The 72089-nt window shown below is 35.9% G+C and overlaps 2 protein-coding genes, 2 long non-coding RNA genes and 1 pseudogene across 6 annotated transcripts; 3 read left to right on the top strand and 2 right to left on the bottom strand.

Moving 5' to 3' along the window:
* Positions 1–1686: 1686 nt before the first annotated feature.
* On the bottom strand, positions 1687–14625 carry LOC132616827 (probable metal-nicotianamine transporter YSL7; annotated as a pseudogene).
* Positions 5150–8371, top strand: LOC132619213 (uncharacterized). The gene is made up of 5 exons (XR_009574616.1): positions 5150–5354; positions 6153–6347; positions 6427–6536; positions 7198–7262; positions 7942–8371. It is a non-coding gene; the product is annotated as an uncharacterized LOC132619213 (long non-coding RNA).
* Positions 14626–19590: 4965 nt separating the features above from the next.
* On the top strand, positions 19591–21876 carry LOC132620168 (uncharacterized). The gene is made up of 5 exons (XM_060334863.1): positions 19591–20503; positions 20600–20868; positions 20965–21068; positions 21177–21282; positions 21424–21876. The coding sequence occupies exons 1-5, from the start codon at positions 19591–19593 to the stop codon at positions 21874–21876; spliced, it is 1845 nt and encodes a 614-aa protein (XP_060190846.1).
* A 309-nt stretch (positions 21877–22185) lies between these two features.
* Positions 22186–29704, bottom strand: LOC132616826 (uncharacterized). 2 transcript variants are annotated; one of them, XM_060331523.1, is made up of 8 exons: positions 29322–29704; positions 28973–29088; positions 25353–25985; positions 23779–25176; positions 23377–23701; positions 22989–23250; positions 22570–22842; positions 22186–22439 (listed from the first exon to the last, which is right to left on the bottom strand). In XM_060331523.1, the coding sequence occupies exons 2-8, from the start codon at positions 29081–29083 to the stop codon at positions 22331–22333; spliced, it is 3111 nt and encodes a 1036-aa protein (XP_060187506.1). In that variant the 5' UTR covers positions 29084–29088; positions 29322–29704; the 3' UTR covers positions 22186–22330. The 2 variants fall into 2 exon arrangements, with proteins under 2 accessions (XP_060187506.1, XP_060187505.1); XM_060331522.1 differs by lacking the exon at positions 29322–29704 and adding an exon at positions 29172–29302.
* A 21401-nt stretch (positions 29705–51105) lies between these two features.
* Positions 51106–54655, top strand: LOC132619206 (uncharacterized). Of its 2 annotated transcripts, none has more exons than XR_009574611.1 (4): positions 51106–51915; positions 52018–52121; positions 52462–52540; positions 53661–54655. It is a non-coding gene; the product is annotated as an uncharacterized LOC132619206 (long non-coding RNA). The 2 variants fall into 2 exon arrangements; XR_009574610.1 differs by having other exon boundaries at positions 51110–51480.
* The last annotated feature ends 17434 nt before the right edge of the window (positions 54656–72089 follow it).

The raw sequence follows: 72089 nt of genomic DNA, 5'->3' as shown, positions 1-72089 counted from the left end.
GGAAAAGTGAGATACTGATGACTGAGTTGGTTGGTTCGCTTTCTTCACGCGATGCGACTGGATGGCCTGATGTTCTGAGGCTTCCCGCGATGCGGAGGAAAACCGAGGTTTCTTCAGTCGATTTAATCTCCTTTTAGTTCATTCTTTGTGGTCTTCGATTCGTCACCTCATCTAATCGTCATATGCTACGAATTCCAATCATCTTAAGCACAGTTTCCATCGTTTGTCGTCATCGTACCTATACACATGAAATATAACGATATAAGTTCAAATACGCCGGTTACGTCATGAATTAAGCGATAGAAGTCATAAGAGTAGGCTGTAATACGACACAAAACATGATATTTGTGTCAAATATCAATCACTCATAAAATACAACTGACCAGGATGCAGAGTTTCCGGCTTAGAGAACACAAATGAGAGAAATAATTAAAATCCATCAAGCATAATTTCACTACCCATATTTTAATAAACAAAAGACAATTAAACGAAACAAAACATAAAAAGAATTATCTGGCGTCGAAAATTTGGCATACCAATCATTTGTATTTTCTGAGTAGTTCACATATAGTACACAAGTGAAGGGGAATCTTAGTAGCTCAGTTGGTTGGCTATGAACTTTCACCTTGTTAGTGAGGGTTCAATTCCCCACCTTGTAATCCCATCTCCCATTTCCCCTTCCCCTACCCTTATGTAATAATTAAAAAAAAAAAAAACAAGTGAAGAGAAATGTGGGCTGATGCAGCAGTGAGTTCAAGAACTGCTGCATGGCCCCGTGTTGGGTCCCCAGCAAGGCTGAATGCAAAGGTGTCAAATGTGTATGTGTGACCATCTCATTTAAAAGAATACACGATAAGGGAAAACGCACTTTTATTTACTTAATTATATTCTCAAATAGATTCATTGTGGCTAAATATGAAATTTTCCGTGGCATGGCACCAATGTATTTATGGAGTAGATGCATTTTCCAGCATCCAAGGCTCTCAAAAATAATATCCTTATTCCTTTCTCAGGTTGGCTTAGTTTACTCCCATGTAACTGTTAACATTGAGTTTTAATTAATTATTCAATTTCTAGATAGTTTTGTAAGTATTGCATGTACTAGTTCTATTTGATGCCATGACTAGTATAGAAACTTAAACTGATTGCATGTATACATTGAGTTTTGAGCTTAAAGTTGAAAACTTTTGGCTCAAGTCTGAAACAAAAGTTGGTATGTTCCCCCATCTTCAAATGCAAAGCTGAATGCAGCTAATGTGAGCAATTGTCCGTTTTGAGCTAAGTCCGCGCGGTTTCTCCGGAAAAGTCACACAGCATTAAGAGTATCACTATACCTCGTAAGAGTATCACTATACCTAGTATATAGTTTCCTTTTCTTTCAGCTACCAATGTGGGAGTTTGTTCGTACCCCAAATCATCTCCCCACAAACTAAGTTTCACATTACCCATTACCAATCATGGGTTAATTTAGATCTTAACCGTGCGCCACCTACATTAACCGAGTACTAATGATCAGCAAAGCCCACCGACTTCTTTTTTGTGTTTGTGTCTTATAAGATACGGGTAAATATAGCAAACCGGCCCATAGACGGGTAAAGGCACTAATACGGGATATATCACAATTACAGCTTTAATTTATAGCTAAAATGGCCACTTAATCAGAATTAACTTGTAGTAGTGCTTAAGATATATCACATTTACAACCTAATATGAAGATCAGCATATTCTCTAAGTAAAACTTCTATCTTTATGGCAATTCATATCAATATGGACATCGAACAATCTCCGTAGAAAAGGCGACATACAGAGGAAACAGAACAATATAACCCGATAAAACCTACCCGTATACGACTTCAAGAATTTATGAAACTTTCTACCCTGATATTATCCTTCCTTGATAGAAACTTCATGCAAATCGGCAGATTCACACCTGACAAAGCTAGTATCGAACTAGGCAAGGTCCAGATCCCATCACCACAAATTAGTCCAGACGCTACGGCTGGTCCAAATGCATCGGCCTTGGCCTTGTTTATCTTTGTCCATACGAACAATATCAGGCTCCCGAGACACATATCAATCGCGAAATACGATCCAAGATAGAACGGTATAGCCATTGCCATCGGAAGAGGAATATACTTCGCCTTGTTCTTTCCTACAGCGTCCCTTACTGCGTTGATAGCAATAGCTCTGAGGAAGAATACGTAGCAAAGGATGAAACAATTCTTCGGTAGAGTTGAGAATCCTTCGACTCCCAAGATAGACATGTTACGATAGACGAGCGCATAAGGGGCCGGATACTTTGAATCGGGAATGCCTAAGTCATGGAAGGCCTTGTAGAAGAGCCAAAATACACAAGGAGAAATGGTACATCCCATCGCTGTTCTGATTATTTGGCTTATGAACATGGACCTTGGAGAAGCTAAAGTCATGTAACCGGTTTTGAAGTCTTGCGTTAGGTCAGACACAGTAGAGACTATGTTCATCATGACACCACAAGCAGCTAATCCCGCTAGAACCCCACCGTGAACGGAACCCGCCCATGCCACTACTAAAAACTAGCTATTTACCTATGTGGGCTTACCGAGGGACAAATTCTATGTAGCTATTCCGAGGGACTTTGCCATGGTGTGCCTCGGAAAAGTCAAATATTTTAATTTTTTATTATTTCTTAGAGATACCGAGGTACGTCCCTCGGTAAATTATATGACTTTTTTATAGTCAACATTTATTTGACTATACCGAGGGACTCTCTCGGTACATAATAAAAAACAATTAAAATTTTTGAGAGAGACCCTCGGTAATATAAATACAAACATTCTGAATTTCTTTTTTTCTGTATCGAGGGACACCATCAGTATATTAATAGAAAATAAATAAAATTAAATAAAATGTACCGAGGGAGTCTCTCGATAAAATAGATATAATTATTGAGTTTTCTTTTTTAAAGTACCGAGGGATGTCTCTCGGTATATTTAATTATGTAAAATTGAGTATTTACATAATTATATATATATATATATATATATTATTTTTAAAATATATATATAAATATTTTATATTTTTTAAACAAATAATAGCGAGTTGTCAATTGATAAGTCCCTCGGTAATTGCTTAAAGGTTTATTTTTTCCTTTTTCAGTTACATTACCGTTCTAGACCTACCGTAAGAAAATTTAGTAGTACCACTTATTTATTGTACTAAGTTGGCATTTGGCCATGAAAACCAAATACTTTTCACGTTATTTGAAATTTTGGAGTTGGAGTTGAAGTTAGAGTTAAAGATGGAGTTGTGTTTGGTTAGAGTTTTGCAAAGAATATTTGGTTGTTTGAATATATTGAAAGTGAAAAAAGTGAAAAACATGTTTCTAGGTGTTTTCCAAATTCCAAATATAACTTGGAATTTTCATGGCCAAACGTTGATTTTCAAACAAAGTGAAAACGTTTTCTGGGAAAAGATAGAAGTATATTAGTGGTATTCTTAAGTAATATTATTGTAACTTATAAATTGATAAATACACTAAGTAACAGTCAATCATTGGTATCTTTAAGAAATATTATTTATTGATTAGCCTATACATCAATATTTACAGTAATTGAAATTGTATTTGTGATATTCTATCATGTTACAACCACTTAATGAGTCTGAATGATTATTAAAGATCTATAACAAAGTCTTAAATCATTAACATGTCAATTAAAAAAAAATTCTATAAAGATGGCAGCTCTCCCCTTCCTCCCTTTAATCATCGCTACCGCTACGACATTCCCCATCATTATCAATTATCATCATCGCCCACCATTATTAACTATCTCTACTCACAACCACTGCCATTGTCAATTACTACAATCAACGTACGTTGTCACTAGTCACTGTTTACAATCACCATCACTAACCACCGTTTCTACAATAACCATCGTTCATGACTACCTATGATCACTACCATCAGTCACCACTATATATTGTTAATTACCGTCATCATTCACCACTATATATCGTCAATTACCGTCATCATTTACCAACACTATTATTTATCACTATCAATCACCACCACCAATCACTACCATCAACTTCTATTACCGGCATTCATTACCACTAGCTACTACCCACAATACCACCATTAGCCGACACCATCTTTAATTGACACCCACAACACCACAACTAGTCATTGCTACTACCAACCTTCATATAATATTTTTAATTTTCTTTTAATAACATATTAGATTAAATTTGTATTGTATTAAATTTCATACTAATTTTTAAAAATAAAGAATATTTTACACATTCAGATGTCGGAAAACAAACAGTCTTAAGTCTTAACTCTTGATAATGTGGTATGTAGACCTTAATACAACATCTTAGTATTCATATGTGTATTTAGATTTAGACATATAATTCTTAATGCAAATCTCAATATTCAGATGTTCATTCAGATTCTGACTTCTTAATCTTAATAAAAACAAATGAGACCTTAGTGAGTCTTTTTGTGTTTGGAGAAAACTTGATTTGACATTTTCAAAACAAATATATATATATTTTTCACTCTTTTAGGATAAATTCATCTTTTATTAAAAGAACCTCAATTTTGTCTTAACAAATACTCCATCCGGATAAAAAAAAGAGTCCACTTAGTCTTTTTTTTCTTAGATAAAAAAAAGAGTCCACTTATCAAATCAAGAAAAAATTAACCATGTTTTTCCATATTTGCCCCTATTAAGTGTTATATGATCAAATCCCAAATGCTTATTTAATTAGCGGTAATTTAGTCAAATTACCTATTTTTGTCTAGGAGTTAGTGTTTTCTTAAGAGGTATGCAAATGGCTAAGTGGATTCTTTTTTTGATCCGGAGGGAGTATAAAATATATTTTGTTAAGTTAGATTTTTATTCAACTGGTTGTTCGATCTAAAGCGGTTCTGATTTAAATTATAAATATTTAAAGTGAGTTTTTCGTAACTTTTCTACATAATTTTACGGTTATTATCTAAATTTAAAAATATTATTTACTTATTATCTCCAAGATTATAAGAGAGTTTTTAATGCTATATACTTAGAGCCAAAAAAAACTGAGAGAAAACTTAAAAGGGAAAAGCACAAAAGCGGGAAACTTAAAGCGCCAAAAATTTCAGCAAAAAGAAAGAGGGAACCTTTTCAACTTAGGTTTTTCCACTTCTTTTTCCGCAAAAACCTTTCCACTCTTCTTTTTCACTGATCCATTCCATTTTCACGAAAAGAAGTGAAAAAAGACAAGACTACGAACAGAGGGAAGCTAAGATTGAAGTTGCAACTTATTCAATTGGTATTTAGAAGATTTTCTTTAGATCTTCCCCCAAACCCCTTTCTATCAATCCACACAAGGTATAATTTTCCTAATAGCGACATAGTATCAAACCCCTTTCTGATTTTTTCTGGGTTTGACATGCAAACTGTGTTGTTCTTTAGGGAATTTTTTGTTATACTGAATGTATATAATCGAAATTTCATATTATCTGTGTCTAAAGTTTTCATTTTTTTGGGACTTATCTTTGTTTGTTGAAATTAAGATTTCCAATTTTTTGTCTATTCACGACTATGTCACTTTCCCCCCTCATTTGGATTATGAAGAATTGGTTGCAAATTATGGAGATCTTTCTAAGTTTCTGAAATTTTAGGAATTCACTCTACAACTAAACATAGTCAGCATAATGTTTAAGATATCTAATTGTGTTATTAATTAACCCATAAAGTATAAATTTTATTGCCAATTGTAGTTGCTTAATTTGCAAATTGTGGTTGCTTAATTTTCAGCATCTTTCCGTTAGAGTTCTTGCCTTCGGTATTGCTGCTGCGGCTGAAAAAGAAAGACCATAACCCTTTCGCCTTTGCCCCCGCCAGTCGTGGTTCCCTTCTCTCCTCCCCCTCCCCCCCCCCCCCCCCCCCTCAACCCCAAGAATTCTATTAATTTTTCTTTCAAAATCTATGATGAACTGGTCTGGTTTTTTTGTAATGATTTGGTTTTGTTCTTTGAGATCTTCTTCACCCTCGTCTCTGCTTAGGGGTTTGTTTTCTAATTCCTAAAATCTTCATATTTTTTGTTTTGTTGTTGATTGAACATTTTCTTTACCTCTTTTTCCGGTTGTTCCCTGCCTTTTATGTGATTAAGCCTTTTGTTTGTAGACTATGAGAAGCTCAAAAAAGGGTCAAAAGCCTGGCTGACTTGGGACAGATTACTGGAAGGAGCTTAATCAATACCGGGCTACGCCAGAGTTTCAAAAGAAGAGCGTCAAGACAAAGGCAGCTCGAAAGTCTAAGAAGGGTGGCTCATTACACCCTTGTGGTTCAGTGTCCACGGGGACTGCTCGGAGAAAATTGGTATGTGTTTCAGCATTTAGATGGTAGCAAATACAAATAATGACTTAAACAACATTGCCTTTGTTTATTTCATTTGTAGGAAGTTTCTCTTGATAGACCACCACCCGTCATGAGGTATGGAAGAAGACCCATACGAAAATTGAAGATGAAAAAGAAGTTTGGGCCGAGCCATGGGCAGAGGATACCTATGTAAGCTCTAAACTTACTTGGAATATATTTGACTAGTAATATTATTTTATAGTTCCTGGTAAGAGTTAAGACTCTACTTCTATATTTTGCTCTATCAAATTGAAAACAGATACAAAACTGTGTATTTCAAGACGTTCACTTCTTATACTTACCTAACAGCATGCTTATACCACGAAATACTCATTGACTTACTTTTTTCACCTGAGATGTATACGGGCCTTTTCTACCGACTCTGCAAATATATGTGGAAAGATAGCAAGAGATTACAGCTGTAAAACCTGAGATATTTGTTGATTAATGCATCACACATCGTTAGCCATATATTTCTCTTCTGATTGTTAAGGCATGTTAGAATTTTATCAAACTGGTGATTTGGCTTTTGCTTATTTGGTTCCAATAGACAAGACTACTTGTGTCTAGTAAGGCTAGGGAATAGGAAAAGAAAAAGACTATGGGAAAACTTGAAAATGGACACGTTATGACAAGCCTTGTATGAACTGTAAGCTCTTCTAAAGAATTGAAGCTGCCATAGGCTATACATCCTCTACCCTCTGAACTTTTGGTTTATTTCATGCAGTTATTCTTTCATTTATATAACGATGTTTATAGCAAATTAGGAAATGTTGAAATATTAATTGTCGTCATTGAATGTATTGTGCAGGAGGTACTTCTTAGATTATCTCCCGTCTTGGTGTTGAGGCAAACTAGAGCAATGCTTGATTTTTGGTAATACTTTTCTGCCATTTATCGATGATTTTGGCTATCATTTCTTACCTCCCTGATCCATAAAAATGAACCTTGTCTATTAATCTTTGCTGAAGGAAAAATGTATTTGTTAACTGTCACTTAGTCTTACCTACTTTCTCAAATTGAAATCAAATGTAAAACTGCAATGGCATACATTTTCTGATTATCACTTCTCGGTTTCTTTTTGCACTATCAAATTGAAAACAGATGCAAAACTGTGTATTTCAAGACCACTTCTTATACCTACCTAATAACATGCTTATACAATGAAATAATCATAGACTTACTTTTTTCACCTGAGATGTATACAGGCCTTTTCTATTGACTCTGCAAATATATGTGGCAAGATAGAAAGAGATTGCAGGTTAATACCTTTGAAGCTTGGACATTTCATATTTATATTAGTCTTATTCACATTGACATAAACCTGCTTTGAAAATATATGTTGACAAGTGAAAACAAGATTTATCTTGCATGACACCTTGGTTTAAGATTCAAATATTCTGAAACCTTGGAGATTCTGCCCATCCGAACATCGGCTGGGCAGCTTGCTAAAAAGCTACTCAAGTAAAATGAAGTTGTCTTGTATTGTTTTTTTCCCTTTTCAGAATTTCTTTTATACTGTTTGTTTATATTCTAAAGTTTACTTTTCATGTAGAATTGATATAATCTAGAGAGGATGTAGAGATGAGGTGATCAGAAGCATGGAGACGATGAGGATTAGGAGAATAGAGAGCATCGAGACGTAGAAATGGAGTATTGGGTGTCAATTTTTATTTTTTTTTACTTCTGTTATTTTGGATTGTTTGAAGTCTAGTGGGATGCTTTTAATATATGTTTGCATAATGTCGAAGTTGGTTGGATATGTACGATGTTTGTTGGCTTAATTTTAATGCTTGAATCATTTCAGGGTATTTTTATTATTGTTTTGATGGCTGTTATTGGCTTTTTTTTTTGTTTCTATTGAAATCTTTTATATAGCAGGTGGTGCAGTAAAAAAATAGGTACTGCTTGCCAAAATAATACCAGAAATACTGAGGGACTTACCGATAGAGTCCCTCGGTAACAAGTGTAATTGCAAATCTCAGATTTTCAGGCTACCGAGGGACATCCCTTGTTAATTTTCAAATATCAAAGTACTTTGAATTTACCTTACCGATGGACATTCCTCAGTAAATGAAACATATAATTGTTAAATATTTATATTGATCAAGGGTTGTCCATCGGTGTATTTAAATTTTTTAATTTAATTAACATTAATATATCAATGGATGTCCCTCGGTAAATATATATCAATATTATATATATTTTTTAAGTACAGAGGGGCGTCCCTTGGTATATTTAATTTTGCATGAATATGAGGGAAGGGAAGTACCGAGGGATGTGTGAGGGTCTCCATCGGTATTTGCTGAGAGTGTCCCTCAGTATTATTTACCAAGGGTCAAATTACCTACAAGCCTAGCACCGATGGCGTCCCTCGGTAAATCTTGGCTACCGATGGACGTCCCTCGGTAAATTCCATAGGAAAATTAGGAATTTTTAGTAGTATCGTGAAGATGGCTAGCTTTCCATATATGGATGCCAATGACCAGTCGGTGAGACCACACCCGTAAGCGTTGCAGAAGGGTAGTACCGGTGCAAAAATGTATATCACGATGATGTAGTACCACCTAAGTTGATGGAAAATGTGTGGAAGCATTATAGTGGAGAGGATGGCAATGCTAATGTAACCGGCTATCGCAACCCATGTAGGGATTTGATCCTTGAGGAAAAGCTCGGTTCGTATCCGATCATCATAAGATAGAGGTGCCTCTGTAGGGGATGCACGGACACCAACAGGAAGGACAGACCCTGCTCTTTTCTCGCGGAATTGGAAATATATACCATATAACGTTCGTCCAAGTACTTTGATGAAGTTGTATAGACCATCACCAAGGATCATGGCTATTGCTATAAAGACCTGAAATAGAAGAACATTATAGAAAAGCCATTAGCATCATTTTGAATTTTATCGAAGAGCTAATTAAAAACTACGTGTCATTTTGATTATGTCACACCCTAATATCCCTAGGGTGTGATGGGCACCCGACCCCATATCCGGAGCCGAGCGAACCCACAGATTCTTATTACACACATAATTTCTTCGGACTCTGAAAATCAAATAAAAGTAAAATACATATTATATTTCGAAATCTTTTCTTTTTCTTTGTTTATCAAATCCAACAAAATTTGTAATTATATAGAATTCATATCGTAATACAAACTAACACATCGGCTGATGGAGCCGCTTACAGAACCGATATACTATACCCACGACTCTGTCTGCAAAGTCTCTAACATCCACCCAGAATAAAGCATACATACAAACTTTGACTCGGCAGCACTCCAAGAGCAAGTGGAGCTTGCCAACTTCGCTGGAACATCTTCTGTAATGAGTCCTACTCATCTGGGTGTACCTGCGCGGCATGAAACGCAGCCCCCGAAGAAAGGGGGTCAGTACGGAATATGTACTGAGTATGTAAAGCATGAGACACAGAAAAACAGAACCATATCTGAAGTAAGCAGTACGAGAGTGAGTACATTATTCAGGTTACCAAAGCGCTTGTCTTTCAATCACAAATCATGTATACAGAGGTCATATATCAGAAATGGAGCAGATCCAGAATATTAGAATGTTTGTTTTCCAAACATAGATCATGCATGACAGAATCACATATCCTATATGCATATAACGTGCCCCGGCCCTCCCGTGAGGGACGCGGTAAATCATATATCATGTATATCAAAATTATATGTCCGAAGGAGTACAGAAAGTAATAGCTTATTCAGAACATCAAAATGCTAATTTTTGAAACACAAATGATGCATATCAAAATCATGCATAGGGCACAGGAACGTGGTCGCGACTCCTGCCTTTGGCACCACAACACATCATACTCCAGAAGATTTCATATCTCCGAATATCTCTGTCACATAACACATCATAGCATATCCACGGTAACCCCGGGGACATATAACACGCCGGGGAACCGGACACATCATACTTCGTACCATATACACGGTACCCGGGGACGGACAAATATACACAGTACCCCGGGACCGGACATATCATACTTCGGAATTCATAGATGGAACCCGGCCCTCAAGCAAGGGACTCGGCGAACCATTCGTACGATACATACCGGCCCGGGACTCGGCGAAGGAGATCATAACATATGCACGAGCAGAGTAGTGAGAAACTAAATGCACATAAATCAAGACTCGATGGATATGTACACTTGCCAACATCTGAAGGCTCAGAAACAAGTTTCGGGTCAATCCGACTTAGTATGAGAAAGTTATGGACGTTTGAAGTACAGAACGTCCTACGAACGTCTCAGGAACCATTTTTGGAAAATCAAAGTAACAATCATATCAAGTACCATCGGATATCTCTATAAATCAAATCAAATAGATCTTTTGGGACCATATATACGTATCGGACATGTCAAAGACTTAATGAAATAACCGAACGTGCTATCGTCTGAAAATCAAAGACATTAAAGCTTACAGAGAATACTTATATCAGATTACTTATGTCAAAGTTACTAATTACTTATACCCGACGATGCATACGAATCATAAACAAACTCGGAATCAAAGAGTAGAATTACCTCAAGGAGCATATGATGACTTACTTGGCTCTAGGACATGCCAAAAAGAAAGAAAGGGTAAGCCTTACATACCTGTGTCACGCCTTATTAGCTACGCTCATTTATCCAAACTTGTTAGTCTACATTCAAGAAAGTTGACATAATCATTAGATTCATCGGCATATACTAGTCTTATTCTTTCAATGAATTCATTTATATTCTGCCGAAATTTCGGCAGCATTTCCCCTCTAAATACACCATCCCCGAGAATCTAACTCGGTCAATTTCACAATAAAAAACCCGAGAATGAAACTCGGCCACATTATCAACAACAATACCAACAGTTATTCTAACAATATCCACAATCGATTTAGAACACATACTAACATTAGCAACTTCTTCCTATAAACTTCAACGGCGTCTCATTTATGTTCAATTCATATTTGCTCACACATTCAAGTACTAATCCGAAGCCATTCAAACAATATTCAAGAACGTTTCAAAAAATCCGCACAATATTCAAAATAATCTCACCATTATTCCACTCTACCCGAAAGCTTCCATTTGCAACAAGAACAAGAACAACACATTCTCCTTATGCTAGATTCATAAATTATACCACAATCCACATGTTACAATACCATTCATACAAATGCAAGAAACTATGTTATCAATGTACTAACTTCCACAATAGCTCACAAACGATTTCAACTCCAAAATATTCCATAGAACAACCCACACATTATTCTCCAAATTTTCCAACCAACCAATTCGCGATATAACTATTTAATAATTTTTATTTCCGTAAAGAAGTCGAAATTAATACTAACAACATCAATAACAACATCCTCCACATTCTACAAGTTAACTACATTTATTTTCATCCAAAATTCTCTTCAAATCTCATACCATAATTCACAATGCCAACGGACGAATTTATATCGCTATTTTCCCGTTCTAATCCGTTAAAACTTTAAATAAACTTGTTAGCAATGAAAAGGAACCTTATCCATACCTTAAGAATTCAGCAACCACGTTATCACCCTCCTCCTTGGTTGATTTTTAGCTCAAATTGAAGACAACGCAGCGTACAACACTTTTCCCTTCATGGGCTTCGGGATTCGGGGCTCGAATTTTGATCAAAATTGGTTTTTCTTCTCCAAAGCCTTTTTTCTCTATCTCTCCAGAATTTTCTGGTTGTTCCAGGTCTTAAAATGAGGAGGGAAGGGCTGAAATATCACTTAAATAACATGGGTCATGGGCCTAACCCGGTTGAGCCCGAGTTGGGCCTAGCCCACTGACCTTTCGACCTTAAAACATCCATATCTCCTTGTACCGACGTCACCTGAGAACCCACGACCTATGGTTGGAAAGCTAATTCAATTATCTACAACTTCTATTGCTTGGTATTTTTCCAAATTCCAAACTTATAATACCGTTTTTGCCCCTCGAAGTCAGGTCACCCGAAAACATTTTCTTAAAAATATTCGTTTGGAGGGCTTCCACTTTGATTTGGCCCAAGGGTCCTTCGTGAGTTGTGTTTAACTTAACATATGTGATTCATATAACTTGTCACATGTTCCAAAAAAAATCTTGACGTGAGGGCCCAACCTCAGCTTACAAATAATCCGACGTTCAAAAATACTGGATACAACACTATCAACGTGAGTTTAAATTATGTAGCAACAACATGATTGTCAATATTTTTTAGGACGCACGTGTCACGCTCATGCTCTGAAAATGCGGGATATAACAGATTATGTACCCTGTAACCCAGTATACTGTGAAGGCTGCTAGGACTTTGATCAGCAGGGTACCTATGACCTTTTCTGTCTTGAATAAGAGGCCACATTATACCCCACGAAAGGATCGCTCCGACTAGCAACGATCTGTTGATTAGATAAGGACATATCATCCCAACACCAACATATGTCTCCGAGAAGTCAAAATAAAACCTGGTTGATCAGAGAAATAAGTCAAAACATTATAATGATATATGGAAAGAAAGTTAATTATCTTGTGTAGAACAAGCACAAGTTGGGAGGACACATGGAGAGACAGATATAACAAGAAATATGCTTCCAAGTTAATGAATGAACACAAAACATCTATGTTGCTCAGACTCTTCCAAAAATGTCACTGGGTGCATATCAGATCCTCCAAAAGTAGTGCATTTTTAGACGATCCGACACGGGTGCGATAATATTTTTGGAGAGTCGGAGCAACATAGCAAAATAGCCTTGTTTCGGATTTACATGCAAAAACATCAGATATTTGTTCATTAGAGTCCAAAAGGTTAATTAAACTTAGGACAACAGCATTTTGTACAACAGCGTTTTGTAAGTTATTGAAAACGAATTGAAAACTTTACTTATATGCTAATGATTCCAAACGCTTATTCAGTCTTTTCCAGTTGTTCTATTGTACACAAGTAAGCTTATCGTGAATTCATGTCAAGTAAGCTTATCATGAATTCATGTCAATTGATGTGAGCAAAAAGTTGATATTACTTGAAAGTCAAACATACTTGTTCTCGTAGGCTTTGAGACAGAACGTGGGAAAATTCACGAATCCACAGCCATCATATCACCACCTGTGAAAAACCACTGGAAGAAACCCCACAAGAAGCTGAAGGTGAAGAACTTTCCCAAAGCTTTTACTTGTTTCCTGCACAGAGCAATTAGTACTGTAAGTACTATAATCTATAAGACTATAGATTATTTAGTAAAATTCATACGAAATTAGAGACTCACTTGGCTAGCTTAGCTCCTTGTGGAGTATGGAAACTGTTGATCAGGTGAGCAGTTGCAGTGCCACTCGGATAAGTAAGTTTGAAGTCTATGATCATAATCTGAAACATATTTACACAATCTCAAAAATGCAACTGATCCAAACAAAATAAGAACAGTTCGCAGTGCTTTAAAAGTGAAAAGCGCAATAAAACAGCAAAGTCCATGGGGCTTGAAGAGAAAAGCCACAAGTGAAGCCCACAATTTACAGAGAACTAAACATACCACTCATACACGAATTTTTGTACTTCAATAATTAAGTTGCAATTAATATAACTAATATTAACGTCCAATATATAATAATGTCGATATTAATCCATCTCCTCAAAATTGAGATACAAAGAAATGACCATTCGGATCACTTTTATGTCATTGTTTGATGCACACATTTCTATGAAATGCATGGTCTCACTCATGAAGCAATAACCCCTCGAATCGCATCACTTAATCACTTTAAGTGGGAAAACGAGACCTTACTCTGATAAATAGTGAGCAATTCATTCCAAAACTACTTGAGGCCTATAGAAGTGCCGTCGCTGATTTAGAATTTTGAGTTTATGGGTTCAAGATTATAAAAAATGTAGCCTACTGAGTTTTGAATAGATTATTTATACATATTAAGTTGACCTCTTAACACAAATACAGAGTTTTAGCCAAAACTATTGATTCTGTTGAACACGTAACCAAAACTCTAGCTCCGCCTTGGCTAGAAAATGTGTTATACATATACATTACAGATGTAATGCTGAGTGAAGAGTTTACCTTACGAAGGGGAACAACTGAGAGAAGTCCAAGAAAACTAACAACAAAGAGAAAACCCATCATCCATCCCAAAGAAGGGTTCTTAACATTATCTGCAGCGTTAGCTTCAGTTGACTGCTTAGCAACAACTTCGCTCATACCAAAAAGATAGCTTCGAAAACCTCCTGCTCATCAAAAGTAAAATAAATTTAAATAAATAAAATAAGAGATATTTAATTTTTAGATGCTTTTTATCACATTAATAATGCCTTGCCGAAGGGGAAGTGCATGAATTTTAAAAGAATGTTCGGTGATTTCTTTTCATCTGTAAAATGTTTGGAGAATAAAATTAGTGTTTGTGTTTGTTGATAGGAGGTGACAAATAGCCTGTGAAATAGTTCAATTGCATGGAAACTAGCCTGAACACCATATTTATAAAAAATGGAGAGTGCGCCAATTTGCAGCGTCACTCCTATACACTTCAAGATTCATTTTATTTGTTTAAAGGAAATGATATAGGTGAAGTGGTGGATGTAGAATTAATAATACCCACTGCTCTGTACTTGGAACTCTATGTATAGTAATTTATTAAGTTCGATCTGTAGTTATGCTATAGTAGTTTGCATTAAATTATAATCTCTTTCAATTTAATTGATACTTTTCGCTTTTTGAGATTCAAATTGTATGAAATTTGACCAATATTTTAAGGTGTATTTTTTCACCATATTGATATGAGAAAAATTGCAACTTATAATATTTTTCATGTAATTTTCAAATATATAAATTTTAATCTGAAAATAATGAGTTAATTTAATCCAATTTAGCTTCACACTTTAGTTAAATTGACTCGTGAAAAGCAAAAAGTATCACATAAATTGAGACGGAGGAAATATATTTTGTACCAAATGAGTTAGCTCCCATTTGGACAAAGTTTTTTTTTTCTTGGAAAAGAAAATTGAAAACATTATTTGTTCATGGTTCTAAAGAAAAAATGAGTTTGATTAGTCTTTGAAAAAAATTTCAAAGTTCTAAAAACTGGTTTGGGCCAGTCTTTTGGCAAAAAAAATTTCTTTCACTCACAAAACTTTAATTTTTTTTCAAGTAAAATGCAAGTACAATCACAACCTCAACTTGCAAAAAACAAAAAGAAATTTCAACGCAACTTCAAAAACTCTTTTTTTTTTCTCAAGTTTCAATAAACCTATGTCCAAATGCTGGCTTAAAATTCTGAATTCGGATCTAGCCATATTAGTCATCTGGATATTATTATTCGATCTTTTCTCAATCTTTGTAATGTAAATCCTGATTGAAACAAAATTTCTCGAGTCTTTTAATTTGTAATTCCACCAAAATCGGAATAATTATTTTCAATATTCTAAAGCAATAGTGATTCTCCTATGGAACTTCTAGTTTAATTGTGGAAAACGATCATCAACATTATTTTGTTGACCCCCACCACTTGCGGAGATAATAATTCATAACCAAGACTTTAAATTATAACTGTTACAAGTTTCCAGCTTGCGTGCATGTGTATCAGATTAGTCTAACAAGTCAAGTAAATGAAACTCCAGTTGTCTTTCAAAGACTTTAAATTCTGTCATGCATTCACACTATCATTGACTAAACTGGTTTAATTATAATTTCTCAGATTCCAAGAATATACTAATTCATCATCCTGAATTTTATTTTCTACTCTACACAGATATTAATAGCAAAATATATATAAATCATAAGTCATCATTTTAGGCATGCTTTGACTTGGTTTTCGGAAAAATTCTATAAAAATAATAATTTCCGAGAGTTCTTTAAAGATTTTCTGCAAACAGCATAAAAGAGTATATTGAAAATGAAAAAAATATTATTATCATTTATTCCGTTTCAATTTACGTGCCTTTTTTCAGTCCGCTAAAAAGAATGTCACGTAACCTTCATATTTAGTACTCCCTCGGTCCCAATTTATGTGATGTCGCTTGATTGGATACGAAATTTAAGAAATAAAAGAATTTTTTTTAATCTTGTGGCAAAAAACAAACCAAAGATACTTATGTTGTTATAAATAATCTAGTTAAGCGTAAAAGATAAAATTTAAAATTCAATGAGAAATTATTGCAAAATAAAAAAATGTGTCATTTTTTTTAAAACCGACTAAAAATAAAAAAGTGTCGTATAAATTGATCCAAAGGGAGTAAGGTTCTATTCTGACACAATCATTTCACCTCTTAATAATGATCCATTATTGTTATGATATGATAGGTTTAAAAATACAAAAATCAAAAGGTAATAGTATGCGCACTTAATTCAAATTATAAGATTCAAAAGTATTTTTGTTCATATTTTATATTCCGAGAAATTAAGATACATATAAAATGAAACGAAGTATTATTTATTATTTAAGTAAATTAAAGGGCAAGGGCTTTACAGCTATTCTAGAAATTCACATTTTGAGCCTAAGGAGATGAGACCACTTTAATACGGACCCCACACACCTTTTTCACCCGTGCAAGGGATAAAGTAAGCGTTTGAATAATATTCAATAAATATTTAAAATAAGATATTATTTGGAACAAAAGTTAGAAAAAGATGTTCGAACTTTTTGTATTTTACATGAATTTTATTTGAAACCACAAAAGGATGTGATTCGCGAATTAGACTGCTTCTTCTTTAACTAGAGGTTTTGGATTTCAGCGTTGAGTATGCAGAATATTTTTGGTAGGAAACACTTCCCCCGAATGAGTCCTACGTGATGCGATTCAAGATTTAATTGGGCTCCAATGCTGATATCGGACACCAGATAAAAGAAAAAAAAAAGAAAAAATTATTTGAAAATTTTGTAAGTGAAAAATTAATATCTAACAACTCTTTAAAAAAAATGTATAATTAATATTTACATATTTTAAATACTGAAATTTGTTTACAAATAGTGATGTCAAGATTCATTGATATTTTTATAATCTGTGGAGTCCCCAAACCCACCAACAAAGCAAGACGCAGAAGGGCGATAAACAACTATCCCGTGCATTATATAATGACAATGACAATGTATATAGTCCAACATTTCAACAAATATTAATTTATTTTTATTTTTTTGTTGGTACATTTCAACAACATTATCCAATTATTTTCATTAGTCCGTAACACACTTTCCTTTTGTTCGTCTTAAGAAGATACACATGTTTATGTTTAAAAATAAATAATTAATTTTATATTTTTATCTCTTAATGATGTAATTGTATAGCTATAATTATATTTATTATTACATGATTTAGATCATAAATTTCAAAAGTCTTTCTTTTCTTTCTTAAATTTTGCGTTCCGTCAAAGATCTTCATATAAAATAATAAGATGGAGACCGGAAAGAGTATGATTAAAGTAAAAATATCTCCTCAGCTAATGATTTAAAGTAAAAACACCTCATTAGCTAAGCGAGATATCTGACATAAATCCTCAAAAAGTAGACTTCAAATGAAAAATAATAATGAATTCTTTTTTCTATTCTTGTTTTTGTGATTAAAAAAAAAGTTAAGGCCCCTCATTGAGGTTTAGCTTTAGGCCCCCAACAGTTTTGAGCCGCCCCTGCTAATAGAGTTGAGTTAGATGATAATAACACGTAAGAAGAAAATTTAGAAGAAGTTACTGAGAAATTCGACATTGTTCCAGAAAATCAAAAACTTCTAAATGATTTAAATAAGCGCATCCCTAAAAATATATGCAATCCAAGTCAATGGGATATTGTAGATACAAAGTTGAGAGATCTATTAGTGGAAAAGGGACCAAGACAAATTGAATGGATTAGTTATATTATCAATTGAAAAAGAATTGTTAGAACAAATAGATTATAAAACAATAATTAATGAGTTCGCATCTGAAAAAGCTAGAAAAGTAGAATTTAAATAAAAATACATATGACGATCTTTTCTTTATTTATTTTTAAAAAAATTAGGGTCTCTCTATGAAGTTTGGCCTGAGTCTCTCAATTTTGTTGAGACGGCCCTGCTGACCGAGACTAGAACTTGGCACGTAAACTATCAGTTGTGAGTTTGAGGGATAAACCAGGATCTTCAAGAAGTTCCAAGTGAGTATCATGTACATTAGAAAGTTTCAGCAAGGGAAACTTACACATGAAAAGTATACAAACAAAAGATTGTTCAATATGCTTGTTCTACTGTGTAGATGACTTGTGTAGCTACTAAAGAAATACTCGTTTACAGTATCACATCAATGTTGTTATAACTCTGTCATTGCTACAAGTAATTTTCACAAGTCCAAGGTGAAGAAAGGAGGAATAGTCAAAGCAGCGTGGCAACCTGTATCAGATCGATCTAGTTACTAACTTGCCGAAGATCATATGGATCGTTGTAGATGATACTTAGTGAATGATAATTAAAGATAGAAGGACAAATTAGTCTTTGTATAAATATCAAGGTAGTTAGAGGTAGTTAAAGACTTGAAAGCTTCTAGAAGATAGAGTTCACATAGTTAGTTATAGCTAACTCTAAGCTTGTGAGTAGTTATAAAAATGATGCATTGTATTCATGATGATTTTATCACATTCTAATGATAATTACTTCTTCTTCATCATCTCTTAACCTTCACACGATTACTTCCATTTTTACAGTTTCTAGTTTTCTCAGTTTGTGATCATTGATACACTGTATATCCAGTGCATATTCTGTGTATATTCACACATTATAACATGGTATCAGAGCAGGCTGTTTAGCTTATCAGTATATTCATCTTCATCTATATTTTTCTTATGAACAATTCAAGATTCTAAGTCTTACTTCCGCAAATCATTAGTGTTTCAATTTCTTTCAAGAATAAATGGAAAACTTGAATCCTACAAATAGTGTCTCTGGTGTCTCAACTGGAGATGGTTCTGGTGCGCAACCTGGATCTTTAAATGGTAGTGCATTACCAGGAAATTCATCTGGTGTAAATGGAGCACAACAAGGATCTGGAATTGACTATAATCATCCACTATTCTTGTCTCCTGCAGATGCAAGTGGAATACATATCATTTCTTTCCAACTTACAGGTATTGAAAATTACTCTATATGGTTTAACTCCATGAAACTTGCTCTATTAGGAAGAAATAAGTTGTGGTTAGTTACTGGTACTTGTAGCAAGGAGAATTAACCTGAGACTATGTGGGATCATTGGGAAAGAGTAAATGCCATAGTTCTTTCTTGGGTAATGAATGCTGTTTCAAAGAATTTACTACGAGGAATTATGTATGCTACTAGTGCTCAGGTGGTATGGCAAGATTTGTGTGAAAGGTTTAATAAGATTGATGGATCAAGAACCTATAACCTACATAAAGAAATAGCCACTCTGAATCAAGACACAACTTCTGTGTCTGTGTACTTCTCAAAGTTAAAAAGTCTGTGGGTAGAATTTGAGTCAATGGTACCAGCTCCTGGTTGTAATTGTTCTAAGTTAAAAGCATTTGTAGAACACTTACAGAAAATGAAGTTGTTTCAATTCTTGATGGGTTTAAATGATGCTTACTCTCAGGCTAGAAGCCAAATACTTATGATGAATCCTATGCCCAATGTAAATCAAGCTTACTCTCTAGTGATCAGTGATGAGTCTCAAAAAGCTGTAGCAGCTAACTCTGGAATTCTAGGGACTAATCCAAGTGCCACAGTTGGAAACATTGATCTGGCAATGTATTCAAGGAATAATGTGAGTCAAAACAATGTGAGTCAAGGTGGTTCAAATCAGTATGGACATCAAAAATTTAAGAAACCTTATAACAGCTTGATCTGTGACTTTTGTAAGTGTAAAGGTCACACCAAAGACACATGTTTCAAGCTAGCAGGATATCCTTCTGATTTCAAGTCCAAGAAAGGTGTGGTAGACAGGAAAACTGGTCAGAGTCAAAGGTATGGTGCTGCTTATAATGTGGTAGGAGAGAGTTCAAATATGGATCTTGGACCTGTCAACACTCAAAACTATAATGTCCAACAAGCATTTGTGCCATATAATATGAATGGGGCAAGTTTTAGTTTTGGACATGGCAATAACATGGGAGGATATGGTTCTCAAAATGGACAAGGTGCTGATGCACAACTATAGATAGGAAATGCATTTACTAGAGAGCAGTATGATCAAATTGTTCAGTTGCTAAACAAAAGTCATAATGCCAATTCAGTTGTATCTTCAGCAAATGCAGCAGGTGATATAGCAGGTATGGTAGAGGACATGGCACTAGTAGCTACTGATAACAATAGTCCTGAATGGATTATTGATACAGGAGCCACTAATCACATGGCCTCTGATGCAAAGTTATTGAACCAAGACACAATAAGTGAACCTGTAATTCCAAAAAGAGTACATTTTCCTAATGGTGACATTACTCAAGTGTCTCATATTGGAACTAGTTCAATATCTAAGAACAACACAATATCTAATGTGTTTTTGGTTCCTAAATTCAAGTACAACTTACTTTCAGTCTCAAAATTAACCAGAGAATTGCAATGTTCTGCAAAGTTTTTTCCTGACTTTTGTGTGTTTCAGGATCTCTTCACTGGAAGGGTGAAGGAGATTGGTAGAGAAGAAGCTGGTCTATACTTGTTGCTGAATCAACATACATATAATGGAAAACATATCAGTCTAGCAATGTAGAATCCTGAGGATACAGTGTGCAATCAAGATATTAGCTTGTGGCATAAAAGACTTGGCCACAGTTCTTACTCAATTTTAAATAGACTGTTTTCTTGTAATTCTAGTGATGTGAAGAGTAGTATAGATAATTGTACTATATGCCCCTGTGCCAAGCAGACTAGATTGCCATTTCAGCCTAGCCAAATAAAAACTAGTGATAGACTTGAAATGGTTGTAGATCTTTAGGGTGCCTATAAAATTCCAACTTTTGACGGCAATAAGTACTTTCTGACTATTGTTGATGATAACTCAAGATTTACATGGGTAATACTACTGAAAAATTAATCTGATGTATGCACTTGCTTAAAACAGTTCTTCAGGTTGGTTAAAAATCAGTATGACAAAACTATCAAAGTCATCAGAACTGATAATGGCTCAGAATTTCTAAATAATACTTGCATTACTATGTTTCAAGAATTAGGCATAATTCATCAAAGGACCTGTGTCTATACACCACAGAAAAATGGTGTAGTTGAACGTAAACATAGGCACATTTTAGAAGTAACTAGAGCTATGAGGATTCAGGCTCATATTCCTATTGAGTTCTGGGGACATTGCATTCTGGCAGCAGTGTATGTGATTAATAGGTTGCCCACTGAAGTGCTTAATGGTGTTTCACCATATGAAAGATTTCATGCTAAACAATCAAATATAAGTCACTTAAGGGTACTAGGTTGCTTATGTTTTGCCAAAGATATGACTCAACATGATAAAATGCAGTCAAGGTTAAAACCAGCTATACACATGGGCTATTCTGATGTGTAAAAAGGGTATGTGTTGTATGACTTAGCTAATAATAGTTTCTTTGTTAATAGGGATGTTATATTCAAAGAGGGAATCTTTCCATTGTCAATAGATTTTTACTTTTACTTGTTACTTTTAGCATATGAAGACGAGACAATTTCTTTTTTCCTGTTTTACCCATAGTATTAAATACTCACTTCAAATCATTTTTCAAATCCAATAAAAATATGCACCAATTAATATGGGTACATTGGTAAATTACACTTCATTTATTATTTCTTAAGGGGTTTGCATAGTCAAAAGTGGACAAGTAAAAGTGAACGGAGGGAGTATTTTGGAATGAACAAATATTGTCACAAAAATTTGAACAGATGGAGTAACAATATGCCCAGCACTTTTAGTGCCATTGTAATAGATATGCCAGTATTTTTAGTGCCATTGTAATATATATATATATATATGCCAATAAGGCCTCCTATTTGCACTTGTTGCGCATATATCTTTCCACAAAATCATCAGCAAGTTGATTTGGTTTCACTTCGCGAAACAATTGTCCTTTCTTCATGTTGAATCTCTGAAAATTACTGGTATAACAATGAGTAGAGTTAGTAACTAAGATTGATCTAACAACATAAAAAGAGTATTTGCCAAAACACAAGCACATATCAGAGTTCAGTTTCACTTTTTCATGTGGTATTTGCAACCTATACTCACTTGGAACTTCTTGAAGATCCCGTCTTATCTCTCAAATTCATCCCTCCCAATTGATGTGCCAAGTTGTCTTCTCGGTCACCATGAACCGAGCTGGTTCTTGAGACAACATTTCCATCAATTGGCCAAGTCGCATTCAAAATTGCTTGCTTCAATTGCTCGTCTTCAGTAACATCAAAGTAACAACCACGAGCCTTGGCATCAATGGCTAAATTCTTCCATATGGAACCACTGTTAACCAAAGTTGTGCCATTTCCCAATATCCAAAGGCAGTATCTACATAAGCCAAGGAAATAATTAAGAACATGTTCATCAATTATCTTCTTGTTGAAAGAGGAAAATATATAAGAATAGCCGATTCGAACCAATCCTCGATATTCAAACATTTTGAATTTTAGTAATGTTGACCACGAAATTAGTACCTTGCTCGTGTCAGTGCTACATTAGCTCTCTGAAGATTAGAGAGGAAACCAACTGATCCCCTGAGATTACAACGAACAGTAGAGATAATTATCACATCCTCTTCACCACCTTGAAAACCATCAACTGAGCGTACATTCACTGAGAAGTCGCTCTTAACATCTGTGCTATATATCTTGCCAAGAATTTGTTGAATAGCATAAACTTGAGCCTTGTAAGGAGATATGCAACCAACACGGACTTTTTGTTTTGAAGAGACGAATTCTGTAGGTAAGATGATATTATAAGGTCTGCCAACAGATTTGACATGCAAACGAAGATACAATAGAGAAAACTAGAAAAAAATTATCTTAAGCAGAAAATTAAGTCCTGGAAAGATAACAGTGTTACCTTTGTGAAGGTTGGCAAGTATCTCAGCTACAATGAAAGCTTCAGCCTTATTTCTCGTGCTGTGTTTGTCATCAACCTCTTCATTTCCACTACTTACGTTAATGAATGAATAGGAGCCAAACATACTTCCTTTAAGAAATCTCTTCTCATATTTTGCTTCTTTCACATTAGGACCATCCATGATTTGCTTCTGATAGAACTCTCTATTTGGGAACATACTTATTTTCGGATGCATCCTATATTGAACATTAAGAAGGTGCTTTTTGTGTCCTAAATTTACTAGCCTTTCAAATAAGCTCCTGCCAAACTCAGCCTTCTCACAGATCTGTATATAAAAGAGTAATAATTTAAAAAACAAGTAATTTTAAAAACAAGCTGTAATGAGAGTTACTAATTAATAACCTTGCTCTGAACCATTGCAGGCAACTGTTTCTCATCTCCGATGAGTATAGCATGGTGGAGACCGGGGAGTTGTAACGGAATAGTGGATTCACATTCTTTCAGTTGAGCGGCTTCATCAATTACCACCATCTCCATTGGCGTCATTCCTTCTGTGTGCAACTTCGTGGAGCTAGAAGCCGTGCAGAAAATCAAGCACGCACCTTGCAGACAAAAACTTTGGATTTGGTAGTGGTCGATGAAATTTGGAAGAGAGATACTTTCGTTAAGAAATTTCAATACTTTTATGCATTTTGTTTTCATTGCATGAATATTAAAAAGTCTTGTTTTATTCCTTGTAACAAGTCCCGGTAGAATTTCTCTTAATCCTTCAGATGGTTCCACAGTAGCAGACCATTTTCCAAGAGTTTGAAGCATCTCAAGTAGTCTGATCATTTCCTTTGCTACTTCCAGTGAAATGAAACAAGTGGGTAGATGTGTGTACAAGCTAGTTAAGCAAAATATTAACTGGTTGTGGGTCCATTTGAATCTTTTGTTAACAAACTCCTCAAATGTCCACACAACGGCTTCTTTGTTGCTCGCCTCTCCTTCATTCTTGACCTTGTTCGCTGCATCAGTTGCTTTCGAGTTGTTCCTCTTTTGAGAATTTTGTTTATCGTTCTTCTTGTTCTCTTTTAAGGTGTCAAGGACAAATTTCTTCCACAACTTACTCTTTCTATTTTTTTCAAGTCCTTGATCGTTGATCTTTCCATCTTTTTGGCCCAAAGTAGATTCTTGACAAGTAACACTTCCTGTTTCTTCCTCTTCCTCATCATCTATATCCTCATTATCATCACTGTCATGGTCCTTATCCTTTTGCTTTTCTAAGTACTTACGATATTGCTCTTCGGGATCCTCAAGCAAACATATCATTGACTGTATACCAATTCTCCAGCCATTATACGGAGACAAGCACCTAACAAGAGCAGCAACACGGTTGTCAAGAAATACATCGAACAGATCTTCATGATCAACGATCTTCATTCTTTCCCCATTACCAAATAAGACGATGTCTCCTAAACCATATGTGTCATATTGTTGAAAACGTTGTACATTCTCCATCAGCCTCTTTGTAACTCCTAACACAGCAATGTTCGTGGGTGCACAGGTCAAGGTTCTGCATTTCATCTGTGACAGGACATAAAGTAAAGAGGCAACTGTTTTGGTCTTCCCGGTTCCGGGAGGACCCCAAATTAGCTTTACCATATTCCGGTGAGCACATTCTCTTGTAGCAATACAACTTACAACAGCCTCTTGTTGAGCATCGTCTAGCTCAAAAGACTGAGCAATGGCTCTTGAAATTGATATAGCAGCATTAGTTTTAGGTCCTCTAACGGAGCAAAGGGAGCAGTCAACTTCACCCTACAAACAATTGAAATTTACTAGACCTCAATAAATGTAAACCAGAAGCTAGATTAACTGTGTGATTTCACTATAGCAGTAAAGTCAAACAAAGTACTTTTTTGTCACACTGTACTCAACATAGTAATGTCAAACTATTTATTGTCACATTAAAGTTCAAGAAGGTGTTTACTTACAATATCCGGATCACTTTTCAACACGGTCTTAATGATCTCCAAGTTTGCATTTTCAAGGTCTGAGTGCAATGCATTCCATTTTCGAATATTCGTTGTTAAATTAGAAAGATACACGATAAAAAGCTTGTCCCCATGTTCACCCTTTGCCCTATCCGGTTTCTGAAACGGAATAAGCTGTGAAGATAGGATAGGTATCCAGTCTGAATCTTCCTTTTTCTTCCCTTGAACAATAACTTTCTTTTTCTTCCCTTGAACAATATATTCCTTTTCCATCCATTGAACAATAGCAATGAGATAAGATCTCTTAGGCCTGTTTAAATCCTCAATTCTTCTTGGTCTCACATCTGTTAGCGCGATCAGATCACCAACCTCTGGCTCGTATTTCGATTCATTTTTTGCTTCACTTTTCTCTCCTTCTCCCTCTTTAGTTCTTTTCAACAAAATATCGTAATATAAACCTTTCGGAGGCTTAAAGTCTTCTGATATTATAACATCAAGAACCTCGAGTGCAGGGGCTCGCCAAACTATGGACAAATTTGAGAGCAAATCAGCATGTGTTTCTTCAACAAGTGGAGTAATGAATGACTGCAGGTAATGATCAATCGACTCAAATGTCTCTGGAATTTCTTTAACCTGTAACAGACAGAGAACAGGAGTTAGGATTAATAATTTGGCCAATTACACACAAAGGGACAAGAAAATACAAAATGTTTCAAGAAGAAAATAGAAATATCCAGTAACATAAACAGAAGCGCAAAATAGAGGTGCATCTTGATTTTGTCAATACAAATTTGAGACTCTCCAATGTGCAAGGTTGTACACCTACTTTTTTACTCTTAGCCAATACAATTAATTACAAGATATGAGACTCTTTGTGGAAACTTTGGAGTTGCTGATCGTTATAGAAATCTGTTTTGTTTTTTAATCTAAATTAAGCTAGGAGTCTCGTTAACCAATCACTAGTTTGAATTGACCAAGCAAAAATCTCATTCTTTTAAATCCGAACTAAGCCTTGGTAATTTGGAATTTTTTTCGAATCAAATTAAAGGCTCATTCATTTTTTATTTGAGGTAAATGCGAAATTGTTCGAATTGTGTAATCATCACTTACTGACATTGGTAAGTGATCCAAAGAGATCTAATTATAATTGAATTCATAACGATTATAAGTAAAAAGTTCATATTCTTCGGTCATAGTCCCTCCAAACTTAATCATGGCAACCCCTAAGTAGGGTTGCTTATCGGGCGGATTGGGCGGATAACTACGCTTAACGGTTTGACTTATCGGTTATCGGCTTTTAAAAGTACTAATTCTCTAGCCAACCGATAAGATATCGGTTGGTTCGGTATCGTGTTAGCAATTATTAGATGGTTATCGGGCGGTGTATCGGTTAAATTACGTAACTACTATTTTTTTTTTTTACCTTGAAAGACAAACGTTTTATTTATAATTTAACAACTAGGAAGTCAATTAAGCCCCATAACCACAGGGCAGGACTTAACAGTTAAGAATTCACAAGTTTAATCTCAACCCTTCCGATGGTGATCACTTCACCACCTTTCTCTGGAACCACAATTATTGCAATAGTAACTTCCAACACAAAATAATAATAATAATAATAATAATAGTAATTTATGGTTAATGTAAGAGTTTACCGAAGATAATTACTGATGGTTCAGAATTTTCACTTTAGTGCTTTAGCTTTAAATTTTAGTGTTTTAGGTTTACAATACATATTTTATATGTTTAGGGGTAAAAATATAAATATGATAAATTCTTAACGGGTTAACGGTTTGCCTAATAAGAAAATTGTGTAGTCCGCCCCCGCACCGATAAGCCGTTAACTACAAAATTTTAATTCATTCCCCAACCGCTAATTCGATAGCCCACTACCAATAAGCCAATAAGCCAATTTTACGGTTGGGTTATCGGTGTCGGTTCGATTTTGAACAACCCTACCCCTAAGTAACTATTTGCGATGACTTTAGTGGCAACTGCTGATAGATCTCCACAAATACTTTTTCAGCCAAATTCGGTTCCTTAACAGAAATAAGAGAAATTTAAGACACCACATTCATGGCAACCTAAAGTATAGTCGCCACTAAAATGTTACTTTATGTGTCAACTACAAGTCTACAAGGATCACCATTGATACAATCACTTCCTAGGGTAAATTTAGTGAATGGTCACATAACTATAATTTTTTTTTCACTAAAGTCACTTAACTATATTTTCTAACACAAAAATCACATAACTATCGCTTTTTTTCAATAAAGTCACTTAACAATGTTTTCTAACACAAAGTCACATATCCCATCACTTTATTTTCACCAAAGTCACTTAGTTATGTTTTCTAACACAAAAGTCACGCCTACTAAAAATCAACTTCTGATGAGTAAATTTTTTTATTTTAAATCTAATAGATACAAACTCAATTAAATAGAATTGATCAGATCCAAAACTCATAGCCGGATATTAAAATACCAAAGGGTGAATAAATTTGAAAAAAAAAAATTAGCACAAGGTCTTGTTTCCGATGAAAATAATAATAACTATTACTCTGTATAATTCAATTTTCTACTATCCAACAAAATGTAACACATTTCAATATACAATATTGGAAAAAAGGGCCGATAAAATTCAAACACTTGAGAGCCCCTAGAGAGAAGGATTGTATATTTGGTGAAGGATTGGTTTTTATTTTTTAATATTTTAATAAATGCATGAGTTTTGGATTGGATCGATTCTTTTTAATTGAGTTTGTCTCTATTGGATTAAAATTAAAAATAAAAATAAAATATTTAAAAAATATTACCATCAGAAGTTGAATTTTTCTGTAGGTGCGATTTTTTGTGTTAGTAAGCTTTGTGACTTTTGTGTTAGAAGATATAATTAACTTAAGTGACTTTGGTGTAAAAAAGTGATAGTTATGTGACTTTGATGGAAAAAAGTAATAGTTATGTGACTTTTGTGTTAGAAAATATAGTTAAGTGACTTTGGTGAAAAAAAATGATAATTGTGTGACTTTTGTATAGAAAACATAGTGAAGTGACTTTAATAAAAAAGTGATAGTTAAATAACCATTCATGAAATTTTCCCTCACTTCCTATAGCGACCTAATCAGAGTGTCTATGTAAACTATTAGTACTACTTTTTACGGTGATTAGTTGTCACAAGAAGAAAACTTATTTCTTGTAATGATTCTACACAATGTATGATTGTGCAATAAACATAAAGGCTTTCTACAACTGCAAAACAAACAATTGGAAGTTGGAAAGGATCATCCTGTCCAAGCATCGAAACCCCTTCCGTATTGTGGATGTGAACGTCAATTTCAGATTCAAAAATGAATAAAATCCACACGTGATCAATAACAACAATAATAAGTGAGCAGATTTTGCCAACACTACTTGCTTGGCTTACTAGAAAACTACTTCTGGGCATGCATATGCAATGGCAAATCCAACTACTGATTCGTAGTTCATCCTTATATTATTAATATAAGATAGAATTAGATATGCATTTCAAAACTCAATCTCTCAACTTAGAACAACCAATGTCTAAATTGTGAATCCGGCGTGTCAGCAAATGAACACAAAGAAATTAAGATTAATTCAAACCTTGTCTTTGTAAAGATCTTTATTCAACACATCCTTGAAAGACCAGGAAAACACCGAATCCACTAAGCCTGGAACTGTTTTCTCTGTTTTCTTCTTTGTAGTATTTGCCATCTTCCCTAGTAATTAAAATAAAATAAAAAAATATTATCATCAATCATCATCATGCAAGAACAAATAAAAGGAAAAATTAGAACTTTACCTTTGTCTTCTTCTGGAATTATGAGTTTTTTACTACTGTATATAATACTATGTAATATAGTAGTCATCAAATTAAAATAATACTAAACAATATCATCATCAACATCATAATTCAAGAACAAATAGAAGGAAAATTCAAGACTTTAATTACCTGTCTCTCTTTTTCTTGGATTATGAGCTTTTAATTACTTTATATTATAATACTTGCTAAGAAATTTTTTTAAGGCTGTGCTTTAAGCAACGTAGCAAATTAAAGCTCCAGTGAAATCGCAGATAGCTTTCTTAAAAAAAGAATTTATTTCGTACAATCATAGGATAAATATAGAATAAAAAAACAGAGACGCATAGATATATTCTGCTTAACCAAAGCTTAAGGAAAGTTATACGGAGTATATATTAATATTCCATTTATGTTGGTGCCATTATCAGTGTTTTATACTGCTAACTGTAGCAAAAGTAGAAAGATTCCAAAGGCTGAAATGAAGGAAGAGGAAGATGTTGAGAAGTTACAAGGAAGACATAGAATCGAAGTTAGGCCAAATAAAAGGGAAAGAGTATATAATTGTGCAATTTATATGAAGTGTTTAAATGGTGCAAAACATATTTGCACAATCAGTTCACGTGAAAAATAATTATAAGTAACTATTCTACCTGTAATAACTATTCCCTACTGATCAAAAACAGTGTCCACTTTAAGTCTCAATATGATGAGCACTTTTTTTGATCCGGAGGGAGTATTGTTTGGTAACGTGGAATAAAACTATGAGTAACTTGTTATAATTAACAGGTTATCACACTGATTATGCAAATATATTTTACATTGTTACACTATTCGTATACATAATTTATGAAAATATTTAACTCGTATACACTAAACAATGGAGTATTATACTTAACATATTTCAACAAATTAAAGTCACCATATTAAGACTTGTTAAGAATAGTTAACACACATATATATATATATATATATATATATATGAAAAGTGAGAAGACTCCAAGCGCAAAGTTGAATTACTAAAATGCCCATAAAATTTCAAATGACAGTTTTGCCCTTTAAGAAAACACTATTCCAATACCAAGAATGTACAAAATAGTAAATACACTTCATAATAAATAGTGTACTTTAAGAATTATGTACGCAATAGTAAATACACTTCACAATAAATAGTGCACTTTTAAGAATTATGTACACAATAGTAAATACACTTCACAATAAATTGTGTACTTTTAAGAATTAAATAAACATAACGCAAATGAACCTCTTATATTACCGATCATTATTAGGATTAATTAAAAAAAAAAAGGTTAAAAATTGACGGAAAGACAACCATGACTAGCAGCTTCAATTTTAGTTTTTAATACGGTAATGGATAATATTTAATTATGGTGCATTAAAAAGTGCAACCAGGTAGAGCAAATTTCCTTCATGAATTTTCTCATCAGGTTAAGAAATCCATCAGTCACAAAATAAAATTGTTAATGAATAATCTCATTTACTGAAGAAACCCATTAATAACCAATTAAATTCTGATCAAAGGTTTGCTTATATAAATAGAGTTTGAAATCAATTGCATTTCTCTATTTTTTCATAGGTACTTCAAAAAGTCCAATTAGACTTATATGTTTACCTATTGCAACGTGCCAATCTACTTTGCAAGTGTCAAATCATATAAGTTTTTTTTTTTTTTTTTTTTTTTTTTTGTAATTTCATTTGAGTATTTAAAAAAATTGTACATTTGTTTATATGAAGTTTGGCTAGAGTATTTAGCCTGTCTCCCGTTCCTTTTCGATTGCCGAAAAAACCTTTGAATTTGTTCCCTTTGCCCTGGCTTTATAGGCTTTTATGCGTTTCTTCTTGAATTCACACTTTCCATGTTCACCTGGTTTGTTTTCATAAAGTACTTGTGCATTTGGTTTATCTACTGTACCCTCCAATTGCCGATAAAACTCGGCTTGTAATCATATTTGTGGCCTCGATGCGCTTACACTTTAGATTATCGATACGCTTACACTTTAGACTATCTTACAATTTTAGGTACACTGTGAGGCTTTACAAGCCCTGTTTCATTTGATAAAGTTCTTCACCACAGGTTCGCTCCACTTTAAATACTATTTCCTTACTCGCAGAATTCGCGACGTTTAGTTGATTTTTTTTTTGTCAAATATTAAATGTGTACTGGCTTTATATACAGTGCCATCCCGTATGAGAACACTACATGACCATTGTCATCTTCCGCTTAGAGATTTAGCGTGATTTTTGTTTGCACACATTCCATTTGAATTTGGTTTAGATACAGTATTATTTTTGTTTTGTTTATATTCAGTACCATCCGATTGCCAATAAAACTGTGTTTTTATTCTTATAGACAGTACCATCCCGCACGCGTATACCACATGACCATTGTCATCTTCCGCGTAGAGATTTAGAGTTTATTTTTGTTTACACGAATTCCATTTGAATTTGGTTTAGAGACAGTACTTTTTTTGTTTTGTTTATAGTCAGTACTTAGAGTTTATATAGTGTACACAAATTTTTTGAATTTGGTTTAGATACAGTACTTTTTTGGTTTTGTTTATATTTAGTACCATCCGATTGCTCCCGGTACATTTAACTTGCACTATGGCTTTTCGGTGTTGGTCTATGCCCCTGATACAAGACTCAGTATTGATTTCATTCTTATCAACTAACAATTGCTATCCTTATCTCATCGTCGGCAAATGCGCCAACTGGATAACAATAATATGATTTGATTAAAAAGGTGTGAGTTTAAGTCAAATTTAGAATATCTTAATAGAGTAACCAGTAAACCAGAAGATCAAAGGTATTGATTCCCTTATAAAGCTGACTGCGGTTCATAAAGTCTTATGCACTACTCTGGGCCAATGAACCAGAAAATCAAAGGCATCGATTCCCTTATGTAGCACATTTGGTTTTTCAAAGCAAGGGAAGCATTTGAAGTAGGGACCAAATATGTTTTCCACAAAATAATCTAGCACTTGTGTGTTAAATACCTTGTAAAGTTTTATAAAGTAATAGTTAAATGTGTCTCTACATCCTCGAGGTAGCGGCAGAGGCGGACCCAGGATTTTGAGTTCGGGGGTGCTGGACCCAGGAATTTTGAGTTCGGGGGTGCTCTATTAACTATTTATATTTGTTTCCTTTATATTTTCTATACAATTATACACTCCGTGATTAAGTTTAATGGGTGCCGGAGCACCCAAACTTTACACATGGGTCCGCCCCTGGGTAGCGGTAAGGTTTGCGTGCACTCTACCCTTTCTAGACCCCACTTGTGGGATTATACCGGGTATATTGTTGTTGTTGTTGTAATTGTTAAATGAACTATCTACTTAGAAGTAGAAAAAGTGCTTCAGAACCACGTATATAATAGAATAGAGGACGAAATTAGCAATGGTATAACCCTTTAAGCCAAAAAGTCAAATTACATGGGTTGCCAACATTCAACAGCTTAACATGTACTAGGAAAATGGCACCTTCTCACTTATCCTAATAGTTCACACTTAATAATCTGACCTCTTTAAGAGGAAACAACATAAGAACAGCGTTCTAGAGTCAAGTGTAAAGGCAAAACTGGACATGAAGAGAGTTTATAAAAAGTATAAAGTCATAATCTTCGGATTAACATAATAAAGACAAATATGAAACTACAAACTCATTTGTAAAAGTGTTAATATTACATACTTTGGAGGGGAAGAATAAGGTCCTCATGACTCTACAATCTGAGACAACTGCTCCTTTAGAAGATAGCATTTTTAACTGTTTGATTGCGGGAAAAAAATAGAAAAGGAGAAAATTTAGGGAAGACTATAGTAATATTTTGATACAAGAAATTATTTCTATTCAAAGTGTGATTTGATGTGACAGTGGAAACTGGAAAAACAAGAAAATTAACAGATCAGCAAGCACAATCAGTCAGATTCCTTAGACTATTAAACCAAGACGGAAAAGGGAAATACCATTCAAGTGGATGCAGCAGGTTTGTTCACAAATTCCATTTGAATTTGGTTTATATACGGTACTTTTTTGGTTTTGTTTACGTTTAGTACTTAGAGTTTAGTTTTGTTTACACAAATTCCATTTGAATTTGGTTTGGGTACAGTACTTTTTTGGTTTTGTTTATATTCAGTACCATCCGATTGCTCCTGGTAGATTTAACTCGCACTATGGCTTTTTGGTGTTGGTCTTATTGTTAAATTAGTAGCTTCTAATTTTCATGCCCCTATACAAGATTCAGTGTTGGTTTCATTCTTATCCCTAATTACAGTTATGTACACTGTTAATAGTATTTTCCTGATTAAAAGGTTAAACCAAAAAATAGTACCAACACTTATTCATTTAGGAATTATTTTTGGTTTCACAAATTCCATGTGAACTTGGCTTAAATACGGTACCATTTTTGTGTGCAAATCTTAATTCCCGCATCACGCACTTCTTGCTTAATTTTGTTCTGTAATCAAACATCTTCCCAGTCTCTTATACGACTTCCTGAGGTAGTTTCCGCTCAGTTACCATCTTTAACCTTGCAGGACTCCTCCGATGGAAACCAAAAAAAAAAACAGATCCCACACAACAACTTCCACCTACAAAGTGTCCAGGTAAATTACCCTGATTATCTCAGGGGCAGAGCCAGATAAAGCTTAATTGCATATTTCTATTTGGAGATGCAGATTTAGGGGGAAAAGGTGTTAAAGCTAGTTAATGATTGAAGCTAGCTAAGTTGGTGTAAATGAGAAATGGAGGGAAAATGACAATGGAAGGAAAATGAAGTTCAAAGCAAAGTTCCTTTGAAAAGGAACTTTGTACCACGTTGGTGGTAGAAAGGGAAAGTTATGTGCTTATTAGAAAGCACTTCCTCTAGCTCTTAAAGGGTTGAAAAGAGGGACTCCCTTCGCGCCGTCGTCGTCGCTCGGCTCGGCTTCGGTTTGATTGATTGATTGATAATTTTTTTTGACCAAATTTATTTAACTTCAATCTTCATTTTCTGAAATTATTTTGTTTATTTCCGCCGGAAAATATTAATTGGTAATTAATTAAATTTCGCGGAATAAATTAAAATTCCTAACGTTCTTATTTTTCTGAAAAGGCAAGGGCCTTTCCGAACAGTCACCAATGTGCCTATTCTGAACAGGCATTTTCGAGGCTATATAAACTGAGGCAATGCCTCATTTTTCGACTACTGAAATTTTTTTCCTGCATTGCAAATTCTGCATTCTTTTTCCAGAAATAAAACTATCGAGTCTTACTGTGAGGACCCCACACCCCTTGCGATGTGATGACCCCCTGTGCCAGCCCCTTACAACTGGACACACATGCTTGCATGACATACTGGGGTATTGTATGGCAGGAAATCACACCAGTTCGCTATGCGCTGCAGCGCTTCGAACCCGTGACCTCAAGCCTTTTGTTCTCCCGAAGGAGACGACTCTCACCAATTGAGCTGCAGCTCAACTGGTAAGAGGCGTCTCCTTAGGGAGGACAAAAGTGACTGCAAGGTCGCGGGTTCGAAGCTCTGCTGAGTGTGCGAACTGGCTAAGCACCCTTTCACATACAATGGCTGAGTGTTACATGTCATGTATGCATGTCAGCAGAGGGGGCAACCTACAGTGCAGATCACTGTGGATCCTCGACAAAAAGTCGCCTTTTTTGTAACGACCCGACAAAAGGGGAGAGGTCACGGGTTCGAAGCTCTGCAGAGTGTGCGAATTGTCTGTGTCTCTTGCTCATACAATACCTAAGTATGTCATGTCATGTATGTTCATGGGCCACAAGTGCCATATGTCATGTATGTTCATGGGGTCCAAGTACCCATACGATTGCGGACTCGCCAAGGGGGTCGGGTCGTTACAAAAAAGCTTTATCACGCCCCGAACCATGGCCTGGACGTAACACGGCACTCGGTGCCTGACTGCATGTGACCGAGCGAACCACATGGCTTGCTGAATCATCGTGATACATAACATAAGCGGATTATAACGTGAATGCATGATGAGCCTTTATGAAACGTGGTAAGTCATAATACTTAATAAAAATACTTGTTAAACATGAGTGAGCCAAAATAGCTATACGACTCCAAATGTTTGGCATGACATAACTGACTTGTCTAGTCTATGAAACCTCTATCATGAGTCTGACTGGAAAACATAATTACTGGGACAAGGCCCCCAGCATACCTTTACATGCAAAACTAAATAGAGAGATACAATGTTTAAACCCCGAATGAGATGGGGCTCACCAATAAACTGGTACGAGCAAATCCTAATGATCAGAAGCGTCGTCCTGTAAATCCGTACCTGCATCGTGAAATACAGGCCCCCGGGCAATAAAAGGGGACGTCAGCACATTGAATGTACTGGTATGTAAAGCAACCGGAAGAAACAACATGGGACATAGAATACATGATAGGAACTGAAACTGAAAACTTGGACATGAACATGAGCATGAGCATGAGTACATAAACATGAAATTGAAACTGAAACTGAGTACTGGAACTGAACATAAACATGAGTACTGTAAGCATGAGATAATCTGTAATAATCTGTAATGATCTGTAATAATTTGTAATGATCTGTAATAATCTGTAATGATCTGTAATACCGACATGAACCACCACGGGGAGAAACGTGGAGTCTGATCTCTGCCCGATCAGCTAAGCCATCTCGTACCTTGCCGGGGCACGAGACATGAACCTGACATGAATGGATCCAAAATCCCTCAATGGGGAAAATATGAAGGAATCATCCTAACTGGGCGGATCGATCCTTATCCTACGTTGGCATACGTAGTTTCAGGCTATCTGAGCCTTCTCGGTATTAATACAACTCCCGAACATGAAAAGAACTGAAAACATGATTTCATAAAATAACTTGTAAACATGGTTTCATGAAATAACTTGAAGTGTAGTTTCATAAGATAACTTGTCATATTCTTTTCAAATGTGTTCTTGATTCACGAGTAATAACAATAGTTCGTGATCATATATATAATTGACTTGAAAACATGCTTGTACTTGATAGATAAAATCAATAAGTTTCATATAAACATAATTAGAACACATGAGGAAGAATTCATGATTCATGGATTAAGTTGGGGTTCCTAATAACCGTAATGGAAGATTAGGAATACAACAACGAATATAGATACAAACTTCATGTACATAAATACGTAAATACGGGCTACCAATATGTTGGGTTTTATGCCCTAAGATTTGAACTTCATGATTATCAAGGTAACGAGGCATGGGGAAGAACATAGAGATTCCCTCATGTGGATGGAAGTTCTACATACCTTAGTTGTTCCAAAACTTGAATTAAAGACTTGGATTTTGAAGAAGATTTCCTAAATCTTGATTCTTGAATCTTGAGATGGGTTTTCTTGAAAACCCTAGATTAGGAATGATTATTTCTTGTTTATATTACAAGGATATATGTTAGAATTGAGTTGGAATAATTGGAATGGACTTACCTTGGTGTTCTTGATGTTGGAGGAGAGTAGGAGGTCGTTCTAGGGTTTGAGGGAATGAAAAATAATGACTTGAACTGATATAAACGAACATATAATGTTCTGGAAAATGCAGTTTACGTCCAGCACTGTGCTGGCCGTATTTTAAGTTTACGGGCCGTAAACTGCAATACGGTCCGTATTCTGCCATATGGACTGCACTGCATCTCTTCAGTAAAATGGTCATAACTCTTTGCACAGATGTTCGTTTGACCCCCGTAAGATACCGTTGGAAAGGTATTTCAATTATATACAACGTTCATCAAGGAAGTTTTCCCAAATTCCAAATACGTTTTGAAATACGGGCCGTAAAGTACAATACGGTCCGTATTTAACCATATGCCTCAAAATGTCAAATTCCAGAATGTTCAGAAATTCTTGGTTTCAGTTTACGGGCACTGTTCATGGTCGTAAATTACAATACGACCACTGTTCATGGGCGTAAACCACCATATCACAACTTAACGGAAAAATTTCAATTCCACATTCTTTATCTGATGTTCTAAGTCTAGGATCGTCGTCAAAACTTTCATTAAAGGTACGGGGTGTTACAATATCTCCCCCTTGGGATCATTCGTCCTCGAATGATGGGTCATGGTTAAGGATATGGCTGGACATGGCTTGAATACATGAACGTGAAGAAACATGACATGGAACATGGAAAGCTGACATGACATAGTTTCATGAAAACATGAGTGCTAAAACTTGAGACATGAATAGAGAATACATGAACTTGCACGTGAAACGTGAGGCATGAATACATAAGGGACATTATAACTCTTCTCCAAAATGTCATTAAGCCATCATTAATTCGATACTCGTAATTCTTGCCCGACACACAACATATACCTTGCTTTCCTTAACAACTTTCGTCTCCTACCTCAAATGTCTTTGAAATCTCATTTAGAGTCATTACTTCTTACTCGTCAACATGTCGTATATGTCATACCCTTCGTGGGTCTATTCGCGGTACGCTAACGGGGAAATTTCCAAGGTGTAACATTCTTCCCTTTTTTTTTTTTGGAGCATTCGTCCTCGAATGTTAAACATTCGGGATTCTACAAAAAAAATTTGCCAGAGTTTCCCCTGTAATATGGCACTACCAACCTGTCACAACAGCCCATAATATCATTGCCTCACAGGGCTACATCACAATAGCACTATAAATTGGCTACACAAGACCAAAAGCATGAAAAGAAAGCTTACATACCTCAAAATCTGGGTGCTTCATCATAAATCTCTTCTGCGGGCTGAAACAAGTGCGGGTACTTGGATTTCATATCCTCCTCGGCTTCCCATGTAGCTTCCTCAACTTTCTGACTCCTCCACAGGACTTTTACTGAGGCTACTTCCTTAGTTCTCAACTTGCGAACTTGACGATCAAGAATGGCTACGGGGATCTCCTCATAAGTTAACCCATCCTTAACTGTTATAGTATCAGTAGAAACAACTAACGATGGGTCTCCTACACACTTCCTCAACATGGACACATGAAATACGGGATGTACAGCAGCTAAGTCTTGTGGCAACTCAAGTTCATAAGCCACTAGACCGACCTTTCGTAGAATTCTGTAAGGTCCAATATATCTGGGACTTAGCTTCCCTTTCTTGCCAAATCTCATAACACCTTTCATGGGTGAGACTTTAAGGAACACCCAATCATCAACTGAAAATTCTAAATCCCTTCGTCTCACATCTGTATAAGACTTCTGGCGACTCTGAGCTGTTTTCAAACGCTCTTGTATTAACTTGACTTTCTCCATAGCATGATAAACCAAATCTGGTCCTAACAACTCTGCTTCACCTACTTCGAACCAACCAATAGGTGATCTGCACCTTCGTCCATACAGAGCTTCAAATGGTGCCATCCCAATACTAGCATGATAACTGTTATTATAAGAAAACTCAATGAGTGGTAAGTGATCATCCCAATTACCTTTGAAATCCAAGACACATGCTCTCAACATATCCTCCAGAGTCTGAATAGTACGCTCTGCCTGGCCATCTGTTTGTGGATGAAAAGTTGTGCTGAGGTTCACCTTGGTACCCAATCCTTTCTGGAAGGATTTCCAGAAATTCGCTGTAAACTGAGCACCCCGATCTGAAATAATGGACACTGGTGTCCCATGCAATCTGACAATCTCATTAACATACAGCTTGGCATAATCTTCTGCTGAATATGTGGTCTTGACTGGCAAAAAGTGTGCTGATTTAGTAAGCCGGTCAACGATCACCCAAATACAGTCATGTCTCCTAGCTGAACGAGGTAAACCTGATACAAAATCCATATTGATCATTTCCCATTTCCAGATAGGAATATCAATATTCTGAGCCAAGCCACCAGGCCTCTGGTGTTCGGCTTTCACCTGTTGACAGTTCAGGCACTTAGCTACAAAATCTGCCACATTCTTCTTCATATCGTTCCACCAGTAAATCTCCTTTAGATCATGATACATCTTAGTGGAACCTGGGTGAATGGAATACCTGGAATTGTGAGCTTCTGACATGATTCGCTCTCTGAGTCCATCTACATCTGGGACACATAATCTGCCTTGGTACCTCAAGGTACCATCATCTCCCCCTTGTTCAAAAGCCGTTGTCTTATGTTTGTGAATCCCTTCCTTCAGCTGCAATAAATAGGGATCACTAAATTGTTTCTCCTTGACTTCAACGACTAAAGAGGAAAGAGCACTATTCTGAACAACCACACCACCATCCTCGAATTCCAAAAGTCGAACTCCAAGATTGGCCAAACGGTGAACTTCCTTTGTCATGACTCTCTTATCCACATCCAAGTGGGCTAAACTCCCCATGGAATGCCGACTAAGAGCATCAGCTACAACATTCGCTTTTCTCAGATGATAAAGAATATCCACATCATAATCCTTAAGCAATTTGAGCCATCTCCTCTGTCTAAGGTTTAGCTCTCTTTGCTTGAAGATATACTACAGGCTTTTATGATCCGTGAAGATATCAACGTGCACTCCATACAAATAATGTCGCCATATCTTAAGTGCAAAAACTACAGCTGCCAACTCTAAGTCATGAGTCGGGTAATTCCTTTCGTGAACCTTGAGCTGACGGGATGCATAAGCTACAACCTTACCATGCTGCATTAAGACACATCCGAGACCAACTCCCGAAGCATCACAATAAACCACGAATCCTTCAGTTCCCTCTGGCAAAGTCAAAACTGGAGCAGAAGTCAATCTCTTCTTCAACTCCTCAAAGCTTCGCTCACAAGCATCTGACCATTGGAACTTAACTTTCTTCCGTGTCAACTTAGTCAACGGAGCAGAGATAGAAGAAAATCCCTCTACGAAGCGTCGATAATAGCCTGCCAGACCCAAGAAACTTCTTATATCAGAAACTGAGGTGGGTCTGGGCCAACTCCTTACAACGTCAATCTTTTGAGAATCAACTTTAACACCTTCACCCGAGATCACATGGCCTAAGAATGCCACTGATTTAAACCAAAACTCACACTTTGAGAATTTCGCAAAAAGTTCGCGATCTTTAAGAGTCTGCAATACTATTCTGAGATGTTCTGCATGATCAGCCTCATTACGGGAGTACACCAAAATATCGTCAATGAAGACAATGACGAATAAGTCGAGATAAGGCTTGAAAACCCTATTCATAAGATCCATGAAAGCAGCTGGCGCATTTGTCAACCCAAATGACATAACAAGAAATTCAAAATGGCCATAACGGGTTCTGAAAGCTGTCTTCGGAATATCAACTTCCTTAACCTTCAACTGATGATAGCCTGTTCTGAGGTCAATCTTGGAATAACATTGGGCGCCCTGCAGTTGGTCAAATAAGTCATCTATTCTAGGAAGAGGGTACCTGTTTTTAATGGTGACCTTGTTCAGCTGACGGTAGTCTATACACATGCGTAAAGAACCATCCTTCTTTCTGACAAATAAGACTGGCACACCCCAAGGAGAAACACTGGGCCTAATAAACCCCTTGTCAAGAAGATCCTTCAACTGGGCTTTTAACTCTTTTAACTCTGCTAGAGCCATTCTGTATGGCGGAATAGATATCGGCTGAGTATCGGGAAGTAAATCAATTCCAAACTCAATCTCCCTGTCAGGAGGGACTCCTGGAAGATCTTCGGGAAAGACCTCTGGAAATTAATTTACAACTGGTACGGACTGGAGAGTTTGAGTCTGGGCATCAGAATCCTTGACTCGAACTAGGTGATAGATATAACCCTTGGAAATCATTTTTCTGGCTTTTAGGTAAGAAATGAATCTACCCCTGGGTACTACTGAATTACCCTTCCATTCTATGACTGGCTCATTAGGAAACTCGAATCTTATCACTTTGGTTCTACAACATACTGTGGCATAACATGAAGCTAACCAATCCATACCCATGATCACATCGAAGTCTACCATTTCTAATTCCGCTAAATCAGCTATGGTTCTGCGGTGATAGACTAAAACTGGGCAACCCCTGTACATATGTCTAACTGTGAGTGATTCCCCAACGGGGGTGGACACCTCAAAGGGTTCACACAATTTTTCAGGTTCAATACCAAATTTCTTAGCAACAAAAGGGGTTACATAAGATAGAGTGGATCCTGGGTCAATAAGGGCATATACATCGAAAGTGAAAACTATTAGAGTACCTGTAACAACATCTGCTCGAGCTTCTGTATCCTGACGGCCTGTCAATGCATACATGCGGTTTCGCCCCCCGCTTGTGTTTCCAGACCTAGCTGCATTGTCCCCCCGTTGGGCCTGATTATTACGAGAGACTGCTGGATTTGTGGGCTGCGCCACATTACCTCCGGTACCTTGCCTAGCGGACGGACAATCTTTCTGAATATGGCCTCTCTGGCCACAACCATAACATATTTTCATGCCCATGCGACACTCACCTAAATGTCTCTTATTACACTTACCGCATATCGGATAAGTATAAGTCGACTGACCCCCACTAGCTTGAGAGTACGAACTTGATGGCCTGAAATTCGGCTTCTTATCATTGCGGAACTTAGGAAGTGGGGCACTTGCTGTGGACGGAGCAGGTACTGCTGACCTGTTCTTAAAGAAGTTCCTGTTTCGGTTCCCGCTGAACTGTCCGGTAGATTTGACCCTCTTGTTGAACTCCTTGTCTTTCTCTTTTTGTAAGGTTTCTTCCTCCTTTAGTCTTGTCTCATTGCCTTGTACAAAAGCAACCATCTTGGAAATAGTCATTGCCCCATTCTGTGCAACAATATTGGCTCCATCATACAAATGGGAATCAAGACCTCCAACGAATCTTCTCACTCTTGCCCTCATATCGGGTAACATGTGTGGGGCATGCTTAGCCAGGCTAACGAACTCCAAATAGTATTCTTGAACTGGTCTGCCATTTTGTTTGAGCTTCAGGGATTGTTCAGCCTTAGCCTCTCTGACCTCTACTGGCATAAAGTGGTCTAGGAATGCACTAGCAAATTCATCCCATGTAGCATCAGGTGCATTCTCACCTCGGGACAATTCCCAAGATTCGTACCACGTGTTAGCAATGCTCTGTAACTGATGAGCTCCAAAAGTAGCTGCTTCGGTTTCGGTAACTGTCATAATCCTGAAGATCTTTTGGAGAGCATCAATGTAGTCCTGAGGATCCTCATCTTTCTTTGTCCCCGTAAAGATTGGGGGATTCATTCTGAGAAAATCCTTCGTCTTAGAAGACTCTCCATTACCTCCTAAACTTGACCCAGATTCCTGACGTTGGGCCTGAGCTGCTACCAGCTGGGTGAGCATGTTGATAGCATTCCTAACATCCCTGCCTGAAGCACTAGGAGGTGTAACGGTAGGGGCGGCTGGAGCTGTTGCCTGAGTCGGAACAGTATCTTCGTGAGCTACTTCAGCGGCAGCCCTTTGGCAGGTGGCTGTGTTTTTCTTCTTGTAAATTCTCTTGTAAGGCATTTTCTGAAAACACGTACACGCACGAATTAGGAAGCCATCCTAAAAATACTGCTCTAACTGCACGATCTAGAATATGAAAGAAATGAGACAAATCCTGAATGTCTTGGTGGTCAACTGTTTATATGCGTGGGGCCCTCACACATATAAAAGAGACCCCACTGGACACGGTTTCATAGACTCCCTAAAGACACTTGAACCTAGGCTCTGATACCAAGCTTTGTCACGCCCCGAACCATGGCCTGGACGTAACACGACACTCGGTGCCTGACTGCATGTGACCGAGCGAACCACATGGCTTGCTGAATCATCGTGATACATAACATAAGCGGATTATAACGTGAATGCATGATGATCCTTTATGAAACGTGGTAAGTCATAATACTTAATAAAAATACTTGTTAAACATGAGTGAGCCAAAATAGCTATACGACTCCAAATGTTTGGCATGACATAACTGACTTGTCTAGTCTATGAAACCTCTATCATGAGTCTGACTGGAAAACATAATTACTGGGACAAGGCCCCCAGCATACCTTTACATGCAAAACTAAATAGAGAGATACAATGTTTAAACCCCGAATGAGATGGGGCTCACCAATAAACTGGTACGAGCAAATCCTAATGATCAGAAGCGTCGTCCTGTAAATCCGTACCTGCATCGTGAAATACAGGCCCCCGGGCAATAAAAGGGGACGTCAGCATATTGAATGTTCTGGTATGTAAAGCAACCGGAAGAAACAACATGGGACATAGAATACATGATAGGAACTGAAACTGAAAACTTGGACATGAACATGAGCATGAGCATGAGTACATAAACATGAAATTGAAACTGAAACTGAGTATTGGAACTGAACATAAACATGAGTACTGTAAGCATGAGATAATCTGTAATAATCTGTAATGATCTGTAATAATCTGTAATGATCTGTAATAATCTGTAATGATCTGTAATACCGACATGAACCACCACGGGGAGAAACGTGGAGTCTGATCTCTGCCCGATCAGCTAAGCCATCTCGTACCTTGCCGGGGCACGAGACATGAACATGACATGAATGGATCCAAAATCCCTCAATGGGGAAAATATGAAGGAATCGTCCTAACTGGGCGGATCGATCCTTATCCTACGTTGGCATACGTAGTTTCAGGCTATCTGAGCCTTCTCAGTATTAATACAACTCCCGAACATGAAAAGAACTGAAAACATGATTTCATAAAATAACTTGTAAACATGGTTTCATGAAATAACTTGAAGTGTAGTTTCATAAGATAACTTGTCATATTCTTTTCAAATGTGTTCTTGATTCACGAGTAATAACAATAGTTCGTGATCATATATATAATTGACTTGAAAACATGCTTGTACTTGATAGATAAAATCAATAAGTTTCATATAAACATAATTAGAACACATGAGGAAGAATTCATGATTCATGGATTAAGTTGGGGTTCCTAATAACCGTAATGGAAGATTAGGAATACAACAACGAATATAGATACAAACTTCATGTACATAAATACGTAAATACGGGCTACCAATATGTTGGGTTTAATGCCCTAAGATTTGAACTTCATGATTTTCAAGGTAACGAGGCATGGGGAAGAACATAGAGATTCCCTCATGTGGATGGAAGTTCTACATACCTTAGTTGTTCCAAAACTTGAATTAAAGACTTGGATTTTGAAGAAGATTTCCTAAATCTTGATTCTTGAATCTTGAGATGGGTTTTCTTGAAAACCCTAGATTAGGAATGATTATTTCTTGTTTAGATTACAAGGATATATGTTAGAATTGAGTTGGAATAATTGGAATGGACTTACCTTGGTGTTCTTGATGTTGGAGGAGAGTAGGAGGTCGTTCTAGGGTTTGAGGGAATGAAAAATAATGACTTGAACTGATATAAACGAACATATAATGTTCTGGAAAATGCAGTTTACGTCCAGCACTGTGCTGGCCGTATTTTAAGTTTACGGGCCGTAAACTGCAATACGGTCCGTATTCTGCCATATGGACTGCACTGCATCTCTTCAGTAAAATGGTCATAACTCTTTGTACAGATGTCCGTTTGACCTCCGTAAGATACCGTTGGAAAGGTATTTCAATGCTCTACAACTTTCATCAAGGAAGTTTTCCCAAATTCCAAATACGGTTTGAAATACGGGCCGTAAAGTACAATACGGTCCGTATTTAACCATATGACCTCAAAATGTCAAATTCCGGAATGTTCAGAAATTCTTGGTTTCAGTTTACGGGCACTGTTCATGGTCGTAAATTACAATACGACCACTGTTCATGGGCGTAAACCACCATATCACAACTTAACGGAAAAATTTCAATTCCACATTCTTTATCTGATGTTCTAAGTCTAGGATCGTCGTCAAAACTTTCATTAAAGGTACGGGGTGTTACACTTACTGTGTTTCGTTGCCAAATTTGAATTCGTCGAAGTCGTAGGCATTTGACGCACCGCTACTCCTGCGATAGGTATATCCGTTTTATCCTGGGAGGAACTAATCCATAACCTCGGGTACAGTGAGGGGATTAAATTCCTTAAGGACACACAGTGAATTCTGTGGTCTCGAATATTTTCTTACTTTCTGCATTATTTTTTGTTTTTTGCGTTTTTCACAGTTTCTGGTTTTTCCGTTTCCAGTTGTTGGTTTCTGTTTTCTGATTTTGAACACAGCCATACTAACAAGCTTAAGGAATTTATTAATTATTTCTGTGTTCATTTCTTCTTGTTTAACGATTACAGAACGTTATCAGCAAAGGAAAAAAAGTGTTTTCTTTAACATAAAACAGTGCTTTCCAGAAAATAAAAAATAAAAAAAAGATTTGAACTTGTATGTTGTTTGGAGACTAAAATCTTCGGATTTTCTACTCCGGTTGAGATTAAAGTTTTCATAACTTTCTACTCATTTGGGTACTTGATTTGAAGATATAAAAACTTCATTAAGTATACAACATACAATTTACTACATTCCGTTTCGAGTATTTTTAAATCTGTTTGTGTAACCTTGATTCGGTTTGAAGAAATAAAATCTTCACCGTTGTGTATTATATTTGTTGCTGTCAAAACTGATTCGGTTCGAAGACTTAAAAAAAAAAAACTTCACCGTTTATTAAATTTTTTCTGTTGTTTCGTTTGTGACAGAAATGGGAGATATGACTCTAAATTTGAATGCTACTTCTACTGCCACACCAGCCCCCGTGGTTGGTTCTACAAGCAATGCTGCGTCCTCCAGTTGTACTGCACCAGCACCGGCTCCGGCAGAGAAGCTTGGAAAATTCACCGGAATTAATTTCAAACGATGGCAACAAAAGATGTTCTTCTATTTAACTACTTTAAGCCTCCAAAAGTTTATTAAGGAGGTCGTTCTGGTTTTGCCGGAATCAACACCTAAGAATGAACGTTTTGTTGTAACTGAGGCGTGGAAGCACTCAGATTTTTTGTGCAATAATTATATTCTTAGTGGACTGGAGGATGATCTTTACAACGTCTATAGTAATGTGGGAACATCAAAAGAACTATGGGATGTGTTGGAAAAGAAATATAAAACAGAATATGTTGGGTTAAAGAAGTTTATCGCTGCCAAGTTTTTGGACTACAAAATGGTAGATGACAAGTCTGTTGTTACTCAAGTTCAAGAGTTGCAGGTTATCATCCACGATCTCCTCGCTGAAGGTATAAATCTAATTAATACCTTTGTCGAAAGTATTCAGTGCGCTATTACTTACATAGTGTTTGTTGTAGGTTTGGTGATTAGTGGGGCGTTTCAAGTTGCGGCAGTGATAGAGAAGTTGCCTCCTTCATGGAAGGACTTCAAAAATTACTTGAAACACAAGCGAAAGGAGATGACACTGAAAGATCTCATCGTCCGGTTGAGAATCGAGGAAGATAACAATGCAGCGGAGAAGAAGGCAAATGGGAGATCAACCATAGGGGGAGCACATATTGTTGAAACTACCCTAACTAATCTGAAAAAGAGGAAAAAGGCATCGGGACCAAGGGACTATCCCAACAAGAAGAAATTCAAGGGAAACTGCCACAATTGTGGAAAAGTCGGACACAAAGCTGCAGACTGTCGTGCTCCGAAAAAGGAAAAGAAGAAGGGTCAGGCTAATATGGTTGAAACAAACGAGGAGGTTGATGACTTGTGCGCTATGTTGTCTGAGTACAACCTAGTGGGAAATTCGAAAGAGTGGTGGATTGACTCTGGCGCCACTCGCCACATTTGTGCTGTTAGAGAAGCCTTTGCTTTAGATGCTCCCGCCGGGCCCGACGAGACCATATATATGGGAAATTCTGCAACGGCCAAGATTGAAGGTTATGGAAAGATACTGCTAAAGATGACCTCTAGCAAGGTGGTGACTCTCAACAACGTCTATCATGTTCCTGAAATTAGGAAAAATCTAGTATCTACCGGACTTCTAGTGAAGAACGGTTTGAAGTGTGTTTATGTTTCTGACAAGGTTGTAATAAGTAAGAATGAGATGTACATAGGAAAAGGTTACCTCACAGAGGGCCTTTTCAAACTGAATGTAGTGGTTGCTAATAATAATAATGTTTCTGCTTCGTCTTACTTGCTTGAGTCAAATGATTTATGGCATTCACGTTTAGGACATGTCAATTATAGAACCTTGCGAAAAATGATTAGTTTGGAAGTATTGCCTAAGTTTGAATGCAATCAATCAAAATGTCAAATCTGTGTTGAATCTATGTATGTTAAACATCCTTATAAGTCAGTTGAAAGGAATTCAAGTCCTTTAAACTTAATCCATACAGATATTTGTGACATGAAGTCAATCCCATCTCGCGGTGGAAAGAAGTACTTCATAACTTTTATTGACGATAGTACGCGATATTGCTATGTTTATTTACTTAATAGTAAAGATGAAGCAATTGAAGCATTCAGGCAGTACAAAACTGAACTTGAGACTCAACTTAACAAAAAGATTAAAATGATAAGGAGTGATAGGGGCGGTGAATATGAATCTCCTTTTGAACAAATATGTTTGGAATATGGCATTATTCATCAAACAACTGCCCCTTACTCGCCACAATCAAACAGAATTGCGGAAAGGAAAAACAGAACACTGAAAGAAATGATGAATGCCTTGTTAATAAGTTCTGGTTTACCCCAGAACTTGTAAGGGGAAGCTATTCTAACAGCTAGCCGAATACTCAATCGAGTGCCCCATAGCAAAACAAAATCTATTCCATAAGAAAAGTGGAAATAAAGGAAGCCCAATTTGGAATACTTCAAAGTGTGGGGGTGTTTGGCCAAGGTGCAAGTTCCTAAACCCAAAAGGGTAAAAATAGGACCTAAAACCGTTGATTGTGTTTTCATAGGATATGCCACAAATAGTAAGGCATATCAATTTCTGGTTCACAAATCAGAAAATCCCGACATTCAGGTGAATACGGTAATTGAATCAGATAATGCTGACTTCTTTGAAACCATATATCCGTATTAAAAAGAACGTGAGTCGTCTAGCAAAGAATCTAAACGACCTTGGGAAGAAACAAAGGAAAATGTTCCTGATGAGGAAAATCCAAGATGCAGCAAACGTCAAAGGACGTCTACTTCATTTGGACCAGAATTTCTAACATTTTTGTTGGAAAATGAGCCTCGAACTTTCAACGAAGCTATGTCTTCATCAGAAGCTCAATTTTGGAAAGAGGCAATCAATAGTGAGATAAAATCCATATTGAACAACCATACTTGGGAATTGGTTGATCTTCCTCCAGGGAATAAACCTTTAGGTTCCAAATGGATTTTCAAGCGAAAAATGAGAGCTGATGGTACTATTGATAAATATAAGGCAAGACTAGTTGTTAAAGGGTTTAGACAACGAGAAGGTCTTGATTACTTTGATACATACTCACCGGTAACGAGGATTACATCTATTCGGGTGTTAGTAGCGTTAGCCACCGTGTACGGTCTTGAAATCCATCAATTGGATGTGAAAACAGCCTTCTTAAATGGAGAGTTAGAGGAAGAAATTTACATGGAACAACCTGAAGGGTTTCTAGTTCCAGGGAAAGAGAAGAAGGTGTGTCGACTTGTTAAGTCTCTTTACGGACTAAAACAAGCACCCAAACAGTGGCATGCAAAATTTGACCATACGATGCTGTCAAATTGATTCAAGATAAATGAGTGTGATAAATGTGTCTACATTAAGAACACTCTGAACCACGTCGTCATTGTTTGTTTGTACGTGGATAATATGTTGATAATGAGTAACGACATTGCTAACATAAATGCTACTAAGCGCACGCTTGCTAGTAAGTTTGATATGAAAGACTTAGGAGTTGCCGATTTAATTCTGGGAATTAAAATCCATAAGACTCCTCAAGGTCTAGCATTGTCTCAATCTCATTATATTGAAAAGGTACTTGAAAAGTTCAAGTATTTGGACTTTAAAGTTGCAAAGACGCCAATTGATATGAACATTGCTCTTGCAAAGAATAAAGGTGAAAGTCATTCTCAATTGGATTATGCCAGAGTGTTGGGAAGTTTGATGTATATCATGAACTGTACGCGACCTGATATTGCGTGTGCTATAAGTAAACTAAGTCGCTACACTAGTAATCCCGACCAAAATCATTGGCTATCAATGAAACGAGTTTTGGCGTATTTGAAACATACTCAAAACTTTGCTTTGCATTATAACAGGTATCCTGCAGTTATTGAAAGATACAGTGATGCAAATTGGATCACCGGTTCAATTGAAACTAAATCCACAAGTGGATACGTTTTTACCATAGGTGGATGAGCAGTGTCATGGAAGTCATCCAAACAGACATGTATCGCCTGCTCTACAATGGAATCTGAGTTCATAGTTTTAGACAAAGCCGGTGAATAAGCTGAATGGCTCCGGAATTTCTTAGAAGATATTCCATTTTGGCCCAAACCGTTGGCTCCTATATGCATACATTGCGATAGCCAAGCGGCAATAGGAAGAGCCGGGAGCGTTATGTACAACGGAAAGTCTCGTCACATACGACGAAGACATAATACCGTTAGACAACTACTCTCTAGTGGAATTATCACAATTGACTATGTTAAGTCAAGAGATCATGTGTCGGATCCACTAACTAAAGGCCTAAATAGAGAGGTGGTTAAAAGATCGTCGAGGGGAATGGGACTATGACCGAGGACAAGTCATCGTGGCGGTAACTCTACCTGGAACACTAGAGATCCCAAGATCTAGGTTCAAAGAGATCAAACAAAGTCATTGATGACGGTTCAACATTGTCACAATAACCCTTTGGTCCATTCTCGTGATGAGACAATGTTCAGTACCACGATAAAGCATTACGACTTTTTAATGGTTTCTAAGTTTGATACGGGGTATATCAAATAGTGTATCTACGGGATGGCACATTTAAGAATCACCTATGTAAGTGTGAAGTGTAAGCCGCTTCAAGGAGAATTCTGTAAGGCCAATTCTCTACGCACTTATGAACCAAGCAGTGTTCATGGCTGAAACAAACAAAACAATGAGAACCAAAGACGGTTAAAGGGTTAATTGTGTGACATGTGGTTGTCTAGGTATACACCAAAGCTCGACGGTTCAAAGATATCAAATCTACCGATTGACCGAGTATATTCGACATATGTTCACTACGGAAAGTTCAAAGAGAAATCTACTTATCCAGATGCGATTAATCCTTGCTTACGAATCACACAGTTTTTTGTCATGCATGTTTTTCATTATATAGCCATTCCCCATTCATGTGGGGGATTGTTAAAGCTAGTTAATGATTGAAGCTAGCTAAGTTGGTAGAGAAATGGAGGGAAAAAGACAATGGAAGGAAAATGAAGTTCAAAGCAAAGTTCCTTTGAAAAGGAGTTTTGTACCACATTGGTGGTAGAAAGGGAAAGTTATGTACTTATATTAGAAAGCACTTCCTCTAGATCTTAAAGGGTTGAGAAGAGGGACTCCCCTCGCGCCGTCGTCGTCGCTCGGCTCGGCTTCGGCTTCGGTCTGATTCATTGATAATCTTTTTGGACCAAATTTATTTAACTTCAATCTTCATTTTCTGAAATTATTTTGTTTATTTCCGCCGGAAAATATTAATTGGTAATTAATTAAATTTCGCGGAATAAATTAAAATTCCTAACATTCTTATTTTCTCTGAAAAGGCAAGGGCCTTTCCGAACAGTCACCAACGTGCCTATTCTGAACAGGCATTTTCGAGGCTATATAAACTGAGGCAATGCCTCATTTTTTGACTACTGAATTTTTTTTCCTGCATTGCAAATTCTGCATTCTTTTTCCAGAAATAAAACTATCGAGTATTACTGTGTTTCGTTGCCAAATTTGAGTTCGTCGAAGTCGTAGGCATTTGACGTACCGCTACTCCTGCGACAGGTATATCCGTTTTATCCTGGGAGGAACTAATCCATAACCTCGGGTACAGTGAGGGGATTAAATTCCTTAAGGACACACAGTGAATTCTGTGGTCTCGGATATTTTCTTACTTTCTGCATTATTTTTCCAGTTTCTGGTTTTTTGCGTTTTTCACAGTTTCTGGTTTTTCCGTTTCCAGTTGTTGGTTTCTGTTTTCTGATTTTGAACACAGCCATACTAACAAAAGGTTTGGTAACTTTTCCAAAGCTTGGCCGTTCACTCTTTCTTATTGTACAAGGCAATTCTCTATCTCTCTCAGTCTCTTCATAACCAGTTATTCACTTTACTAAGTTTGGGCTGAAATATCGAGTTAACTTTTTCTTATTGAAGATTTCTGTTGTTTCTGAGTCTTTGAAAGTTTTGAAAAATGCAGTGCAAGGAAATCTTCAGTTCTTTTTTGTTGAAAAACAACGCAACCCAACACTTTCTGGAAACAGTTGTAAGAATTCTTCAAACAACACCATAAAGTATTTTATTTCCATTCAAATTTACGAGATGAAATCATAATTTTCTCTATCAAGTCAAATATTGTTATTGAAAAAAGTAATTCCAACATGAAAACTATTTCTTTCTAAAACTTTCCAAGATCACACCTTACAAGCTCTCAGAGTGTATGTAAAACTTTCCATAAACTATTTCTGTCTGTCTATGTCTGTCAATTATCTTTTTTGTGCTAATGGCAGCGACTAAAGATTTCAATATATAGTAGAAAGAGTAAGGGAGGAGATGTACTGTGAAGCATGCATCTTCTACTAATTGATGATTATTCAACCCATTTTATGCATTTTAAAGTGCTTAGATCTTTAATTAATCAGCACATAATATTATTTTTCCAATTTATCAGTAAAAGGACTCTGTTACCAAATCAGGATAGGTAAAAATGAAAATTATTCTTGCATGTGAATATGTAATTTAATTTTTGTTGTTCCTCGCGTGTGTTTTGGTAATCCTGATCTCTTTCTTTTTTCTTTGCCAGGAGATCCAAAAGTCCTTTAAGCTACTGTCTTTCATGCTATGACTCTGGAATTCTTTTGGTCAGATCATGATAATTTGGCAAACTAGGAGATGGTTACAGATTTGGTATTATTTTCCTTTTGATTTTTCATCTAATAGGCATTCTTGTGTTATTTTCAAAACAACACTACAGAGAGAAACGAAAAGGAAAACATGATCTAGATCTAAAATTTAGTTTCCATCGCAGCATTGAAATTTGAAAGACAAAATTAAGGAGGATTAATTAAGGTAAGTCTAAAAATTTGTCAAAACCAAAGGGACACCTTCATCTCTCAATTACTCACCTTCTAATCTGTGAAATTCTCCAGTTTTGTTAGGCTGCAATTTCCATCTCGGCATGATTTCCTTACGAAATCTATCAAACTTTGTTGGACTCATACAATATGAATTCATTTTTTTTTACAAGTTGTGCTGCCCCCGTTCGTTCGTCGCTGCATTAGAACTGCAGATAAATGTTTCGCCTTGAAATGGGGCTTCTTCAAATTGTGAGTTTTCTTGATCATTTTCAGTTCCATTTTTGCATATGCTCTCCCCACTGTCCAATAATATTTTAAATTGATATGGATTATCAGGATAACATGTTTCTCTAAACATACAAAACTGTGAGTTTTGCATCTAATCCTTTGCCTGCCCAGTATTACTTTTACAATGTTGGAGTTGCTTTGGATTATCAGGATAAAACTCGAAAGTAGTATTCTGTTTTGTTTAAAAATCACGAAATTATGTGGAGTTAGATACTATATGTTTGGTGATGAAAGTTAAAGTCACTTGAAAAAAGTAATTTTTTTTCCCAGAATAGTTCACCTTTGAAAAATGAGAAGTATCTCTCATGGAACCACATTCAAGGTATCTTCTTTTATACTGGAATCTCTTTTTCTGCTCCTATCATTTTTTCAGTTTTTAATCGATAATATTGGTAGTGTAATAAGGTGTAAAAATATAGGAATATGTAAACGATATTGTCTGGTAGTATTGAAATTGGTTCATTTTCGCTTTCAGTTCCATTATCTATCATGTCTTTTCATAGGAGGGTATGGTCTTAGTTATTAAAGATAATGTCAGCTATTATATTTGATATAAAAAGAAATGATTCATAAGGAAAAAACATTGAACCTTAATTGTCATATTTAGATGCTCGAAATTTTGTATCGATAAGAAAGTGTAGATAGAAGAGTTCATTATAAATAGTTTTGCCAGACAAACAATTTCGAGTTGGATTGACACCATTGATTTTAAAATTTTCTCAAATGTACAAAAGCTTGAAATTAAACATTTCCCATGCTTGGATTTTCATCGAGATTGACATCTTCATATGAACTCAATTAATATTATACTTAGTCAATTGTGTTTTATTTCTGCTTTATTATTGTTTGAGTGAAAGTTTGATTTGTTAGAGGTCGGCTTTGCAAAATCTGATATGAATATAATTTGCTTAATCTGTTTCAATGAACTTAATTTTTGATGAATGGTTACAAGAATTGGAATGGACTAAGAACACTATTCTATAGAACCTTACAGTGTGTATTTGCTATTTAGGAGTTGTTTTGACCACTGCAAAAGTTGAACCAAACCTCCATTATTAATGCTCTCTTGTATGTCTACCAGGCGTGGACCGAGAGGAATCAGAAGATTTTTCAAACCAAACTGTGTGAACCTAAGGTGGTGGTCGGGAGAATTTTGCAGGATATATTGTACAGAGGATCACTCAAGAAGAAGATTAGTTGCTCTTAACTTCTACCCATAGTTAGTTATAGTTTTCCACTAGCACTAAGGAGGTTATGATGACATTGTTATATGTTTTGCCACTGTGAGGTTGCCATATCATCACAGTTTTTTTAGACTCTTGTACAGTTTTGCTACTTTGGTAATATAAATGTTAGTTTAATTGCCAAAAAAAAAAAAGATGTGTTGTATAGCCCGCAGAGGGTGCAAACGTGCTGTGGTGCCTGCGAATTATTGGGATCGATATTGACAGCAAGAAATACTATGTTTGTATAACTCTTCTACATCATTTGAGAGTATGGATAGTTCGTTCATATTTGATATCAATTGTCTGACCTAATTTGAGTTGAATATTCTGGTAGCTTCCTTCTTTCATATTTTTAATTGGAAGTAGAGGAAGTAAGGAAACTTAAAGGGATGACAAGATGAATGGTGAATGAATTGACTTGTTGATAAGTTGGTATATTATCAACTTATTTCTGCTTTAATCTTAGATTGTTGCTATATTTTGATTGAAAAAATAGTGCATTTAATATCGTTTACTTCCATTTTATAGGTTCATATGATTGAAAAGAGCCTTGGAAGAAACCAAGTGAAAAAACAAGTCAAAAAGAGGCCAAATGGAAGAAATGGCAAAAACTGGACAATTTTTCAAATCTGAAAACTTGGGGCTTATTTTGTTATTTTTGGACTTGGAAAAATTGGGCCACTATAAAAGCAAGAATTGGTGAAATTATTTATGATCTTTTGGCCATTTCAACACAAGTTTTGGAGACTAGGGTTCTTACACCCACACTTGGGGATTGAAGATTTGAAGACTTTGATGAGAAATTTCTTACTCATTTCTTCAATTTCTTGTTGTGTATTGAATATCTAAGTGTGTAGTATTTATTTTCTTCACTTGAATCTTGTTTATGGAAATATTCTATGATTAAAGTGTTGGATGAAACTCTTGTTTTATTTATGTATTGAATGATTTTTATTGCTAATGAAGTGAGTTAGTGTTGCTTTAGTTAATCTTGTTTTTAGTTAATCTTGTTCTTTAATGTTTCTTAAGGGATTAACTAACCTAAGACCCGCCCATTTACTTCGATTTGAGCTCGGAAGAGGAAAATTGAGGTTGAGAAAGATTAATTAACAAAAATTTGAGTCTTTAAACCTCATCTAGTAACTTGAGCTAGGAATAGGAAAGTTACTTGAGATTCAATTGGTTGTGCTTGATATCACACTATAAGGCTTGGAAAAGCTTAGAGTGAAATTCATTGATTTGGTTGGAAGATTTTCGATGAGATTTTAGAAACCATTATCTAATTAGCATAAACTCACTCTTAGTTGTAAAATCGTGAAATACATTGGATCGTTACTTGTAGTGATTTCCTTTATATCCATACTTGTGGCCATTGATCATTTTACCCACTTTCTAATTAGTTTTATCTTTGTTAGCTGTTAAACCAAAAATTAAATATTGAAAAAGTGTTTAGCTTAGCTTAGTTGGTGATAAATCCTTAACTTTCTTAATCACCTTTATATTGTTCTCTGTGAGATCGATCCCGACTCATAGTTGGATAAATTATATTGCGACGACCGTGTACACTTTCTCCTTGGAGAGTGGATTTGGACGTTATCACTTGTATTGGCAAGTAATGTTAAAGGCTCTCTTTTATCATACTTTATATTGTGAATATACTTGAAGCTTTGTATGCTTTGAGCATTGTAATGAGAACTAAGAATTACTATATGATTGACATTTTTGAAAAGCTTAGAGATGAAATAGAAGCAAATAAAAGAGAAGGGGGTGTCTGCTGCTGGAAAATTGAGTATTTTACTTCCATGCCTACAAGTTTGAAATCTTCCCTATCTAAGGTAAGGGTAAGGTCTGCGTACACTCTACCCTCTCCAGATCCTGCATTGTGGGATTCATTGGGTATGTTGTTGTTGTTGCAGCTGCTGCTGCCTACACCTTTGAAATCTGAAGGCTGCCTTGTGAAAATCTGGGATAAGTTGTTGTTTTTTTTTTTTTTTAATCTGGGATAAGCTATGATAGGGAAATTGCTCTAGAAATATATTTGCTGGTTTAATTATTTTTTTCTTTTCAAATTAATTTGCTAATTTGTTTTTGTGTGATTTCTAATGATAGAATTGTGATGGTTTAAGTCAACATTCTTCTTCTTAAATCCCACTCCCAATGTTCTTTTACAATTAATTTGAGATCCTCTGGATTAATTTCTCTTATGTTCTCCTTTTCAAGTTTGATACTATTCTTTTCGGATTACTTTAAATTGTTCAAATGTTGTTATATTTTTTTGACTGTCACTATGTCTTTCTAAAAATTTGCAAGTAATAAATTTACAACTACTGAATACCATTTTTCAGTTTATGTACTCTGACTTAAATGTATTCTTACGGTGCTGTTTTATTCATGTAGTTTAATTGATAATGCATAAACAAATGAAAAAAGAGGAGTTTGTATTTTCTTCTTAGCGGCGCGAAGCGTAGGCATATTTATTTATATCTCTATAAAGCTGGGAATAAAATATGTGATGTGGCATGTCTCATTTGCCAGCATCACTATTTATCTTTTTTCTCATAATTTTGAAATTTTCATGGTACTAAAAACCTCCAAAAAAAAATTAATACATCTTTTCTCATTATTAGTATTTATTTCATTTCTTGAAATCCCTCTCTCTTCCTTCTCTATGGTCTTAAAGACTGTAATAAAGTAAGTACTTAAACGGGAGGTAGCGTGCAGTTAGGAGTTTTGATGAATAATTGTAATATAGTTAATAGTAAAAAGTCTATGGAAAGGGAAAAAGATTAATACCTATTATTAGGGGAAGAGAATTGAAATAAGTTTTAAGTCAGAAAAATTTCAATATGCCAACGTGAAAGTGAATTTTTTCACCTCATTTTTTTTTGGCATTTACTTCTCATTAATCTCCTATTAAATTTATATGTAAAATGTTTAATTTCTTCCTTCCAAAGGAAGAGTACTGTAACGGCTCAATAATAAATATAATGGTGCAATTACATCCTAAACAATGGTCTATTTAAATTCCAGGTAATGAATATATATGATGCAAGATTTCCTTTTGTGCTTCATGACTAAATTTTTAGAGAACTGGCCCTCCTTTCTCGTTGAAGGGTTGAAGGACTATTTATTAAGGTGAACTTTCTTTTTTTTCTCTCTTTTTTTTTTAAGCTTTGAATGTATCACTATTAATTATTCTCAATTTGCATTTATTTTTTTATTCAATACTAATTTTCTTTATGTAGTATCAATCTTCTTTTTTATTTTCAGTGTTAGCTTCATCAAAATGATAACTTTGTGTAATACTCATAATTGGACCATATGTTTGTGCTTTATGTACTTACAGATAATTATTTCATTTAATATTCAATTTGGTATATTATTATAATATCTGTAATTTATTTTTGTTATTCTGATTACAAGGGGATTCCTCTAACAGCACGCTTAATTTATTTTTGTTAGACAAGCGAGAGGAGAGTCAAGAAGATCGCATGAGAAAGTAAAAGCTCAACCTTGAAAACTAAAGAGTGGGGTTTAATTATTTTCTTTTCTATTTGCTTTGCAAATCCGGAAGAAAAGGCTTTTGTTCTTCCGATGAAAATGGTTGTAAGAATGTTGTTTAATTATATTTACTGCAGTTACTTTCTATAAACTGCATTTACAAATTTTTCTTTGGAGGGTTAGTAGATGATTACAAATCATGTACTAAAAGCATTCATATATTTTATTACTTAATATTTCGGGAATTTCTTTACAATATCTTGGTATACTTATTTAGGGAGAAGAGGAGTACCATTTCTACATGTTTGACAACTTAACGCTTAGTTTTAAAAGGCAAAAATTAAAAGGCAAACATCCAAGTCTCCTAGATTGGTATTATGGAGGTTTAGATGATGACTCTAGGAGCAGAGAAGAAACTCTTAATAAAATTGCATAGCATCTCTGAGAAGAATGATCAAATTGTGCCACAAACAACAATCAAAGAGTTCAAATCGCTTTAAATTTTATACAACATACAAAAATTTCTAACCCATTGACAACTCTCAGTAGAAAATTATGCGATTTAAAAAAAAAATGAGTCTTTTACATTTAAATACTCTTCGAATTTTTCTTAATTAAATAAAACTTAAATAAACTCCATATATTGAAAACACGAATGTGCTCTAAAAAAAAATTTGATTAATTAATCCAAATATATGTTATTTATAAATGATTCTTTCTCATAAAAAGAAGAGACAATTTCTAAATTAATTATTAGAATGTTAATTTTTTATAAATTAATTTATGTTTTTATGATTGCGCGAAGCGCGGCCGAATTCCACAAATTATCCATGGTTTAAAAGTAATTTAAGTGTATATATAGTACATGTTGAACCCTCTTCCCCTTCTTCGTGTGTTACTTCTACACATTTAAACCCCTAAAGTGAAAATCCAAGTGCGCCCACTTGGTCCGCTACAATTATCGTCTAAACATCCTACATTCTGTATACGCAAAAAAGAAGAATACAACATTCGCAGGGATTCATTTGACCTACTTTAAATATGTGTCAAATCTTTTAACAATACAACACATTTAGGTTGTTTGTATTAAGCTGTGACAACCCGTTTCGTCGTTACTGTGAATTCCAAAATATTCGTGGCATTGACTCCTTAAGACCTCCTTGGTCCATCTTGCATTTCTGTAAACCGTTAGCTTAATCAGGAAATTGTATGAGTTGCGTGTAAATAAATTGGATCTGGGCCCAGTTGTGCCGCTGCAGCATCCTACTTGCCTCTCTAGCGGTGGCGCAACAACGGTTGATTTACCGCAGAAGCGGTGTAGTCGATCTCCTTCAAGGACCGCCCCAACGGTGACTCAGTCGAAAAAGCGGTACCGCTGGAGCGGCTTCTCAGACCGCAACAACGGTTACGAGCAGTGACTTACCCTATTTAAGTGACATTTCGGGAATTGACCTCATATTTCAAAAACCTAAAGAGCCCAGCCGCCCTTAGAACCTTTATGGATCCAAAATTGATATTTCTTAGGAAAGGTAATCCCTTTAACTCCCCCCCCCCCCCCCCCCCCCCACCCCCCATTCATTTCTTCCTATTAATGATTCTTATTAAGACTCCCTCATCTAGAAAACAACAAGAATGGGTATCTTAATCACCTAAGACTTAAAACAAGGGTTAGTTGTTCATAATATGTATTCATTAGTGGTTATTCCCTCTTGTTCATCACCTTAGAACGGTTACTGAATCAGTTTCTCATTTCCCTACTAGATTATAAATGGGTATCTTCTATGAATCTTAGAAATGGATTTCTAAAGAATAGACAAAAATGGCAATTTTACCTAACTAATGGCTTAAATAGTTGACCTTATTCATGGAAGGAGATTGATAAATGGTCTAGTGTTGTTATGAATGAAATCTAGAGGCGGGTTAAGTTTCCAAAACTTCCTTGTTAATCTGGAATCTCTTATAAGGGTTCTAATGATGATTCTATTCTTGGGCCTCATGTTTGTCTTAAGGCCCGTTCGTGCGGATTACGACGTGATGATCGAATTGAAGAATCAACGGATGTTCGTGGCACCTGCTCGGTCTTGAGGTAGGTTACGGCTTCCCTTTCGGTAGACTCCGGTTAGTTTCCCATATTTATGTATTAGAAGGAACGGAGAATGCATGTGTAGAAATTGGAGATTTAGGATGGAAATATAGAATGGTATTGTTGTGCGATTTGTATATTCGGGCATGTGGCCTGTAGTTCCCTAGGATTTTTGAGTTGGTTTTCTTGAGTATTGGTGGATTTTATGTGACTTGGAAGTAGTGGGTGGTACCTATTTTCTATGTCTCACGATGAGAATTCCTGTAATATGTGATTAATTATGCTACGCCATTAATAGTGAATCTATTTGATAATTGGGAGGATTAAATGTACAAACGATTGTGATTGAGTTCTAGACCGAGTAGTAACGAATGTCTTGTGAGTAGAAGGCAATTTACTTGTACTAAGCTAATAGGCTAATAAAGGGAGAGTGGTAAAAATGTATTGCGACTTGATTAATCTATTGTGTTGGCTTGATGCCACGTGTGGTTAATTGGTATTGGGGATTGTTGTTACATCTTGATTGTGTTACGGGGGTACCTTAATTTGATGTTGATACGAGGATAGATTTCCATATGACTTGTGTAGTTATTGGTGATATTGTTGGCATACCCATGTTGGTATTTGTGACATTGATATATAGTTGGCGTACGCGTGTTGGTACTTGTGACATTGATATATTGTTGGCGTACCTTTGTTGGTACTTATGATTTGAGCATAGTTATTGATATTGATACATGCATTACACGCACTCTTATTCTTCATGATAATTGTTGAGACACTGTTGGTACTTGATGAAATACTGTGATGAGCTGGGCTCGGTTTTAAAATGAGAGTAACGTGAGAGTCTGATATCCGATGTTAGTTCCGGAATCGTGGATTGAGTGAGTGCACGGACTCCGCGGGTCCCCCAGGGTGGTGCCTGTGAGAACCCCCCCTCCCCCGTGGGAAAAGATCCGGGTCTCATCTGTCTGTTGGCAAAGATCCGGGACGAGTGGCACTTAGACTTCTCGAGTCACCTTAGATTGTGCTACCGAGATGTCGATATTTCCGTCCGGAGTACATGTGTACACAACATTTGCATGGCATTGCATTGCATTCATACATCATTGCATTGTATTGCATCATGTCTTATATTGAGATGACTTGGTGTTCTACTTGTGTTGTCGGTTTCTGATTGGACCTATGGAGACTTGGTAAATTGGGTTTAGATGCTCTTCTTAGTCAATGACGAGTGCTTGGTTCCCAATATGATTGCCTTATACTTGTTGATTTATCTTGTAGATTGTTCGTAGGATCAGTTATATGTTTGGCCTTTAAGGGATGTTGAATAAAAGATATCGTAATGATGAATCGACTTCTAGACTAAAAATGAATGGTATAATGACATATGATTTTTGTGATATTTGACTTGTGGTTATTATAGGAACGTTAATGATTTAAGGGTATTGATATTACAATGAGCGGTAGATACATGTATGACTTGATTTAGTTACTTATCAAGTTTATTTGTGAATTCTTTTACTGATATGTGTTTCTAACCATTTTTGGCCTATGATACTTACTCAGTATGCGTGGATTGTACTGATACTGCTCTTGCTACACCCTTTTCTGGGTGTAGAGTGTTTCAGCTGATTGATCGCGACATGTTCGGAAATGCGTGGTGCCTATCTTGAAGGCCTCCTCCCACTTCATTACGACATGGAGGTTGAGTCTTAGAGTGTCATTGTAATCTCATTTAGTCGCTTTCGTACTAGTCTAGACCGGGTCGTGGGAAGTCGGAAAGAGTCTGTAATTATTTAACCGGTGTAATTGTTTTCAACCTTGAGTTATTAAATAAATTGTTTTCTGCTGTTAATTGTACTTATTTATTAGATTATTCAAATTGTCTTTATTGATTGAAGTGTTATTAAATTGAGAGTTCGCCTAGTGAGGAGGGAAAGGTAGGTGCTTGCGTGATCCTAAATGGGGTCGTGACATAAACGGAGAATATGGAACGATCATACGTAACCTTAATGAGGTGTGCACAACCGTGCGAAGCGTGGGTGATCTAATCATGAACTATTAAAATAAATATGAACATATGAAGTGAAAGTACTTTGACACATCAAATTTTCATTTATTCTCTCTCAAATAAACGCTTAAACTTGAGATATGATACATGTAGCTTCATCTTAAAATTACAAGACTTCCTTTTACATAAGCAAAGCGGAAAGTTCCCCGCCAAAAATTGATTTATTTATCATTAATCGTCATGTCAAGACTTTCAATGCTTCTGTTGCGATTGCTGGCGTTTCTTCCACCTGAGCTAATATGCCTTCACAATTCGTAGTCTTTACTTCAGTAGGAGTTGAAAGTTTCTCCTGTTTTCCAGCTTATACTTCAACTATTATTTCTTCTCCATCATTGCTCCAATTGTGTCATGTGTTTAGTTTCTCGATTCAGAATCAACCCCAAAATTCCTAAAAATTAGATGAATAAAAAAAAAAGTGTGTATGTCGTAAAGAACTAAAAAAAATGATAAATTACACATCAATAACCAAAAACTTATAGTTTGCAACATTAAGCAAGTTTAATGAGCAACATGACAGAACAGGACTGAGAGTTCATATAAGTGCTTAGAGTGTAACACGATTTTATTCGTTTGGATTTTTTGCCACTCGAACATGCAAAAGTTGCGATATGAAAATCAATATTTTAGGTAGAATATAGTTTGTGGTATACCATCTGCACTAGATTCAGCTACTGTTCAACGACTTTGACACACTTTCTAAAAAGGTTATACCTAACAATAACTTTCTAATAAAAAAAAACACAATGTCACCATTAGATTTCGACTATACCAAGGATGTAACTTAGCGAGCAACACCACAGGACATACGTATGAAACCGTTAACACAATACTTAAAACAAACTAGAATTACGACCCATTGAAAATTTTTGATATCCTCAGGGGCGGAACCAGATAAAGCATAGGGGGTACCCCCTTCGGCGGAAAAGTACACTGATTATCCATGGTTCAAAAGTATTTTTGTGTATATATAGTACATGTTGAATCCCCTTCCCCTTCTTCCCGTATTTACTTCTACACGTTTGTAACCGCCAAAGTGAAAATCCAGGTGTGCTCACTTGGTATGCTACAATTATCATCCAAACATCCTACATTTTGTATACGCAAAAAAGGAGAATACCATATTTGCAGGCACACATTTGAGCTACTTTAGATATGTGTCAAATCTTTTAACAATACAACACATTTAGGTTATTTGTTTTAAACTGAGAATGGGGAAAAATCATAAGTAACCTTAATGAGGTCGTGCATGACTGCGCCGAAGAGCGGGTGATTTACCTAGTTCGTTATATATGGAAGAATTTAGCTTGTATACACACTAATCGATATTTCACTTACATGTTACAATAAATTAAGTAAAGTTACCATATTAGTTTTGGTAAATCAAAGTTACCATATTAAAACTCGTAAATGTTAAGAATATACTCCCTCCGTCTCAAATTATTTGTCGTGGTTACTAAAAATAATTGTCTCAAATTATTTGCCGTTTTAGAAGTTCAAGATACAATTAATTAATTTTTACTTGCCCACACTAGGAGTTTACACCAAACCATTACAATTTACCATGGTTAAATGAATTAATGAAGTGCATATAAACATTAATTAATCATGGTTAATTGATAGTTGTATACATTCAAACACATGTCATACACATTGATTTGATGTAAACACCCGATGCGGGTAAGTTTTTACCATTACTTTTTCCTCATTTTACCCTTTGTAGAATTTTGTCATTAATGGAGATGACACATAAATAGAGTAATAGAGTAGACATTTAACGAATAGAGATTATAACTTAAACATAAATAAGGGTAAAGTTAGTCAAATACCCTTCTAATTAATATTTCTTAAGCGGCGTGTAAAATAAAAAAGGCACATATAATATGAGAAGGAGGAGTATTAGTTAACCTATAGTAAATTTACTTGGTAGCATTAAGTAGCTATAGACTTTTCTCATAACCAAAAAGAAAGAAATTAAATACGTACGTATGAAAACAGGAATAAATTTTGTCAACAAAGAATGCAATGAAGCAGTGATAAAAGTGAAGTCATGTGCGGGAAATGCACAAAAACAACGACGTGAAAGTGTTTTTTTGGGGGGGTCGTTCGTTTCCTTCGTTGGGAATTGAAGACATCTCAAAATTTCCCATCACTTTTAAATACCTCGATGGGCTTCTACTATTCTTAGGAAAAGTACATGAACTACCCACTCTAGGCAAAATATTTACCCGACATTGCCCATCTGTTAACTAATTACGCGAATACCCATGAGCTCAAAAACTTTGAGTACGGAAACTAAATGACCTAAAAAAAGACAAAGGGAACCAAAATATCCCAAGAAAAAAAAAAAAATACCAAAGTACTCTTAACGCAATAATTTACTGCGTTAAAGAATTTAACTGTAATGGCTCAATTAAGTCCAATATAGCAGTAAATTACTGCGTTTTTTTTTTTTTTTGGGTTAATTACTCTCTTTCTTGTAAATTTTCACACTTTTTTCGTATTTTAGGCATAGATTAATCATGCGCAATTCTTTTTTTTTTTTTTTGGGTTAATTACTCTCTTTCTTGTAAATTTTCATACTTTTTCCATACTTTAGCCATAGATTGATCATGCTTCAAGATTCTAAAACTTCAATATTTTATATAGAACCTGATTTATTTTTGTGCGATTAATAAAGTAGGCTCAATAAATCAAGGATACGCAAAGGTTTGGATTGTCGTTTTAGTGGCTGAAAAGTGTTCGAAGTAAGTTTTTGTTTGAAAACTTGTTATCATTAGTTTAAGTTTTTTATTTTTCTGAGTTTAGATTTAAGCGTATTAATTTATAGTTAAAATTGCATCATTCGTACCAATCTCAAAATAATTAAATTGCATCATTCATAACAATATAAAAATACTTAAAGTACATCATTAATAACAAACAGAAACTAGTTAAAATAAATCATCAAAGAAAAAACTTAAAATAGATCTATCAACTCATGCTCATGACTAGATGTTCCACCACCGCGAGATGTGCCATCTCCGCGAGATGTGCCGCTACCACTAAAGTTTCTTCCGCCATGTGAGTTACCTCCACCGCGAGATGTGCCGCCACGATGAAAGTTTCTTCCACCATGTGAGGTACCTCCACCGCGAGATGTACTTTTACCACCACCCCGTAAAGGACACTTACGCTTATCATGACCAACATAATTGTAAAATGAGCTTTTTCGCAAGTGTATCTCCCCGATGGAACCTCAATTTCATTAGGAATATGGGAGTATGCTTGATGTTTCAATTTACGGATAAATGCTTTGTTAGCAAGCATGAAAAATGGCTCCGGTGGACAATAACTATCATCACCAAGTGGGTAGAACTGACCGGCATATGTTTTTGCATAATTTTCCACGGTATATTCCGAAGCCACGTATTGCGAGGCATTCTTTTCCATTGTGGTAAAACACTTGAAGGCATGAGAACATGGCATGTGGTATGATTGCCACTTGCAACATGTGCATGTTCTTGAAATCTCACATTTGTTGTGAGTTTAAATATATGTTGTGCATGGTTGTACTCCATCCTTGAGTGTTGCTGACACTTAAATTTGTGATACTTGAACAATTGTCTTGGTTTTGGCATCCATTTCAGACCGTCTGCCACAAATCCTTTGGTCGCCTTTGATCTAGTCACGAACCGCTCCACAACTTGCCTAAAATTATTCTCACCATTGCAGTAACAGGTAGTCCCCATGCAAATTTCAACAAGTCATTGAATGACTCAAAGCTGTTTGTTGTTAGCATCCGCCATCTCCTACCTTCATCCTTGTGTAATGTCTATTTGTCTTTATCGATTTTATTCAATCAGTGGTAGGCTCCCTCATCCACCTGCCTAATCAACTCTATATGCATATGAAACTTCTTCTCCTGATGCTCTGTTACAGCGGCCCACATCCAATTGCTCAGTGCTGGGCTTCGATATTTCTGCTGAAATTTGCCTTCAAATTGCTTAAACAATAACGATGGTAAGCAAAAGACGGCTGCCACCCATGCAAACTCCACATATTGCTCAATATGCCAGCATGTCTGTCTGATAGAACACACATACCCATTCTATCCTTAATAACGTGTTTCCTCAAGTAGGTCAAAAATAGGTCCAATGTCTATGTGCTCTTATTAGCTGCAATTGCAAAAGCGCCAGGGAATATAGATCTATTTGCATCCATTCCAACTGCAATTAGTAGCTTGATGTTGTATATCCCGTACACATGTGTGCCATCTATTGTTATTACTGGTCCATAATGAGCAAAATCGTCAATGCATGGTTTCAATGCCCAAAACACAAACTGAAAATATTACAGGCCACACCAGGTTTCGATTTGAGCTTTTATTGTACCAGCATTGAAGTGTTGTAGAGCTTCCATGTATCTCGGCAGCATCTTAAAAGAGCCCTTCCAATTGCCATAGACAATCTCATGTGCACGCCAAACGCCCAAAATATGTCTTTCGCCTACTTATGGTTTTACGATAAGCTTTCAAAACAGTTGTAATGCATTCTTTAATTTTGAATCTACATAAATTTCAATATCAACATTTAGCAACGAGGAACCTCATATTAATATCAAAATTAAAATAAACTGAAGCGAAGCGGGTACCTTGGGCTTTGTGCAATGTCGCCAACTAGCACTGCAACAATCAAATTGACATCTAGATTGAACTGATCATCTAGGCATTCACCGATATCACAAGTGTGCTTTTGGTAGAACCTTGAAATAATCTAGATCTTATCATCAGTCTCCTTATCACGGAACATCCATTGACAACCTTGATTTTTTTGCCAGCAGACCAATCGCCAATATGTTCGGGTGGAATCATCAACTTTGAACTCCCTCATCTTCTGGATGCAAAAAAATCTTAACAATCCTTTGTAATGACTTTTTCGATGTGAATATCATTCCTTTTTCAATACGACAAGATCGTTTGGCTCTTTCCACAATCTTTGACGAATATAACCATCATCTCTATTAAAGACAAAGGCATCAGAGCGGTTTTGAAGATGATCAAGACAGGGAATCGAAATGGTCAAAATGGTTATAGTCGAAATGGTTATGTCGCATCCAAGTGGGACTCAGACTATGAATTGTTCGATGACGATGATTCCCCATAATATTATTAATATTTGTTTTAAATAAAGTCGGTAGGGTCATAGTCATGATCCCGCAACCTATTGAGTGTGGTATCTATATAAGTAGCCTTTCGCTACTTAGTAAACTACTAAAAAATCAATGTTGAATAGTAGAAATGTAGATTGGTCAGTATTCTTTCCAAAGGATCGAAATCACAGTGGTGATGACAGTTGTTACGGTTCGCTTTTACGCGGGTTAAGGCATAAAAGTTACTATGAGGTTGTTGGTGCTCTAATTGGATTTTTAGTATTTTTTAGAGTCGCCACCTAATTTATTATGGAAAATCGGGTTTAAAGATTTTTCCAAAAATGAGTAAAAATCTTTTTGACCAAAGTTCGAGTAAGGGTTCTGGTGATCCCCTGGGGAAGGTTTTACGCACCTTAGTATTAAAGATCCGTAGAATACGATTTACCTACGAGCATCAATGTGTGATTAATGTATTTATTCGTTCAAAAATGTTTAATTTTTCGCAAAATGTCATTTCATCTCACATAATAATTTCAAGAAAAAATTTGGCAAAAAGGTCCCCTTTAGAGGGGGTTTGGGTTTTAAAAAAATCCACACAAGTGTTCAACTCACTTTATTACCGGACTAGGACACACCCGGAATTTCTCCGGAGTAGAGTCACTACTATTCTAGTTCTAATAAAATGAGTTTAGTTCTTATGGGTTTTATTTATACATATATAGAAAATATGGAGTATATCTCCGATTTTTATAGTATATATAAAAAAACATAGGTTTTTGTTTTAACTTTTAAGTCCAATTTTATCATTGAAGCCCATACCACTCAACTTATATTCCAGTCCAAATCCATCTCATCTCAAATTTTGGCCAAACAGGTTCCCTTTATTAGAGTCCAATTGGTTCTGGGCCTTCAGACCCAAATCAGTCACAAGTTCAATCAGATTTTTGCTAAGTCCATGATCTATTTCCAGCTTCAAAATGTCAAAAAAAAAAAAAAGTTTTATCTTTCAGCAAATTTAATCCCGGTTCAGAAAAAAAATAGTCCTTTGAGTTTTACAAAAAAAAAAAAGAAGACTTATTCCAAACCAGCTTCAGTTTTTTTTTTTAAGATGTTAAACAGTTTATCCTTTTTAACATGGATGACAGTCCAAAATTTCAATACTTAGTCAGTTTTGAATAACTATCAGACATTGATCCATTTTTCAAACTAAACCAAAATCCCATTTTTATGTCATCTTACAGCTAACCGTGTCATTAAGCCAATTTTAGAAACTTCAAAATCAAGTTAAGTTTCGATTTTTTCATGCAAAGTTGATCACTATCCGATGTTTGAAAAAATCGTTTGGCGACTTCCTAAAAATACTACATGTTCCCTAAATTCTAGCATACATAAGGGTTTCATTATTTATACATTGTCACACATATAATGTACATACATACATGCAAGATACACAAAAAGTAAAGGAAGAGAGAATAAATGCAAATTTTAACTGATGGGCCTACCCAAGCCCATCAGTGTCATTTTCACCCATGACTGGGCCATTAATGTATTAGCTTCCCTTTCTAATTCTTTAGCAGACTCGATCAAAAAGAGTGATTGGGCCTCTGGCCCAACAGGTTCAATGCGAAAGTGGCCCAAATGGCCCAGTTTGGATCACATAGCACAAAAGGGATAAAAATTAGTAAATGTCTAAGTGTTTTAGAATTAGAGTATAGACAATTCGTGCTCAAATATGTTCAAAGTAAAAGAAAATGTCACAGGCAAGTAGATATAACTAGGAGGATAGAAAATAAATTGAGGAGAAAGACTAATCCAGGCCCAACTTAGATGGACAAAGAAAACCAGAGGCCTATATATGCCCCGATAGCAAAGACAAAACACATTGGGCCAAGCACATATTATACTCAATACATAAAAGAAAGGCCTAACAGCAGATGGAGAGAACAGGCCCAAAATCAAATAAGCTCGCAACAACTCATACCAAATTTTTATACCAATGATACACTCTAAAGATACATAAATACATTCAGCCTTATCAGTAACAGAATTAGATTCCAGAACCAAAGAGCAAATAGGCAAGTTTATGTGGTAAGTCTCTCAAGCAAACTAAATAGACAAAACAAAACTAATGATCCTACACCATCATCAACCACCATACCATGATTTTTACACACATATGGAGAGATAAAAACAGCTCAAAGGGGAAAGCTCTTTCCCTTTTTATTTCCTAATGCCACATAAGATCCAAGGGGTTTCCAGGAACCCCAGCCATGATAGACATTAGGGAGGGTTTGAGCTTCATCCCCAAGTGCTATTTTTACTTCTCTACTTATGTATACTGTTCATAGTATAATGAGAAAGAGAATGTATATTTAGTTATGATATCAAACAAGCCCTTAACAGGAAGCTGTGTATATTAATTACTCATCTAATAGATTACAACCTTAAATCGTCAAATACAATACTGTATTAATTTAAAACAAGGCCTCAGTAAAGGTCCTTTAAGAGAAGTCAGAAAGCAGAGGAGGCTATGTGGGAAGCCAAAGAGGACATGAAGTCCAAATATCCCCATCTCTTTGAAGAGTCAGCAGAAAATGTTGAAGGTAATTTATCTTCCCATTTAGATTTCACTCTACAGTTCCATGTTTCCAGTATTCAGTTATCTTAGTATTCACTTAGTCAATCTCATTCATCCAGTTCAATAGCTATTCAGTTTAGTAAGCTATTCAGTTTAGCAATCCCTTTCAGTTTATTAGCATCCAGGTGTTCATTACAGTAGTGAAAACGTGTTTTCATTAGCCTAGTTAACCAGAACCCATCATTCGAGCTGAATGATCCCAAGGGGGAGATATTATAACACCCCGTATATTAAAATAAAGGTTAGACTCGTATCATTAAAGTTTCAGAGAAAATTTGAAGGTTTGAACGTTTTGCAAAAGTAGCTGAGGGGCCTACTTTGGGCAACCATAACACCTTGATTCGTTGGGAATTTAGAAAAGGTTCCTAATGAAAGTTGTAGGACATAGAAATACCTTTTAATGCATATAAGGATCAAGCCAATCAGAGATCGAAGCAAGGAGATATGATCCTCGCAATGTGGCTAATAGTAAGGTGCTTAAGATTCGATGGAATCGCCTAAGTTTTTGATAGGTCCTTCTTCCAACCCGATTTCCTGAAATCCATTGGGAATTTGAAAAATCTTAAAGCATGAAAGTTTTATATCTTTGAAATACCTTTCCAATGACATATTGTGGAGCCAAAACAGGGCCCTGTGCTAGAAGTTATGGCCATTTTACCACCTGCAATTCAAGTTGATGCGCAAAGACGGACAGTCGATGCTCAAAGATAGTCGTCGATGCAAAAGGACGACCCGTCAATGTACAAGAATGGCCCGTCACCATGTTGAAGACCCGTCAAAGTGCATCGTCAAGTTGTACAGCCAGTGTAGACTGATGTAGCGTGAAATTATGGCATATCTAATGCTTTTTAACTCTAAGTTTTACTTATTTTCGAGCAAGTTTGTATTAGTTTGATGTGTTTTGTGTGTTGTATAGGTATTTTGAAGTTAGAATGCTCGGCAACGAAAAAATGAGAAAAACAAGTGATCTGTTCTGATAAGCATTAAGGACGGACCGTCAACATGCTCGACGGTTCGTCGAAGTTGCCTCGTCGATAAGTTCCTGCAAAGTGACAAAGTCATCAGATCGTCGACTTGCACTGTCGACATGATAGGCGGTCCGTCGAAGTGCTTCGAAGATGGAATTCCTGCAGAGCAAAAATATGCCATCAGATCGTCGTTATGGTCAGCGAACATGTCGACGACCGTCAAAGTGCAACGACGACCCATCGAAGTGCAACCCGAACTGGACCAGAACTAGGATTGATTATTCCGAGTTTAACTTTCATAAATACCTGTTTAGGTTTTATTTTTCAAACATCTGGAGTTTTAGACTGGTAGTAATTACTTTTGAGTTGTTATTGCTTTTGAAGATTTTCCAAACAATTACATTCATTACTTTCAAGTTTTATTCGTAAGTTCAATACAAAAGTTCATTTATGCAATCTTCAATCTTTTATTGTTTTCTCGTTGCCATAAGTAGCTAAACACCTTTACTAAGGTTGTGAACCCAAGGATAGGTGTTTTGTGATTGGGGATCGTGAACGATATAGGCACAATGGATTAGTAGGGTTTATTTGTTCTTCATTTTCATCATATAGTTAGTGGTTGCAAACATTAGCTAATGCCTTAAACTTTAGTTTATTTGGGAAAATAACTAGGGTGAGGTAAGAACAAATAACAAGAACTCAGGGCTTTAAACCTTGTTTAATAAATTCACTTAGGAATAAGAGGAATTTACTTGGCATAATTAACCGTTCTTCATGCATACTTTCTTATCTTTGGAAAAAGCATATAAAGAAATAATCTTTTCTTATTGGGAAATAGTTCAGATTCACATAGAGGTTAAGTGCATCCATACAAACAATCCATTAGAAATATATCACGATCGATACCCGTGATCATACACCTTATCTGACGGGGACACAACCTTGGTTCTTTTTACCTATATATTTACAACCTTAAATTTCTAGTCACTTTAAATTAGTCCACAAACCAAAACAACTATAAAACCCTTTTTCTGGAATACACCAGGACCGCAAGACTAGTATAATACTTGTTTAGTAAACTTTTCACACCATATTCTCTGTGGGATTCGACCCCAACCTCGTTGGGTTACTATATTTGACATCGTTCGCTTTACGCTATTAAAAGTGTAAATTTGAGCAAATCAAATTTTGGCGCCGTTGCCGGGGAATACGGTTTTGAAATTACTAAATAGTGTTTACTCTTCTTAAAGTCTTTGTCATATTCCAACACACCTCATTTACTATCTTGTAAACCAGGCGATCATGGCTGACAACGATCTTCCAGTTGACAATGTTTTGCTAATAAGTCAGAAGCTGAGGAAGACTTTGCATTTGCAATTATTCATCCGAGGGTGACTGCCACTACCATCAAGTTTGATAATTCCCTCTATCATATGCCTAAGCAAGAAGGATACTTTCGAAATGCAGTCGACGATGACCCTCACAAGCATATAACAAACTTTCTGGATGTGTGCTCTCAGCATATCCAACGGGGTGTGACTTAAGAAGCAGTTCAGTTGAAACTCTTCAAATATTCATTAGCCGGAGAAGCAAGAAAATGGTTCACAAAGCTGCCCCGCAACTCCATTGCTACATGGGATAGGATGGTCAAAGTGTTTCTCAGGAAGTGGTATCCTACGAGTAAAAGAGCTGAAATTCGTGATCAGATTTACGAGTTCAAATAACCTAATGGGGAATAACTTTTTGAGGCTTGGGAGAGGTACAAAGAATATTTAGATAGGAGTCCAAACCATGGTTTTCCAGATCAAATTTTGAAGGAGAAGTTCTATAGAGGGTTGGATCCTATGACCCAAGCAATAGCCAATAATGTTGTCAGTGGGTGTTTCATGAATA

This window comes from Lycium barbarum, chromosome 11, assembly GCF_019175385.1.
Source record: "Lycium barbarum isolate Lr01 chromosome 11, ASM1917538v2, whole genome shotgun sequence".
Classification (NCBI taxonomy): Eukaryota; Viridiplantae; Streptophyta; class Magnoliopsida; order Solanales; family Solanaceae; genus Lycium; species Lycium barbarum.
This window is presented reverse-complemented; position numbering and strand designations above follow the sequence as displayed.

What these genes read in the sequence shown, in the direction of transcription:
- LOC132620168 (XM_060334863.1), top strand. Translation starts at nt 19,591, where the DNA reads ATGTGGGATCATTGGGAAAGAGTAAATGCCATAGTTCTTTCTTGGGTA. An exon ending in CAATATCTAATGTGTTTTTG is followed by an intron (nt 20,869 to 20,964) that starts GTTCCTAAATTC and finishes TGTGTGTTTCAG; the next exon opens with GATCTCTTCACTGGAAGGGT. An exon ending in AAACATATCAGTCTAGCAAT is followed by an intron (nt 21,069 to 21,176) that starts GTAGAATCCTGA and finishes TTGTAATTCTAG; the next exon opens with TGATGTGAAGAGTAGTATAG.
- LOC132616826 (XM_060331522.1), bottom strand. Translation starts at nt 29,238, where the DNA reads ATGACTACTATATTACATAGTATTATATACAGTAGTAAAAAACTCATA. An exon ending in AATTCCAGAAGAAGACAAAG is followed by an intron (nt 29,089 to 29,171) that starts GTAAAGTTCTAA and finishes TTTAATTACTAG; the next exon opens with GGAAGATGGCAAATACTACA. An exon ending in TGAAAAGTGATCCGGATATT is followed by an intron (nt 25,177 to 25,352) that starts GTAAGTAAACAC and finishes AATTGTTTGTAG; the next exon opens with GGTGAAGTTGACTGCTCCCT.